The sequence below is a fragment of the Cupressus sempervirens genome, chromosome 10, assembly GCF_028749045.1.
Source record: "Cupressus sempervirens isolate cs-2001-9-10 chromosome 10, ASM2874904v1, whole genome shotgun sequence".
NCBI classification, from domain to species: domain Eukaryota; kingdom Viridiplantae; phylum Streptophyta; class Pinopsida; order Cupressales; family Cupressaceae; genus Cupressus; species Cupressus sempervirens.
In genome coordinates this window covers 789,554,705-789,626,793 of record NC_143127.1, presented here as the reverse complement: position 1 = coordinate 789,626,793, position 72,089 = coordinate 789,554,705, and the positions used below count along the sequence as shown (strand labels likewise).

Below are 72,089 nucleotides of genomic sequence, written 5' to 3'. Positions count from 1 at the left end.
CAATGTATTACCTTAATGTTAAAAATGGTTTATGGAATGTCAACTCATTTGACATTTGAAAATCAATTCAGTTGACTTTGAATATCAACTCATTTGATAGTTGAATGCCAACTCATTTAACTTTGAATATCAACTCATTTGATATTCACCACGTACTCTTTGAGCAATGGCCTCCTAAATGTCAACTCATTTGATATTCACCAAGTACTCTATGTAATGGCCTCCTGAACATCAATTTGCATGACATTCACTATGTACTCAAAATATTCATAAGGTATGTGCACACACATTCTCACAATGCTTACCATATGAACATGTACCACGCAAACTATAATCTATCATGATCTACACAGACATCGTAAGATATCCATCATAATAGAAAATTAAGTTATTCTAAGATCATCACCTTTCAATAACTTCTACATATATAAGTGATAATCATTTGGAATTTGTTACTTCCTCATGATGTACATAGCAGTAGGCCCATCAAAATCATGCAATCACACACAGATTTTTAGACTCATTCTACATATCAATCTTTTCAACTCCTCATCCAAAATTGTCTTGAAGAAGTGTTAGACTCCCTTTGAATCTGATATCCATGTCCCTTTTCCTGCATGAATATACTCAGAGGAAAAGATCAAGGCAAATAGCTCTTATAGTACATATTGAAATAAACAATAAAAATAAGAGATTAACTACAAAAGCAAATAAATATGGTTCTTAAAATATAATAATAACAAAATAACTTATCTTTCTCCTTATCAATTGCATGTATGTTATGTGTCTTCCCTATTCACAATCTTTAATATTCTATAACCTTATAATCAATCGATGTCACTTCATAAATATGTATATACTTTATAGTCCCTACTGCCCAGTCCACATGGGAGGTATTCCTTTTGATGCAAAATGAATGAGGTATGATTTTGCCCCCTTTTAAAATGATTTGATATACATCTTTTTAGGGACCATATTCACAATAAAGTTAGCTCTGCAATATACACAAGTCCAATGCTAGTGATATTCATCTGTAGAGAAATAATTATCTACACCAATATGATCATCATAGACAACTTTGGGCTCCTTAAGTTCAATGGCAAGAACAAATGAGTCGTGTGTTCATAAGATGTTGCATCGTACATCTAGTTGGGAACTAGTTGTGCATCCATGTCATAGTGTTGTATTAGGATCGTAGACCCTAACCTTGCTACACACTTAGTCATCCTATGCACGTGATATACCTTTAGGCACATGTGGCTTTTATTATTTTTGATGACCATGTTTCAACATCCAAGTCAACATTCTCAAGATTTGGAGATTTATGCATGACTAATTTGTCCATTCAAAAATCTGGCCTTGTGTCACATTAGAGTGCTACACAGACAAAATCAACTCGAATTGTACTTCTTTGAGCTAATCTTACCAATCAATTTCTTCCAATATGGACCACTCAACGATACAACATATTGGTTGGGGCTACTAGTAAACCATCTATCTCCCATGTGACATTTTAAGTAGTCACAACATCTTGTGCAAAAATTGACGTCTCATATCTCTGGTGGTATTTTAAATTGTTAATGATCCAAGACAAACTCTTTTAAAGAAATTTGCAATTATATCTTTCACATGGATCTGCTCTCATTCAACGACATTAGAGATCTTTGTGGTATTTCAAATATTTGTCTAATCTCTTCACTATATACAAACTGAGGCTCTAGATTTCAAAACATTAGTGTTTGCAACAAATCTTATTCTGATCTCAGAGATTCGTGGCTCTAATACCATGTTGTGTTTCTAAGGATTGTTTGCAGATGTAATTGCATTGCCATTTTGGTATATGCTTTTCAAATGCATCAATCTCCTCTTATATATATTGCCAATGACACATGGAGAGACATGTCTATCCATTATAATTGATAAATATTAAATTATATAATATCATATATATATATATATATATATATATATATATATATATATATATATATATATATATATATATATGGCATTGGCTGAGCAAAGAAAAAAAGCAGATTCAAAATTGAATCTATTCTGTTTCTCTTTTCTTCTTTGCTCGGAATTGAACAGGATAAATAGGAATTCGAATACTAATTAAACTACCCTAAACTTGTTTAAGATTATCACAATCAACAAAACAATAGAAACAAGTACAGTCTATGTCTAAAATAGAAGAAAATTTGGAATAGATAAATTATCATCTTTACTCGTTTTTTAAATAGAATATTGAAAGATATGTTATCTTCTAATAACATATTCTAATCACTAGCTAATCACCCAAACTGCAACTGTGATGCCATTGATATTGACTCAAGTTATTATATATATATATATATATATATATATATATATATATATATATATATATATATATATATATATATATATATATATATATATATATATATATATATATATATATATATATATATATATATATATATATATATATATATATATATATATAGTCTCCTCTTATATATATTGCCAATGACACATGGAGAGACATGTCTATCCATTATAATTGATAAATATTAAATTATACATATATATAGTCTCATAGGTTTAACGGATTGAAGCTACCAAACATCAACACAATAGTTTTGTTTTTTTTAATTTAATTTTAATGCCTCTAATTATTTGTTTATATTTTAATCATTAATTGGCTTTAGGTTATAAGTTAAGTTGTGATTTATTTAGATTAAAAGTTTAACATCATGAGATTTTATTCATTATTTTGTAGTGTTGTTATTTGTGATGAATTATTTTTTCATTATCTTCATATAGAAGCTCAATATTTGTTTTTAGAGTAGTATTGTCGTAAATAATGCTTTTTTAGATTACAAGTTGAATAAATGTGTTGTATGGTATAATGCTCTTTTGCATAAGTGTTTCTATTTTTTTGGATTATCCGTAATAAAGATGTTGAAATGGTTTTTTGGAAGAATTTCCTTCGATGATGTATATAATCAAGTTAATTGATAATATTGATAGGTTTTATTTGTAATCAACATGTGTATTATATGATACTAAAGTGGTTTTTTGGTAGGGTATTTTGGAGTGATTTATTTTATCAAGCTCTTTATAAAGATTACAGGCTTTATTTAATTAGCCTTTTTTTTATAATGAATAGTCCTTTTCTATTAATAAATAATATACTGGTTACAATTCACAAAAAAGGGTCGGGGGATACAAGATCACCTCGTGAGAGTTCACACGACCAAAGCCAGAATCAACAACTATTCATAAAAAAAAAACATTAAGCAACCCCTAAGGCTGCCAAGGCAGTGTCAGCTGAAGGGGGTGGTTCATTGTGATCATGAAAACCCTAGTCATCCCTGGGATTGGCAGGTGGGCTGGGAACAATCCAACCATCAAGAACATCATTAGGGGCTTGGTCTCCATCCTTCGTATTAGCTCGCGGGGGAGAAAAAGCCAACTCTAGGTGAAAAGGCCATTTGCCAAAAACCACATGAGGAGCACCAAGAGGGGGAGCCACCAGACCTGGGGACCACCTGGAGCTACGATGAGGCGGAGAAGTCGAGCAACGATGCCAACCACCATCGCCACCATTAGGAGAGCAGTAGCAGGAAGCCTGTGAATGTGGTGTGTGGGAGCGATGAGCAAATGAGTTGCGCCCCCAGCAATGGCCCCTAGGTGGAGTGTGATTTGTTGAGACGTCAGGAGACACTTTGACAACCATACAGGAAGCATAACCCCAACGATTGAGTAGCTCCTCGATTAATCAGCCTTTGTTTCATCATTATTTAAAAAACAATTATTTATGTGATAAATTTAGCTTTTTTTTATAATAACCACCAAATATATTTGTTCTCTTGATTTTTAGTTAACTTTTTTTATTTGATTATATGTAGATATTTTTTTAATTAATTTTTTTCATAAAAAATTATTCAAAAACTTATTTAAAAATTTCATTAAAAAACAAGGATGCATAGCGTCTAGTTCCTGCCAATGTAGAAATTGATTTAAATTTTATAGTCAAATTGTCACCTATTGTTATTATTATTGTATAAAATATACACTTAAACTACAAATTTGACTTTTCAAAATTTTGTTTTCTTTGCAATTGAAATAGTAAAATGGTTATTATGCATTTTCTCATAGTATCTTTAAATACAATAAATTAAAAAAAATTGCGGATAAATTAAATGTCATATGTTACATGTCTACCACGCCAAAAATGTCATTGAGAGTAGCTTAACCAAAGTGAAAAGGGGAGTATTTAGTGATTTTCTAGGTGTCATGAAATGAGGAACAAAATTACTATTAAATATCTAAAATAAATTAGAGTAAATGTTATTTTTATAATTCATTAAAAACATAACTACTTTTAATAATATATTTATATTAAAAATTTGACATTTTTTATAAACTTGCTTAATTATATGCTAATTTTATTTTTAAATAAATATATTATATTGTAAGTATAAATGTAATCAATTTTTTTTTTGTAAAATGATTATTCACAAATCTATTTTCTTTCTATTAATTTAAACTTAAATTTTAGATTAAATTATAAAATATCTTGATAAATCTAATAAAATTATTAAAATTAGATCTTAATTAAATTCTAAACAAATTAGATAAATAACCTAAAGGAATTACTAATATTTTTAAAGAATCTATGCAAATATTCCTAAGCAAACTAATATAAAGGATTTGAACTTTTTTTTTCAAAAATTCCTTCAAGAATAAAAAAAAGGTTTGAAAATAAAAGGCATTCATTTGGTAAATATCATTTCTTATTAAGGAATTTGAAGATATTCATAGACATGGTTGGTACATATTTATTATTTTAATGTAGATGGTTTTAATTAATTTTTTTTTGTAAAGTTCTATATATTTAACATCTCTTATTAAAATATTTAAAGATATTCATAGATGGATGTACATATTAATTATTTTAATTTAAATAGTTTTAATTAAAAAATTGGGAAAATTCTATATATTTAATTGAATATCATCTCTTATTATAGAATTTCAAGATATTTAAGCCGATAGGCTTATATGTGGGAGCTTTACTCCCAATTTTTACAATTTTATACCGAAAATTTGTTAGCCCCAGTCATAAAATAGTTTTTCCGGTTACTTTGAACTACTTTCCAATTATTTTAGATTTTTTCTAATTTTCTTGTATTTTCTTCAAACTTCTTTCTAATTCATTTCATTTTGAATAATTTGTTATATGATTTGTTTCTACTTTTTCTAATTTAGAAACTTATGTCAAATCTTTTGCATGTCTTTGCTAGCCTTAAAACAGCTATAGATTATTTTTTTCAAAAGAATTCAACAAATGAAAAAGCTCATGATGCTGGAGCTGCTCAGAGTGAATAAAATGGATTTGTGAAGATGAAGAAGTTTTTGCCACGATCTATGCTGCCAACAAATTGAATGGAGGGCTTTCCTTCAAACAAATGGTTGAAGAGATGTTTTGTGTGGCGGGTGCATTCTTGATTGGTGTTTTTATTCCTTCTCTTGATTGGCTTGACTTACAAGGGTTTTGTCCAACTTAATTCCACTATACATAGTTGTTTTACTGATTCTCATGTTAGATTTTATTGTTTTAAAACTCACTAGCATAGAATTTGTAAGTTATGGGTTATTACTTTAAATGGGCATTTGTAAACATGTTCTTAATACTGATTTTGTTTGAGTATAGATGAATCAAAAATTATATTGAATTCTGATAGCAATCTCCCTATCCTTATCCTTTTTATTTTTTTATTTTTTTTAGACTGCAGGAATCGGTGCAACACGGCCCCCCTATAAACTGCAGTGCGCCTGGTAAACTTTTTAATGTGACCAGTAGCGCTGGTGTGACACGCCCACCGGTACCACGAGGACGGGGGAGACTAGAACCTGTGACCAACCCCCTGCAACAGGGAAGATTTTATTTTATTTTTGTTAAAAAACTAATGCTCTATTTTGTATGGACGAAACAAAATTATTGTTTTAATGAACACATGAGAGAACATGCAACTCTTTATAGAAAAAATGAATTAAGCAAATAAAATTTGTTCAATTGAACGTTACTTTATTTTATTTCATCTTTTGAGTCTATGTCTTCATTATAATCAATAATTTCTATTTTTTCCACATCTTTGCCCTCTATTTGCACTTACCACTAAATTTAAGAGTATTTATGCAACTAGGATGAAGAGTATAAGTTTTAGGGATTTCCAATTAGACATTTTAAGTAGAATTTAATAACATATTTCATTATTCAAGAGTGTGAAATGCTTCTTGTTTATTTATTGACACCTTCAAAAGTTTTTTCCTTTTTTTTGCCACATATTAAAAAGAGACATGGATGATTTGGGTATTGTATAAAAACTTCTAACTGGTATAATATTAAAATATTTAAAACTGTTTAATGTTGCATAATTTAAATTTCTATTTTCACATTAAAGAATAATTATTTTAATTTAAAACTATAAATATTATTTAGGTATTTAGATATTTGATATTTATCAAATTAATTTTAATTATTTAAAATTATAATTGAAGAAAATTTTATTTATTCTTAGTTATTTCAATGTATGGTTAAATTTATTTTTATTGTATCACTGTATTCAACTATATTTTGCACTAATAAAATTAACTATTTTATCAAAATTTCAAGTTATCTAAAGTTGACAATTTACTAATTCAATTCATATATTATAAAAAATAATAAATATGATTGTTTGAATTTACTTTTTCCCACCACAAAGATAGTTTCTTAATTTTTTGGCCTCACATTTGCTTGATTTTTGCAATTTTATTTTTAAAATCTTGTGCATATCCTAATCTAATCCACAGTAACAACTAAATTGTAAAACTAAAACTCATTATAATAATGAAATTCAACTACATAACAAAGTTAAATATATAAAATTAAAATAAATTATAAATTTATATAATTTATTTTAATATTATGAAAAATTTGCCTTAATAAAATATATTGTATATAATATCAATCTTAACTTTGAATTTGATAATTTTGATAATTTGATAATTTGATAAAAAAAAATTCAAGTCATTTTTACAAGTTGAATTTTATAGTCAAATTGTCACCTATTGTTATTATTATAGTATAAAATATACACTTAAACTACAAATTTGACTTTTCAAAATTTTGTTTTCTTTGCAATTGCAATAGTAAAATGGTTATTATGCATTTTCTCATAGTATCTTTAAATACAATAAATTAAAAAAAATTGCGGATAAATTAAATGTCATATGTTACATGTCTACCACGCCAAAAATGACATTGAGAGTAGCTTAACCAAAGTGAAAAGGGGAGTATTTAGTGATTTTCTAGGTGTCATGAAATGAGGAACAAAATTACTATTAAATATCTAAAATAAATTAGAGTAAATGTTATTTTTATAATTCATTAAAAACATAACTACTTTTAATAATATATTTATATTAAAAATTTGACATTTTTTACAAACTTGCTTAATTATATGCTAATTTTATTTTTAAATAAATATATTATATTGTAAGTATAAATGTAATCAAATTTTGCACTAATAAAATTAACTATTTTATCAAAATTTCAAGTTAACTATTTTATCAATAATATTTTTTACCAAAAAATTGTTATATATTGTATATAATATCAATCTTAACTTTGAATTTGATAAAATTTGATAAAAAAATTTCAAAAAACCATTTCAACATCTTTATTACAGATAATCCAAAAAAATAGAAACACTTATGCAAAAGAGCAGTGTACCATACAACGCATTTATTCAACTTGTAATCTAAAAAAGCATTATTTATGACAATACTACTCTAAAAACAAATATTGAGCTTCTATATGAAGATAATGAAAAAATAATTCATCACAGATAATAACACTACAAAACAATGAATAAAATCTCGTGATGTTAAACTTTTAATCTAAATAAATCACGACTTAACTTATAACCTAAAGCCAATTAATGATTAAAATATAAACAAATAGTTAAAGGCATTAAAATTAAATTAAAAACTTTCCTAGAAAAAAATAAAAAATAAAATAGAAACTCATTAAGTCTATCAGCTTAATTAATTTAAAAAAAACAAAACTATTGTGTTGATGTTTGGTAGCTTCAGTCCGTTAAACCTATGAGAGAAAAAAAATAAATAAAAAAAAAAAAATATATATATATATATATATATATATATATATATATATATATATATATATATATATATATATATATATATATATATATATATATATATATATATATAAGAGGAGATTGATGCATTTGAAAAGCATATACCAAAATGGCAATGCAATTACATTTGCAAACGATCCTTAGAAACACAACATGGTATCAAAGCCATGAATCTCTATGCCATTGTAGGTGCCTCATCCTGATTGTGCCCACCAAAAAAAACAATTCTTTAATATGTGAAATTCTTTTTGATGATTTACAATGTGTTGGTTGTGTGTCAAAGCTTGTTTCATCATTCCTCATGTTAATGAATAGGAAAATGGAGGAATGAAAAAAATATTCCACTGCAGGAAACCATTCAAGCGAGCACAAACCAAGCACTCTATTTAAGCAATCATCGATTACTCTCAGATGCCTACCATCCCTTTCAAGGCATTTTGAACTGAGGAGTTCAAGCCAGATTTTTAGAAAGATCAAAGACAATTTTTATTGTTAAGTGTTACTGTTTTAGCACTAAAAAGAACTTGTTTCTAATTATATGTAATTGCCATTTGTTTAATATTTCTAACTAGATAACATGATTCTACAAGATTGTGAATTGACATTCCATCTGATTTTTCATCACCATTTCCGCAATCTTAGGAAATTTTACCTCAGAATAAGAGTAGAGAATCATTGAACTACAATAAGTATTTATAAATGAAGAAAGTCAGTAGCGGCTACCAATATCTACTGTTTGATTCTGAAAAATAATTAGCATATGAGTATGCTTATGGTTCAGGCAAAAAGTAAATATTATCTTTGAATAGTTTAGAGTATATTGAAGACAACACCAACTTGTTCTTACTAAAACTGCCATCTTCTTATCTTGCATCTGCTACATTAATCAAAGCATATGTTCCATACATTTCAGACTTAATATACAAGATTCTTGCATGCAATTTTCTCCGCATGGTAGTCACAGCCAAATGTTAAATAGGTTGTACATGTATTTGTCAGCTGTAATAGAGAATGTTGAAAAAAAGGTGGAAGAAATGCATGTTGTTTGGGGAGGCTCATATTGAATTTATATCTTTATATTATTTAAATTAATTTAAATAATCATTATAATATTCTATATAGATATTTATAGAGAAACATTTAATTTATGGTAATTGTTATTCTGAGTATTTCCTCAAGAAATTAAAGTATGCTCTCTTAACTTTATTCATCTTTCCTCTGGTATGACATATGTCCTGAACTTCCAAGCTATTGTATAATGAAAATGTTTTATTCTTGATTACCTTCTTGAGATGAGTCAAATTCAATTTCAACTCGTGTTTTGATTACTCATTTTGTTGCAAGAAATTCAGGTCTATTTTAAGTGAGCTTGTTTTCCTTTTCTAGGAAGTACTTCCCATTTGACTCCAGTCTAAATGTCTTGCTTTCTGCTGTCTATGAATGTTTGATCATTGATCTGTATAAATTGGACAGCTTTGGCAGCTGCCCAAACCGATTTTGTGCTTGAGATTTTAAGACGTTTACTTGTCAAAATGATACCTGTGTGTAAGAGAGAGAATTAAATACAATTATTTTTCTTGATAAAATAAATAGTCAAAATAAAATCATGGTTATAATAAAAAATCAATATATATTATATTTTAATTAATGAAACTAAGAATTTAATTTTTATATGAAAACTCACATTTGAGAAAAAATGAAATGTATCGAAATATAAAAAGATTTTATAAGTAAAACTAATAATTGTTTAATTTTACACAATTAAAGAAGGTTTACTATTTAATGTTTTGTATTTCTATTTTTTTCATAAAATAAAGTAATTTTTAATTATGAAATAATATCTATATAATTTAATATGTATATTTGTAAATAATAAACAGACGTAATACATATAAATTTGATGTTAATGAATAAATACGATGTAATAAATAAGAAATAGAAAATAACTATTTAATTTTAATACACAGTTTATAAAAACTTAATAATAATCTATATATCTTTTAGAATTGAATTATTTCTTTTTTGTGGCATATATCTTTTAAAATTGAATTATTTCTTTTTTGTGGTTATTTTCTTTAGTATTTTTTTGATATAAAATATAATTATTAATTTAATATTAAAATATATATTTAAGTTTTAAATATATTTAAACTATGTGATAAATTATTTAAATAAAAAATAATAATAACAATAATAGTAAATGATATAATTTTTAAATTATAAAACTTATCGATCATACAAAGATATAATATGTAATTCTATATTTGATTAAAATATGTATATTTGAACTTGGGAAGAAAAATAGACAGTGATAATTTATTTTTAGATAAAAATGATTGTTTTTCAAAAAGTTAATCCACTTGTCACAAATGTGGAAAAGATAACACTGTAATTAATGCATTGATAGATTCTTATAAATCAATGTATTTGCAAAGTGTTTGAAAAATCTATATTTATATGTAATGAAAATTAATTTTACTCCTTACTATTTTCACTCCCAAGCTCGCAATAATGATAATTGGCTTTTTTCATATTTTAAAATCATAGATAGATAGATAGATAGATAAAATTTTAACGTCCACGAGGCTAAAAATAGCCTATGGGACAGCAAGACAACTCAAGCAGACTTAAGTAGCAATGTTCGTTGTTTGTGCAGGATGATGATGAGTCCAGCCAATTGCTCAATGTACTCTTCATTGAATAGGTTATGCCAAGAACTGTCACATATAGTGTCCTCAAATTTATCTCTACTACTCTTGTAGGCCTCACATTTTAAAATAAAGTGTTGTTCAGTTTCCACTTTCCCAGAATTGCAGAATTTGCAAATTCTCTCTTCCCAAGCCTCCTTTGGCCTCTTCCAACGTCCGGTCTCACAACGAAGTTGGTGAGAGTTGGTTCTCAGCTGAGCAATAAGAATTTTAGCCCTCCACGAAATGTTGGCTCCTATGTATGCTTTTTGGAGTTGATCACAAGTGGGGTTGAACTCATTTATATAATATAATTTCTTCCTTCCGATCTCGCTTCCCCAATTTCTCTTGTAGAATTTTTTCATGACAAAGACCTTTATCTCTTTATTATTTGCGGGGCACATATTGAATTGAATATTCCATTTACTCATCCATTTGATGTTTTGTTGCATCCATGACCTTTTTCGCTTACATAGTGTGTCACTAAAGACAACTTTAGGCCATCTATCCTATTCCATTTTTTCGATTCTTTTTAAATAGCTTAGAAGGCGAACCATAGCAAGTGCCTCAATAGGAGCAGCCCCCATTTCACTTAGCATGATATCATATGCAACGGTGCTTTTGATTTTAAACTTGCTTGTGATCAAGTGCTTCTGGATTCTTTCAATTTGTTTCCATTGTGCTATAGTAGTGTTGCTGGCCCATAATTCACACCTGTAAAGAACAACTGGCAGCACAAGAAGACCGAACAAAGTTTGAATAGTTTTTCAATCCCACAACTCTACTTCACGGCACCTATTCTGAAGAGCATAAAAAGCCTTCCACCCACCTAATATCCTTTTATACCTGCAGCTAGACCAGCTTAGTTTTTTGTTGAAATTGATGCCAAGGTATTTATACTCCGCAATTTCTTCAAGAGCACTTCCATTGTAATAAAATTCATGTTGGTGTTGTTTTTTATTATTAGAGAAAATCATAACCTTAGTCTTGCTGATATTGACCTGCATCCCCACCATTCTGCAAAAGCGCTCAAGAGAAGATAGATGATCTTGCAAACCACAGGCAGATTTGGCAATTAGAATGAGATCGTCCGCATATAGGAGCAACTTTATAACAAATTCACCTAGCTGAATGCCTTCACCCTTTTGCATGTTTAACCACTCTTCCCATTTGTCAATATATAAACCAAACAAAGTAGGAGATAAAGGGCAGCCCTGTTTGACCTCGATATTGCTCCTAAAACATTCTGAAATGCCTTCTGGAGTTCTGATTTTAACTTTCACCTCTTCGTACATTCTATGAACAGTAGCTTTGAGATGCATAGGAATCTCCAATTCTTTCATCCTAAACCAAAGCTTGTCTCTCGGGACGGTGTCAAAAGCCTTTTTAAAGTCGACAAAGCAACAAAATACCTCTTCCTTTTTCTCCCACTCTTTTTCAATAATGTGTCTCAAAGTGACACAGTGATCCATTGTCAAGTGCTTTGGCCTAAAACCAGCTTGCCCTTTAGCACGTTTATGGTTTTTTTCTGCCCATTCGTTGATCCTAGTTTCTATCATGCTGCCAAAAAGTTTAGCAAAGAGGGGATTGATCATTATAGTCCTGTAGTTGGAGGGATTGTTAACATCACCACTCTTAAAAAGTGGTATTGCAAGGTTAATTGTCCAATCTTTCGGAAACCCTTCTTGGCAAATTTTGTTGAAAATTTTAGTGATGTGCGGTGCAGGAGTTTTCATACCCCACTTCATATATTCTGCTTGGAGTGCAACAAGGTCTTTTGCTTTACCTCCACCTAACTTCTTAATCCCTGCCTCTATCTCTTGCACAGTGAAAAGATTTGTATCATCATTGACTAAAGGTGGTTGTCCCACTCCACCCTCTTGTTCATAAAGTTTCTTAGCATATTTAAACCATTGGTGGTCGTAATATTATTATTTTCAGTTTGTTTTCTCCTTGGTTGGAGTTCTTTCCAAAAACGTTTGAGGTTATTTCTGCCCAAGAAAATTAGCTCCTCTCTCCTTGTGAACATAAAATCAATTTTTTTCTTCTTTAGGATTTGTTTGTAGGTCTTAATGTCAAGGTTAGTTTTATTTGACTCCCTTAGGTTTCTCCTAGCCCTCTTGCATTCCTTATCAAACCAAGCATTGGCTGGAAAACAATTAGTTTCAAATTTTCTATTTTTTGCTCTTTTGCATTTTGAAAGAGCCTCATGAATCAGATTTGATAAATCATAACTGTTAACATCATGTTTATACATAGGGTGTCCCATACAAAGTTCCTCAAGAGTAGCTCTGAAAGTGTTACTGTTTTATGAAGTTAACAAAATTCAGCCCTGAGAAGGGGGGTATTGAGGGCCTTGGGTTTTAGCTCCAATCCGCCTATCCTTTGCCCAATACAAATTTACGTACAGCGGTCTATGATCTAATTTGAGATCCAAAATGTGCTCTCCAATTTCAACTTCTTCAATATTTTCATACAAATTCTGCGAACAAATTACATAATCTACCACACTTGCCCCATTGTATGTGTTGCAAGTGAAAGTGCCTGACTTAGCCCATCTAGCCAAACCATTACAAATTATGAGATCAAATGTGCCACATAGAGTGATCAATTCTTCCCCAAAATGATTGCAGCCTTTAGCATCTTCGGATGTTCTTTCCCATTGATGATTTCTTTCTTCTATGAGCCAAATAGGGTTATCATTTACTTTGGAGCTGAAAATACTTGCTTGCCAATTTGCTGTCCTAGCATTGAAATCTCCAACAAGAAGAACATCCCCACGCTGCGAAAAAATAGCAACATCTTTCTTTAATGCAGCATAGGGGTCATTGTGATCTAAGCCACACTTTTTATAAGTTTTAGATACTTGTGGAGCAAAGTAATAGGCTACAATCCTGATAAGAGTGTTATTTTCTACGATTTTGAGCCATATAAATTGTCTATTAGAATCAGTCTTTTCCAACTGAATGGCATGACCTTCCCTTTCTTTTACTAGAACCATTATACCTCCATGACCTTTACCATTTCCTGCTGCCTCATTCCACACTGCCATCTTCCAGTAGCCTTCAAACAATGGGGTCTTACAACCCTCATGCTCATGTGTCTCTATGAGACAAATAATGTCTTTGCCCTCCGCAATAGGTCCTAACCCAGGCCCACGTCTCCATGGATAACCTCTGCAATTCCAACAAACTAAACTTAAGGATGCCTGGGTTAAGCTTGGTTGCTATTTGTTTTGGTGTGAAAGATTCAAAGTTGAGTTATTATCACTAAGCGTGATTGCTGATCTTGTTGTACCACTACATGCTAATGTGTTTATTGTCACACCTTTGTTGCCATCTTGCTGCTCTTCATTGGAGTGGTGTCCAAAATGAGCAATAATTGCTTTTCCCTTGAACATCCAAGCTCTCTTGCCTTCATTTCTAGCTGTTCTGATTTTTGCCATTTCCATTCTTCTTTCTACTTGCTATCTCATGGTTAAATCCTCCTCTACAACGAAGCGAGAACCCCTCAAGAGTTGTTTTTTGTTAAGTAGATTTTGTTTGTCGCTAGTGCTGGGCATGACTACCTTGATTGGCCTATTTCTCTCAGCGTGTGGTTTGCCAACCCTCCAAGCTTGACAGATTTGTCCTTGCCACAACAACACATCTTGAAATCCCTCGTTAAGTCGAGGGTGTGTTCACCTTCCCCGTAATCTTTTATCCCTTTGATAATTATGTTGGATGCCCTACACTGCCTTTCCTTGACCTCTCCATCTTGTGTGTTCACACGAATCTTTGCCTCTTCTCTTGCCATATCAAGGTGTTTGCTGTTTTTGTCCCAAGTTTTGGTGACTTCTGAGAAACTTCTCCTCTCCTCTTCAACCCCTGCCTTTCCCAGCAAATTAGTGTGAAGAAGCATTCTCTCCTTATAATGAGAGGACTCGGTATTTGCTGTGACCTTGTTTGTTTCCAGTGTAGCATTCAGGTTTTTCCATTCATCCTTCATGTTCTGCCATTCAAGCTTCCCTGCTAAAAGTTTTTCTTGCATTGTTGAGATTTGAGCTTTTAAAATGTTGTTATTATCTGCAAGAGTTTTATTTGCTGCAATTAACACCTGCATATTATGGTAACTTTCTTGTTCCTTAGCCTCTAGGAGTTCCAACCTCCTCTTGGCCCTCAATAGTTCTTGTACATAAAGATCTGGACACCAAGCGAGAGGTGTGGAGGTAGGGCTGTAAGTGATAGAATCAACCAAGTTGCTGCTACGACACAAATGACTGTCACCATCTAAGTGTGGAGGAGGGTACATTTTGACATCTTTCTGTTTCTTCTCTGGTTTATGCAATCTCTGCCTGTGTTTCTGCTTATCATGTGTCCCTTTCAAGCGAGCGAGTCTGCGTTTTAAAATGCCCTTGAATTGTTTAACGTTGACCCAAATATATTTCCCTGTCTTGCCAAGCGATGCCATTTTGACTTGACCTAAATGGTTAGTTTCAATGTGCACCAGAATTTCTTGACCGTTTTTTACCAATGATATGGTTTGTTTTCCCATGGCTTGCATATCCACAGTTTGTTTTCCCATTGTTTGTGTATCCACAATTGGTTTTGCCATTGATCAAAGGAAAGAAGGATGAAACAAACCTAACAAGAGCAAATATATAAAACAAAAAAAAATCGGAAAGTGCACCTTGAAACCCTTGGCTTAAAAGCCTACCACTATCTTGCTATGGGCTAGGCTCAGTCGTCGTTTTTCTCTTGGAAACGGGCCTGTCTGGAATCTGAGCCTGTCTGGTATTGTGTTTGCTGCCTGGTCCCATTATGATGCTCCGATATAATGTCCTGGTCCCACTGTGTCGTTACCTACCTAGTGTCCTGTCTTTTCTGCCCTAGAGAAATCTGCTCTCATCCAATAACTGTGGTGTGACCACCGTTATGCACCAAGCGATCTCCCCGTAAATGTACGAACTATAGTAAATACAGCTGAAAAAATTCTTCGATGTGATTGGCAGCCAACGGATGAAATAGTATAATAATTTTTTTAAAACTTCAAAACAAAATCTCAAATTTTACCTGCGTTGAAATTGGAGAAACGTGGCAAAAGCGAAGGCAGGTATGTGGATCTAAATGCTAACGTAGTTTGGCTAGAAAAGGTAGAAAGTCAGATTGGAGCGCTCGAAGATGTGGAAACGTAATAGGAGAAACGTGGCAGGAGAGAAGCGCACAGGGATTGTGTAAATGGTAATGTGGTTTGCCCAAAGAGGTTGAGAGTCAGATTAAGGGAAGGAGAATGCTCCCGGAAGACATCAGTGAAAGCCACCGCCCTATATTTTGATCGACTGGAAGAGGAATATAAAGGGTATTAATTATTGGTTGACGGAGGAATTTGAACGGAAAATCAGAAACTAAGAGGCGGCGGTAAAAAAAACCACCACACAGCTACAAGGGTTTTGGTGAACCAACGAATTCCAAGTGTGGGCATTTGTTATTTTCATTCAAGAATACAGAAGGTGCATAATCTTGAAAACCCTCGTTTGAAAAGCAGCTCACTGCATTTTAGTTCATTCTCTCAAAAACACTCTCGAATTATTATATTTGTTGAAATAGCATGGCTTTCAAAAAAGAAAAGAAAAACAAAGCCTTGTCCCTTTACAAATAATTTGTGATATATTCTAATCTCTATCTGGAAAGAAAACTCATTTTTTTTCAAAGGACGGTTAGTTCAGTCTATTATATGATTTTATCACGATAAAGCATTATGCAGTCCAATCTGTAGTTAAATACAAAGTTAAAATCAGTTTATTGTATGATATTATCATGCTGGAACATTTCTTATTTCAATTTGTAGCTCCATACAATCTTGACAATTCCTTACTTATTACCACAGGTAATTGAAGGGTAAGATTTCAAAGAGACTTGTGTATTCCATTTCATGATGAAACCCTTGCTTCAATACACTTCATAGGAATTCTGGTATTTTTTTCACCTCGTTCTATTTCTACAATAAGAGAATTAGGGGCGTGGTGCAATGGAGGGGGGCTTTGGGGCTTCCAATTTTTTTTCAGCGGGTGCTGTTTGGGATGTTTTAGGAGTTTGTTTGAAGAAGGTGGTCTCATGAATTTTGTAGTGGAAATTTAAGCTCCATAATTTATGGAAGTGGGTGCTCTCATGAATTTTTTTTAGTTTACATATTCAATTCATCTACTAAATAAATACAAATAAATATAAATAAATACAAATGTTTAAAAAAATAATTGATATGAATTGAAAATTGTTATATGATTGACAAGTGGTATAAGAAAAGCCTAAGCTGGTGGGACAATTTCTAGCCCCACATTTTCCACATGCTCAAATTCGCACCCATAAAGTAAGGTCTACTATTTTTAAGTAGAAGATTCCAATTAGTCCTGTAGCAAACCTTTTTCTAGCTTCATGGGACCACCGGCTCCAAAAAAAAAAGATCCTGCAGCCCCTAATGGGACCACACCCTTACTAAGGAGTAAAAATAGCTCAGCCCCTAGTTAAGAAACAATTTGGTAAACAACCCAGTGCTATGGATTTATGTTTTTTTTCTCCTTTACAATGCTGATAAATCATAAGTCTATATATTCTTGCAAATTTTGAGAGGTTAGATTCCTAAACCATCACAATTGGTCAACAATTGGTGACAACTTGTTACACGAGCTTAGTAGCACAGACCTGTTGTTCCCAGTCAACTTCAATAAACACATAAGAGTAACCCATTGCTGCTCACAATCAGTACATAGGGCTGAGGTTTTAATGATCATATGTTTTAAATTTCACCAGCCTTGCAAATATTTCAGATGTTCACTGTAGTTGATTTGACCCAGCATTCAAAAAACCACCCATTAACCCACAGTAACCAGGATTGAATCTGCTGTTCGTGATTGGTTGCTGTTATAGATACAGCTTTTTCTAAGCTTAGGGCTATTTTTATTGTTGAATGCTATTTATCAATCATTTGGTTTCTTTAATAAAAAAAAACACATATTATGTAGGGGTTTATTTTTAGTTATTTTCCCAGCAGAACAAACCCCTACATAATATGTGGTTTTTTAGTCAAAGAAACCAAATGGTTGATAAATAGGTTTCAGCAATAAAAATAGCTGTAAGCTTAGGAAAAGTTGTATCTATAATAGCAACCAATCACGAACAACAGATTCATCTCTGGTTATTGTGGGTTATTGGGTGGTTTTTTTGAATGCTGGGTCAAATCAACTATAGTGGACACAGTGTAACATGGGGACTTGCACCCCCTCCTAAACCTCGAAGTACCCGTCCCCAAGATGTCCCACCCCCACCTCCGCAATTTCCGAACCATGCCGCCACTGGGATGGGTACATGAATTTTCATTTGAATGTTATGATTGGGTATGTAATATGTTACTATGTTGAATGTTCAATGATTCTAGTTCATGTTGCAATTTTTCTATGTTGAAGTATTTTAATTTAGTATGTTCTGCTCATCATTTCATAACTAGCATTTCATGTTCTATATGTATACTATACAACACTCCTCCCTGCCTTGTCCCCCCCTTGCCGCTTTCCCTTGGCTGTCCCGAAAATGAAGCCCATTTTCCCCCTGTCCGGGAAACTCGTTCCACTGTCCTGACGTACCCCAGCACTGGTGTAAGACTGCTAAATATTAGCTGTTAATAATTTTCTAGCAGGGTTTGGTAAGTTTCATTATTACATATCTTCTATTAATAATGTTGTATTAGACAAAATTATCTTCATCATTGTTGTCTGTTGACATAACTATGTTCCTTGTTTGTTCACATAAGAATGTTCGTGGGATTAGTTATTTTAATTATTAATAATCACTGCAGCATTTTGGTCTTATTGTGATCTTTTTAATCTCTGGTTCATGTTTATCTAACTTACAACTGTAGCATAATTGTTTTACTAATACTAGATGCCCCCACCCACTGCTCGATGGTATTGGCAAATTATAGAATAATATTGGGTTTTAAAATTTTTTTTGGTCGGTTATAAATTTGTTTTAATAATATAAAGTATATAGTAATTAATTACATAAATAAAGATCGTTTTTCATTAGCTCCTTCTAAGGGCAAAAAACCTCCTACATAGTTCCATCCCCTTAAATTCATTACATCACTCTTTCCTTACTAAGTACATCACCAACACCCCCCCCCCCCCCCCCCCCCCCCCCCAACTTTCCTAAACATTTACAATATGCATATATGCCTTTATAAGGCTTACATCAACAGACATTTGGATTATCTGTTATAATCATATAGAATAAACCGGCAATCTTGCCCACTGCATCCTTGGTCCGCACGCTTGCATTTCTTAATTGCTACTCCTGCCATCAGACGCGCACATTCAAAACGTCACCAGCCCTTCATTCCTTTCGCTTCATCATTTCATCAAACTATAGTCCAAAAAACCACCAAAAAACCAGGCTGTCGAACTTCCAGAAAAAACCTGCTCACCTTTGTTCATGCATTTGGAAAATGCACATGGATTACCAATTGCGGATGTTTTTGCAAAGCTGACCTGCGCTTCTTTGGATGGCGTACCAGAAAACTCACAACTCTCCTTGCTCTGCCTTCCTGGTAAGTCCTTATCTTCTCTTTGAGCCTCTGCTGTTCCTCAGCAATTTGCAGTTTGTAAGCACCCTGATCAATTCGTTTCAGCCACCACAAGAATGAATATCGCCCCACCACATTGCCTTCCTCTTCGCTCTCAAAACATTCGCTATAATTAAAACCATAGCCGGGAAACACCCATTCTAGTACTGAATCTAAACCAACAATTAAGTCTTCCAGAATCAGTGACACCATCAGCCATTTCACCACTTGCTCATCCTTGTCTAATTCCAAACCCCACGCTATTATCATTGCAGCAATGTCTGCATTAATCTTTCAATGGTGTTTAGCCTCCTAAAACAAGCTCACCAGCATCCTCTGGATCACCCAAATCACACCAGGGGAAGGGCATTTTAATAACAGTTTCAGCTTATGATCCGCTACTGGCCTATAGAGAGCCTTCTGCTGCTTCTTCGTCCTAAACATGAAAGTGGCTTCCATCTTCTCAAACCACTCCCCTCCCTTTTATCAAAACTACTATTCCTTCACCTACTAAACCACCCACCACTTTCATTCCTCAAAAATGGAAACCATGCACTAAACAATCTATTGCATAGCTTTTTCAAAATTTAAAGGAATTCACATGCTCAAACTGACAGTCCTTACAAGCTGTCATGATAAAAACAATTATCATTAATGATCGGGACCAACACATTCCCAATCCACACACACAAAACAATTAACTCCTATTTGATCGCAATTATTACACAACTCTCCTCTCGACTATAATACTTTAAGGGGTGTGAAGTAATAAATCCACCTACCACTTCATGCTGTTATTAAAATTAAAAACAGAATTAAATAAGTTCCCTCCTCCAACAAACCTGCTCAACAGTCACACATGTCAAATTCAAATTTGCCAATCTCATTAAATCCAGTCGCCTATTTGGATAGAGAGTCCGCTTCAGCATTTCCTTCTCTTTTAATTTTTTAATGTGGCTCACATTGAAGTCTTCAAAACTAAGTAAAATCTCCCTGGTTTGTACAACATAATTTTCTAAGTGCCAAGCCAAAATCCTGTTATGTTTTATAGCTTCTGTCACCACCATTGAATAACCTTCTAAATGCAATTTTGCAACCCCAACTCGTTTTGCACACTGGATGGCCAAAAGAGCCGCCTTCATCTCTGCAACATTATTTGTTCCAAATTCCAACCTTTTTGCTCCATAGGCAATGGTTTCCCCCACATCATTTCGAATTATTATCCCTGCACCTGATAGGCCTGGGTTCCTTTTAGCTGCACCATCAAAATTTACTTTAACCCATCCCACATTTGGAGCCTGCCATCTAATTGGCTCCAGCTTTACATCCTTCTTTTGACTTTGCTTTGAGTAATTTGCATTCATAATTTTAATCCCTGGCCATTGACTCTGGATCCAGCTGTCAAATTTCGTGAATGGAGGTAAAAAAGAACCCCTCCTTAGAGTAGCAGAGCTCATAACTTCTTCAATTGAATGGTCAATGCGCTATAACAGCCTTACCAGAGATTCTTCCTTCTCTCGAAATAAATGTCGATTCCTCTCCTTCCAAATCTCCCATACGACTATTGAGGGGATGACCAACCACACACTAGACAGAGCTTACGTGGGGGCATGGTATCATTTGTCAAATAGTTAGGGGCAGTGCATACTTGGTTGAGGGGAAACTCATAACAACTTAGAAGAAAACTGGTACAGTAAATTGTACAAGAGGGGAAAAATAGGACTCACACACATAGGGAAATGCTGCACGTGTTTTTAACTATAACTATAGGACAAACATTATTGTTGTTGGTAATGGATGACTCAAGATCCATTCAGCTCACCCGAGTGGGTGTAGAACGGTGAAGAACAATTTTGAAACGGATAGTGCCCCAAAAGGGTTTTAGTTTCCACAACAGTTGCATCAAACATAGCTAAACTAGAACTACATACTGTTAGCAAAGTGCGGATCCAAGGTGCCTTGATCCCGTGGATACTGTTAATTTTTAAGGCAAAATAGCTTTAAACAAAGAACACATAACTCAAAACACAAGAACAGCAAAGATACCCTAGCAAAACCTTCCAATTTGGAAGGGAAAGCCCAGCCACACCAAAGACAATGTTTTATTAAATAGCATTGAAAGTATGAATACACTATTCAGTAACTTCTGAGACCACACACACTTGAAGAATGATACCCAGTGTTCTCATTTCGAAACTATTGACTGATAAACAACAGATTTCCTTTACACTTTATTTATTATTTATTTTTATTCTGCGACCACAACCAACTCCGTTTGATTTCCTTTACACTTAATACACCTGTAATAGCAATGGATGCTACATTAAAAAGTGACCATGCACTGAACAACTACAATAATTATATAATATGATAGCAAGTATTCATGATAACAATTAAAGACACCCATAAGAATCATTTTATGAATAACACTCTGCTGAACATTCAGAATAATGTAGGAAGCAGAATAAATGACCACTCTCACAGTTATAAGAATAACTCTTTGCCTTTCTCTAAAAACTTGCCCAGCAAAAATACAAACCAGGACCAAAGATTTCGGTAGAACAAGAATGAAGGACGCATAGTCTCCTGATTGCCATGGCACATGAGCTGTTAGCAGTTACAAGGAATATGATGTTTCATACGCTGGAGTTGAAGACTCATCATTGTCTTCAGTTGTCTGTCTCCAAGGGACATGACTCTTTAATTTTTTGAACCATTCATAATCAAATTGAAGACTCTTCGCAGTCTTAAGTCACCCGACCTCGATAAGGAATTAAAGCTGACGGCAGAAGAGAATATAGAATATGAAAAACATTTGCATAGTACAGATCAAAACCAGAATGCTTATACAGCCATCGCAGGTATGGAGAATATCTCTTCAAGCTACAAATCACCAACAAATATAGGTATGTAGGCAGTCTGGAAGGCGTAGGATTCCTCCAATATGCAGGTGCCTTGGATATAGCTTGAGTGTTAACCCTTACATCTCCACAATATATCCCTAAACAACCATAGTTAGAATTGCTTGATACTATGGAAGGTAATATACCTGGCTGGATGCCCAAAATCAGAGAAGGGGTACAGGACTAAGAAATTCTCCATGGTCTTGCTGTTAATTCCTTGTAACTCAGATAATCATGACTGGTCTGAACTACAGATCATCAGATCTCGTAAAGCTTGGAGATCCTAGAGAGGATCGGCCTTTTAAATACCTTCTATGTATGACCTAATTGGCGTCTTCAATAGGAGCATTTATTAATGTTATATTTGCATAACTAACTAATCCTAATATCCTTAAAGACACCGATCTTGGGAATATATTGTTTAGTTTATAAGTAGGGCCGACTTGAGTCATTCCTCTTGGTTGCTGTATAAATAAAGGGTTAACGATTTGGATAAAGGACACACGAAAAACATAAGGTCTGCTCCTTTAGCACTACTGCCCTATGCGATTTATTGTAGGGACAAGAACATTTCCAGAATAGTTATTATACTCCAAGTAACACTTCTATAAAGGTCTGTATATTCAAAACCATATTCAGCATCAAGTAAGGCATTATATCACTTGGATTTGTAGCAGAATTTGCTGAAACTTTACATGGTATCAGAGCTCTGGTATTCGAACCCAGGCTCTGCAAATTGACAATCAGATTTGAATATCTAGCAAACTCCTTCCACCTTCAATGACTAGCACAATCAGACCCGAAGATAGGTTGATGGAAAAAAACACTTTGTTGCTTGGAAATTCAGAATTATGATGATTCTTGAAGACAATGATGTAATGCAATTTGTTGATAAGGAATCCAAGCAACCTGATGCCGATCCTCATAAAACTATCTGGAGTAAAGGAAACAAGAAAGCCATGCAAATTATATTAGATGGAGTTAAAAATGAAATAGTACCTATGCTAATGAAACATTAGACAACATTTAATATGATGAGTGCATTATTAAATGCATATGAGGTTAACAATGCAACTAGAACCCCTGCACTAAAAAGGCAACTAAATCATATACAGATAAAGAAGGGAGAATCTATGATATACTTCCTAAGGGTGACTAGTCTAAGAGATGAACTTGCAAGTATAGGGACCATAATTGAAGACAAAGAGCTAACACTTATGGCTATAGATGGGTTACCGGATTCATGGGAAACATTCTCACAAGGAATAAGTGCTAGGGACAATCTTCCAAACTTCAATAGATTTAAAGGAGATTGCCTTCAAGAAGAATCTAAGAAACTTAAGAAAGGAGGAAAATTGAAAACTGAAGATGAAGAACTTGATGTTCTCAACACAAATTCTTATAAAGGTAAAGAAGAAGCACTTCAAGAAGAAGGGTAATCAAAGAAATGACAAACTTAAGAAAGATTTATCCAAAATCAAATGCTTCAAATGTGAAAAATTTGGACACTATAGATTTAATTGCCCGGAGAATATAAAGCAACAAGTAAACTGTACAGACATTACTAGGAAAGAAGAAAACTATGATCTTGAGAAACGTGTATTGTATTCTGCACTATCAAATGAAGTATCAAGAAAAGCATCGGTAATTAATAGTGGATCATCTTGACACATTACAGGATACAAAGAAGTACTAGACTCAATATCAGAAGAAGTTAATGGCAAAGTTACCATAGGTGATAATTCCTCTCATTCAGTCAAAGGAATTGGGAACTGCACCTTGAAACTGAAATCGGATATTTCTCTCCATCTCAAAAGAGTACTCTATGTACCAGGAATAAAGAGAAATCTAATCCTTTGAAAACGATAGACATAATGTTGCATTCATGGACAATAAGGTAATGACCTGGTCTAAGAACTCTTCATTTAAGAAATCAAAGTTGATTGGGCAAAGAAAGTGATACTTGTATGAATTAAACATAGAACCTATTCAAGTCTTAATTCATGAAGCTGCTGATATAAACGAAATATGGCATAGAAGGTAAGGACATCAAAACTTCAAAGCTTTATTGAATATGGAAAAGATGGTTACTATTTTACCTAAGTTGAATAAAGATCATTCAAGCATATGCAAAGAATGTGCTCTGGGTAAGAGCACCAAAAGTCCATTTCATGATAGCACTAGAAAAACTAACAATATTTTGGAATTAGTCCACTTAGATTTATGTGGACCTATGTCTGTTATGCTTGAATGTGCTCTGGGTAAAAGCACCAAAAGTCCATTTCATGATATCACTAGAAAAACTAACAATATTTTGGAATTAGTCCACTTAGATTTATGTGGACCTATGTCTGTTCCTTCTCTTGGAGGATTCTAGTACCATATACTTTTTATAGATGATTTCTCTAAGAAAACATGGATTTACTACTTCAAATGTAAAGAATCAAAAGAAATCCTTAAGAGATTTAAAGAATTAAAAATCTTAACTAAAAGACACAAAATTAAAACTCTTAGGATTGATAATGGAGGAGAATATACCTAAGATTTGTTTAAAGATTTTTGTAAAGAAGCAGGAATTAAAAGGGAGTATACTGTTCCTTATAACCCACAATAAAATGGGGCAGCAGAAAGAAAAAATAGAACAATTATAGAAGCAACAAGAGCTATGCTATTTGATCAGAATTTGGAATATTATCTTTGGGCAGAAGCTTCATGTACTATTGTCTATATTCAAAACAAAAGTCCTCACTCCCACCTTAGAGATAAAGTCTTTTCTAAGGTTAAACCAAATATAAGTCATCTTAGGATATTTGGGTGCCCAGTATACATACATGTTTCAAAGGAAAAGAGAAGTAAGTTAGAACCCTCTGGGAGGAAAGGTATTTTTGTTAGATATAGTGAAACATCTAAGGCATATAAAATTTTCATACTTGGTCAGAAAAACATTGAATTTAGTAGGGATGTAATATTTGAAGAAGATTTAACATTCAAAAGAGCCCTTAGTTTTGAAGGTCCCACACATTTACCTAGTCTTGAAGAAAATCATGAATTTGAGTTTTAGAGGGAGAACATTGAAAAAATTGAAGATGAAATTCAAAATCTTAATCTTGAGGAAACTCAAAATCCTAAGAAAAGACCAATTTGGGCTATTAAGATTGTAGAGGAAGCACAAGACTTCGCTACACCATTTGGAACCTTCAGAGAAAGCAAAAGACCCAAAAGATTTTCTAGTTATGCAACAAACATGAGTGATTTATCTGAATCAGAACCAACCAATGTTTCAGATGCTATTAACATACAGCTTGGAAGGATGCTATGACGGAAGAATACCAATCCATTATTAAGAATGATGTTTGGGAAATTGTTCCAAGACTTGAAGGAAGTTCTGTTGTTTCTTGTAAGTGGATATTTAAAATCAAGCATGCTACTGACGGTAGCATTGAAAAATATAAAGCAAGATTTGTAGCTAGAGGATTCTCTCAGAAGGAGCCGAATTGATTATGAAGAAACCTTTGCTCTAGTTGTTAGATATACCTCTGCAAGGGCAGTCCTAGCTATTGCAGCATCAAAGGGATGGAAAGTACATCAGATGGATGTGAAAACAACATTTCTGAATGGAAAGATTACAAAAGAAGTATATTTGGAACAACCTGAAGGATTTGAAACTCATAACCCTAAAGTCTTTGTTTGCAAGCTCAAGTTCAAGCTCTCTATGGGCTTAAACAGACTCCAAGGGCATGGTATGAAAGAATTGATAAGTATCTCTCCAGTTCAGGATTCTCTAAGAATGAAGCTGATCCAATCTCTATTATAAAAAGGATAAAGATGATATGATAATTTTGATACTATATGTTGATGATTTATTAATAATAGGTGATGATCATCTTATAGATCAATGCAAGAAAGATCTAATCAGAGAATTTGAAATGAAAGATTTTGGACTCCTTCATTACTTACTAGGATTGGAAGTATGACAAAACTTTGACAACATCATACTTAATCAAGGAAAATATACATTAGACATCTTGAAGAAATTTGGAATGTGGAACTGCAAACCTATGTCTTCTCCTATGGAGACTAATCTACACAAACTCAAGGAAGCAGCAATAGAATCACCCTCCATAGACTCTACTCTTTACAGACAGATGATTGGGTCTCTTATGTACTTGGTAAATACAAGACCTTATATTTGCTATGGTGTTAATGCTTTAAGTCAGTTTATGTGTGAGCCAAAGGAGATTCACTTGGTTGCAGTCAAACACATCATGAGATACTTACAAGGCACTCTTAATCTTGGGCTCAAGTATGAGAAAGTTGACGTGGACTTACATGGGTACACAGGCTTAGATTGGGCTGGAAGTGTTACTGATAGGAAAAGCACTTCAGGATGCTGTTTCAATTTAGGCTCAGCAATGATATCATGGATATGTAGGAAGCAGGCATCAGTAGCACAGAGTTCGGCAGAAGCTGATTACATTGCAACAGCAATGGCCTCTTGGGAAGCAGTGTGGCTTAGAAAGTTACTTGTGGGATTATTTGGTCAACCTATGAATCCTGCTATTATTCACTGTGATAATCAGAGTTCCATCAAGCTTTCTGTGAATCCAATTTTTCATGACAGGTCCAAGCATATTGAAACTCCTTACCATTATGTAAGAGATATGGTAGACAAGAATATAGTAAAGTTAGAATACATTTGCTCTGCAGGTCAGACAACAAATATTTTTACCAAACCTCTCTCTCGAGTGAAGATAGATCACTTAAGAAAAATACTTGGTATGGTTGATTATAATACATTTGTATTCTTTAATTTTTAATGAAATAATTTTGAGTTAAAATTATTATTGTCAGGCTATTGATTGTTATGTGCTTTACCATTTGTATTCATTATATAAGAGGTGATGATCTCTGAGATAATGAACACTTGTATAAAAGACATTATGAGAGATGACGATCTCTAAGATAATGTACTGAACAATAGAGAACTACTATCAGATTTAAATGAGTTCAAGATCATATTGTGATGTAGACATTTCTATGCCTATGAGTTACAACTTGGATAAAGAAATAATTTAATCATTTTCCGGATTTTATCCTGTGCACTGGTAGATCTTAACTGAAGATCATATTGTGATATAGGCCTGCTAGTACCTAGGAGTCACAACTTGGATAAAGGAAGAATTTAATCATTCTCCAGATTTTATCCTGTATGTTGCATTCCATGCAATATTGTTGTCACTAGTATAAATGACAAGTCATATCACAGGGATAGTAATATGACATAATATCATGTGTTCAATGATACCACATACTTAGCAGATTCAGATAGATATAGAGTATCAATCTATGCTTATTCTTCTTGATTGATAGTGCTAGATATGTTATCTTTCAGTATGATTATCAAGTTAAGAGGGAGTGTTAATTCCTTATAACTCTGATAATCATGACTGGTCTGAACTACAGATCATCAGATCTTGTAAAGCTTGGAGATCCTCAGAGAGGATCGGCCTCTTAAATACCTTTTATGTATGAACTAATCAGCGTCTTCAATAGGAGCATTTATTAATGTTATATTTGCATAGTATAGTTAGTTTACTAACTAATTCTAATATCCTTAAAGACGCCGATCTTGGGAATATATTGTTTAGTTTATAAGTAGGGCTGACTTGAGTCATGTCCTTCCTCTTGGTTGCCATATAAATAAAGGGGTAAGGATGTGGATAAAGGACACACGAAAAACATAAAGTCTGTTCCTTTAGCATTACTGCCCTATGCGATTTATTGCAGGGATAAGGACATTTCCAGAATAATTATTATACTCCAAGTAACACTTCTATAAAGGTCTGTATATTCAAGATCATCTTCAACATCAATTACAGCATTATATCACTTAGATTTGTAGTAGAATTTGCAGAAACTTTACACTTGCTCCTGGCAGTATGCTAGAATTCAAAGAAAGGCTGCAGGTTTAGAATTTATTGTTCAACAAACCTTGCAAGAACCCTGACATAGATCTTGGGCAGTCTGTGAAATTTCTTGCAAGCTACTCAAGACTTGTATTGGTCACAAAGAGTGTAAAGTCTCTGATTAGAGCAATTTTTGTTTTTTGTCCCTAAGAGAACCCATCCCTAACCCATTTTGAATGGATGGAGGTATGGTCTGAAGATCACCTATATTATTTCCTACTTTGTATGTGCAGAGGTATGATAGAAGGACCACTTATACATTCTTATCCTGTACAGATAGAGGTATGGTCCAGTTGACCGCTTATTGCCCAAGATAGAAGAGCCTGGGTTGGCTAAGTGATTTCCGTTCTGTATGGACTTTCCGGTGAAATTGTAATATAATTTCTGAGTAATCATTATCCAGTAATGGAAAATAAACACAAGGAAAAAAAACAATATAGCCTTGTATTCTGAGTTAATATGTTATTATTAGGATATGATGGTCCTTACAACAAGGGTGCATAATAGTAGATTATAGGGGACTTGAGACCACGAGATGAATCCCACAGAAACCTTTTTCGCTGTTTAGAGAGAATTCTCCTTTGCAGTTATAGAAACCTGATACTTTATGAATAGAATTGCTAATAATGTCTAGAATTGCCTTTAAATTGCAAATTGATTCAAAAGCAGAGATTTGGCACCCCTGTATTCTTCTGTGGGAAGATGATCTCTCAAATGTGGCTATCCTGTACTTGTCTGTGGTAAGAAAGAAAGAAGTTAATTTTGATGTCGACAAGGCTGAAGATAGCCTATGGTACAGACGGCCTCACAAACTAAACTTCTACTCTTTACTTTACAGACCACCTTACAAACTAAACATCTATTCTTTACTTCAGTCTTGTGCAACAGACAGCCTAAAGATGATCTCTAAAATTTGTCACCCCTGTTTTTTTTAAAGTAACAGTCATATGGTTTCAGGAAAGAACATAATAATATGAAAATCATATTGGTACCAAATTGGAGCAGAGGCCTTAATAAGTAACTAACCGGGTGGAAGATTATCCATTTGAAAAACCAAGCTGTTTGTCAGTTATTCAACATAATCATAAAAATGTAGTCTTTTGTGCCACACCAATTCTTTGCATTTTGGTGTTTGGTCTTGATAGTTCAAGAGCCAGTAGAATGACGCAAAATTGGGAAGAAATATACTTCTTAGTTCTTACTGCTATTCTTGGATTCAATTGTGTGTTTGTTTTTACATCGATGTTTTGGATAACACTCATAGTCCATCTTTAGGAAGAAATATACTGTATGATGTATGAGCTTTGTGAAGAAGAATACGTTAAGTTTAACATATGAAGATGACCCATCTCTTTTATTCCCTCCACATGAAATTAGCTGTGGCATCCACTGCATTTACAGCATCAGTAGTAGCTGCTAACTTTCAATACTAAATTATTAATCAGCAGAGCTGCCATACTCTCAATACTAAACGATTCTATCAAATCTCAAGAGCAATGAAAACAGAATAATATTTTTTTTACACTACCAAATGAACATAAAATTCATTTGACAATTCGAAACATCTCCATGTGAAGAAACAAATAAGGATCTAACACAAGATATTGCAATAATATTGTATATGAAAACAGCCACAGATAAAAACACAGAACTAATGGTTTCATTAATGATTAAATAATAGAATTTTTTAAGAATTGAAATAAAACACAACAAAAATGATCTGGCAGTGCTCAGATTGCTTATCTGGCTATGAAAGTGATCTGGCAGTGCAAGTGACTCACCTCAAGACTCTGCACAAATTGTGTCATGCTATCCGCGACGTTGATGAGATAAATTAAGGCAGACTTTTGAGGAAAAAAAACTATGAAGCCCTATCAAAGCAGTACTGCTGTTTTATAATAAATGAAAAGTAGATTGCTATTAGATTCTTGAGCTTGATACAAGATTTTTGGAGTCTTCCAAATGAAAATATTGGTTACAAGTTAAAAATTGTCTTCAGGCGGAAGGTGGAAATTTTCAACTGTCTAAAGTTAGTTTTTTCCAATAAGAGACATTCCTATAATTTGATGGTCTATATGGCCAGTTTTTAAACTTTTGAACAGTAAAACAAGAGATGCAGGTGCATCAAGCTTCTGCTCAGATCTTTGAACTTGTTTTGGAGATGTATTGGATGAAGCACTTGGTTTAAGCATTAGTATATATATGGGTTAAATGCATTTGTAGATAGGAGTAGAGGCAAGAGATTCCACCTCAAGACAAAGCACAAGTTCAAGGGAGGTGTTACAAATAATTTGTTCAGGATTAATATAAAGCAGATGAATTAGGAAATCTCTTTCATGTTACAATATTTGAATGGTGAGTATATTTATTATTGTTTGTCAGGTTAGTCTTGAAAGCAGCACAACAACAAAAATAATAACTTTAAAACTAATGGAGGACAAAATACAATGATGCTGCTTGTTGAAGGAAAGGCTGCAGTGTGACTGTTTGTTGCTACTTGCCTGGGGGTAACCACCAGTATTTTATTACTTTCTAAAATGAAAATGAGTAGTAATGTTTGTGTTGCATTCATATTCATGTAATCTTCACATCTGTAATCTTCAGAATTGCCTCAGATTGAATTGTTTGTTGTTTTTCAATTACCTTATAGGAGTAATATTCCATACAAATAGTATATCAAGATTAAGCTCGAAGGCCAGTTGTTCTATATTAAATGTCAAGGCTAACACCTACACTTCATGGGCTTTTTGCCAGAGCATAAAACTTAAAAGCAGAAGTCAGTACTCTAGCAGTGGAGCATTTAAAATTTAAATAATGAAAACAAATTTACTTCATTTGCTTAAACTTGGTAAACAGGATAAACAAATATGTCAAAGATAAGAGTCAACTTAAAGCCCAGATGGAGTAAAGAGGTCTAGCCAATGGCATTGTATTTCTGATGCCAAGTTTAGCTTTCTCTAATGAAGACATATGTCCAAGTCATGTAGTGTTGTTGAAAGGACATTGAGTAAAGAGCTAAACAGAAACATTGTATGAATTCAGTTTTGCATAACCACATAAAAAAATGAACACAATATACCTTATTGAAAGAATCCGTTATCTTGTTGAGATTTCTCATATTAATAAAAATAGAATCATACAGCACCCACTGCTTCCAAAATTTGGAAACATCAACTACTTACAAAATATTACCACTAGTCTAATATTTTGATAGGTAAAATTAAAAATACTAATCATTATAGGAACTTGATTTTGGACGAAAAGGGAATTTCTGATCTGAGATCAGGATAAAATTTGTTTGAATGAGAATGAATCATCAACTAAACAGAAACAACAGCTAAACATATCTTTAATAATTGAATTCAATATAAATATTGAAATGGTTGGCAACAATGAAGTACGACCCAATATGCTGAAGATACCCAGGGAACAATATATCCAAAATCTTATTTTCAATATTTTTAGAAGTACATAGCATGGTCATGAATAAAAAAATAGATCATTTCTAGTGTGCTGGCCTCTATAAAAAAGGATTTAATAATAAATAATAGTAATAATATTAGATTTTTTTAACTATTAGGAAATGGAATCGCTGCCTTCGACTTCTGCAACTGGGTTCCTGGCCCTTTGCTGCCAATTGAGGTGAGACGACAAATGGTGAGCTGAAACAGTGTAATTGGGTGTGGAAGAAGAATTTGGTAATTGACAGGAGGAACGGGGAATCACAAGGGTGTATGGCAGAGCAGCCAAGTGTCGTCGGTAAATATTGTGTAGCCGACGGGGTGATTGTCGTCGGTGTTTTTGTAGCCGACGGAGTGATTGTCGTCGGTGTTTCTGTATTCTGTAGCCGACGTCGTCGGTAAATAGTTTGTAGCGGACATAATGTTTGTGGTTGAGAGTCTCTTTCGGGAAGGTTCGGCGGATAGTATTTGTACCCCGTCTGGGATCATTGTAGAGGATTCATCTTATCTTATCAAGCATAATGTAATGTCTGGCATATGCAAATATAATAAAAAGAGTTCTGCTATTCGTGTTTCCATTGTCTGTATGTGTTCATTTATTTTACCTGTACGGTAAACATTTGGCACCGTTGCCTTATGAACCTGGAAGGTGGGAGGAATGAAGATTAATGCCAAATCACCTTAACAAGGATCGAAATAAGGTCAAGGGAAAAGATGGAATTTGTATTGCGCAAGAAAATTTAATTCTGGCACAACAAGCTGAACGTCGAAGGAGATTCCAGAAGATTGCCAACGGAAATTGGAGCACGGAAGACTTGTTGGAGGAAACTCGGCAGCGGGTGGAATTGGTGGAAGAAGCACGGAAGGAGTTTTAGAATTTGTGTTCGTTGAGGGAAGAGAATCCGGATGGAAGAGCATCGACTCGCACGGCTCGGAGTGCCAACGGAGCAAGAGCTTGGAGTGAACTCTTCGTCTAGGAAATACTTCCGCAAGGGACAACTTCAATACACCCTTCGTCACCAAGGTTCATAGCTGTTGAGTCTGACGGTGTGGGAAAACAGTCTGCCGGTGTGGGAGAAACGTCCGCCGGTGTGGGAGTGTAGTCCGCCGATGTGGGAGAACAATCTGCAGGTGTGGGAGTGCAGTCCGCCGGTGTGGGAGAACAATCCGCCGGTGTGGGAGTGCAGTCCGTCGGTGTGGGAGACCAGTCCATTGGTGTGGGAGTGCAGACCGCTAGTGTGGGAGACTAGTCCGCTGGTGTGGGAGTGCAGACTGTCGGTGTGGGAGACTAGTCCGTCGGTGTGGGAGTGCAGACTGCCGGTGTGGGAGTGAAGAGCGCCAATGTTGCAAGACCAAGCAATGCCTATTTACAAAAACCAATCGTGATGGCGGGACCAAAAGAGAAATTGCCGAAGTTCGATGGCGATGGTACGACCGATCCCATTGGACATTGCAAAACATGTGAAACGATCTGGAGGGCAAATGGGATAACTGATGAAGATGATTGGATGAGACAATTTCCGGCCACCTTACAGGGCGTGGCAATTGACTGGTTTACTGATACAAATCCACAAAAGCTAAATAGTTGGGATAACATTAAAAAGGAGTTTCTAGCAGAATTTAAATTGTTGCGGGATGATAATGAAATTGTAGCAGAGATCTTCAATACTAAGCAGGGGAAGAACGAAACCGTCCGCGTTTACGTTAGGAAATTAAAAGATTTGATAAATAAAATGGAAAGTAAGCCAGCAGACGGACTTCAGAAAAGATGGTTCGTGGAAGGCCTACGCTTGAAGTTGCGAAAGAAAATGAAAATTGTGCCGCCGTCATCATACACGGAAGCTTATAACAGAGCATTGGACCTCGAAAGTGAGTAGAAAACAAAGAAGAAGAACACTAGCTCATTTGATTCTGATGACGACGAGCCTGTTGGAGAAGATAGCAGCAACGATGAAGGCAATAGCAAGAAGGTTCGTGCCCTACAGAAGGACATGATCCGCATGATGGAGTTTAAAAACATGCAGAAGGAGCCAAAAAGCAGTGAGTTGTGGTGCATGAAGTGTAAGACCGACGGTCATACTAAAGGATCGTGTCCAAAGAACCAATTCTGTGACATTTGTCAGATCATGGGCCATTCGACAAAAGAATGCCCCTTTAACATGAAAACCAGAGGATCTCCGCAAGTGCTTCTTACACAGGCAACTTCCACGTCAGGAGGGAACGGAAATGCAAACATTGATGGTGCCACTCTGGGTGGGTACAGGGATAATAGCAGAGGGCAGAGGGCAAAATAACAATAACAATGCGAACAATAATAATAATAATGGGAGCCGAAGTCTAACCCAGTATGATGCAAATGGACGGTCGATTGTTCAATGCCGAGCATGTAATTTGTGGGGTCATTTTTGTGCGGGATTGTATAGTGGCAAACACATTGAAATTATTATGCAGATGGTGCGGACTCGGCGACCATGAAGATGCCAAGTGCCCAAAGTCTGGAGTAAACTTGATTACTGTTGGCATGGATGAAGAGGAGGTTTTGGCAATTACGCGAAGGCAAGCAAAACTGTTGGCGGAGGAAAAGAGAAAATTGGGGGTAGCGCAAGCGGAAATTGGAAAGGCATCATTGACAGAGACATCTCAGTTGAAGGACATCACCAGCACCTTGGCAAGGAACTTCGTAGAACAAAACATCGTACGACAAATCTTACAAACAGAGATACCGGTCAAGATAAGTGATCTCACAATGCCCCAGTTACGAACGGCCATTCTGAATCATACACCATTTCTGAAAGCAACGAAGGACATAGGAATGGACAGTAGTCCAACGACAGCAACAGACCCAATGCTTCTGGCGCTCACGACAGGAAAACATCCGATGGTCGTTGAGATGGGGATTTTGGGAAATATTTTGACAGACACAATTGTCGACGGAGGGTCTGGCGTGAATGTCTAACCGGAGGATACTTGGAAGAAGTTGGGAAAGCCGACGTTGTGGCCACCTGCATTTCAATTGCTCACGGCAGACCAACATGGAATTAAACCGTTGGGAATCTTGAAAGCGCAACCGGTAACTATTGGAACGCAACCATTTTTATTGGATTTCGTAGTCATTCCATTGAAAATAAAAGGATATGATGCTGTTCTGGGACGAAATTGGTTGGTGCAAGCAAAAGTAAAACATGATTGGAAACGAAATACCCTATCAATGGAGCGCAGAGGCAAAAGATTCATAATTGACTTGCACACACAAATGTTAGGTGAGGAGGCAACATCGTCAGATTCAAAAGGTGAAGGCCAAAGTGACGACGAAAGAAAGCAGAGAATGGAACCGGATGAAGAAGGAATATTGAGACTAGAAGGGGGATCGAATGATGACGACCTGGACTCGGTGAATGGCCTTTTTCATTGGCAAATAGAAGACTACGAACTATTTCCGAATTGTAATATGTTAAGGGTTGACGAAGGTGAGAAAACAAAAAAAAATGAATGTTCGAAGGAATACAGAGAAGCGGAAGAAGGAAAGGCGGTTGTGATTGAAGTTGAGGGGAAGAACATACAGTCTGTACCCGGAAAAAAGGAAGATCCCACCATCCGGTACATGGTGAACGGACCGCACAAGAAGAAAAGAATGCATCGCACCATAAAATTGGGTAAGGGTACTGACATCAAGGAAATAGTTTAGATGCGCGACGACCGGAGGCACAGTGGGCAACGGAGGTGATAGAGAACAGACTTAAGGCGTGGCATAACAAGCATCTCAAACTCAACAGGTTTCAGTCGGGGCAATCGGTACTCAAGTACGACGGTTGAATGAAATCAAACCGAAAAAGTTTAAGGCTAGATGGGTTGGACCATATCAGAACCGGAAGGTTGGCGACAATGGATCGATTAAATTGGAGACATTGGACGAGCAAGAGATGCCTCCGGTAGTCAACGGATCTAAATTGCAAATATATGGTGCCAGGAGGACTCTGTCGTTGTCGCAGAATGGCCAGCTGACTCCCTCGTCGTTGCAGAATGGCGATGCCTGGAGGTAGAATTGAGGTGCTGTTTTCCTTTTGAAAAAAAGAAATAAAAAGAAAAAGAAAAAGAAAAAACGAAAAAAAAAGAAAAAGAAAAAAAAGAAAGGAAAAAATTTTTGACAAAAAAAGAAGAAAAAAAAAGAAAGAGGAGGAAAAAAGAAAAAAGAGAGAGAGAGAGAGAGAGAAAGAAAGAAGAAGCCTGCAGACAACTTGTCCGCAGACCCGCGGTGTTGTGTCTGCGGGGCTTTCTTATAATGATTTTCTTCTGCATGTAAAAGACTCTCCCGCGGGTGTGGAACAGTATTCCCGTGGTGTATATGGCCGTGGACTGTGATTTACCTTTCATCCTCCCGCAAAGTTGCTCCCGTGGGGTTTATTCAGTAGCCCGCAAACTCCATTCCGCGGAGTTTTCGTCAAGGGTTTTCTGTGGGTAATATAGTCTTTCCGTGGCCCCTGTTCTGCGTCAAGCAAGCATTCTTCCGTAGACTGTTCCATGTGGCAACTTATAACTTCATTAGCATCGTTCACGCGTTCTTCTTTTGGGAAGCACGATGGAAGGGAACGTCTGCATGTTGTGTGTTGGAGTGACTCTAGCAGGCGGCGGCTTTGGCTTTGGGTGGGGGTTTGAGTCTGGATGATGCTGAGGAGTGTTTTTGTGTTCCAAGCGGCGGATTGTGGAGGAAATAGGTTTGTGGAGGTTGTTTGAGTAGGAATGAGATGTTTGTGAGCGGATTTGTGGAGATTGTGAGCTGTCCGTGGCGTTCTTTCCCTTATCTTTCTATGGAGTTCTTCATTCCAGCAATTCTCTTCACCTTTTCGTGGGCATCAATTGTCCCTGCAGATCATTCCCATCAGTCTTTCCGCAGGTGTCTTATTCCATGAACCTCTCACAGAGTTACACTCTATGCTTTGAGGTGTGATGAGTTCGGCAGAAGGAAGGTGACAGGAAGTTTTCTAGAAGAAGAAGAAAAAGAAAAAAAGAAAAAAGAAAGAAAAACAACAATAGATTGAAGTAGTTCAGAATGAGTAACGGATGATGTCAAAAGGAAGGGGAAGCACCAGCGGTTGCCAGAAAGAGTGTAGAATCTGCAGAACATAACAGAAACGGTGTGTTCCGTGCATTTTTGTGTGGGTTTCAGAGTGCTCATTTGGTCTTGGCGATGAGGGGCACTGCCCCTCGACCCTGCCGGCCCCCATTCGTTGCGTATATCAGTCGTGGGAGTCTGACCAGTTGAGAAGACTTGGAGCTGCTGCAGACATGGAGTGTTTGTGTACGAGAGGCACTTGGAGTAGGTGTTGGCTATGAGACTATCTTGGTGGATGCATAGAGAGCTCGGGAGGAGCTGATCGTCCAGTTGGAGGCAGTTCAGCAGCACTTGGCTCAAGGTACCTAGGAGTTGGACAGAGAAAGCAGCACGGTTGGCTATCAAGATCAGCTTGAGGAGTCAGTATTGTATTAGCAGAGGCTACAGATGCAGCGGGATGAATGTGAAAGTGATGTGATAGAAGTAGATTTTTCTTGTTGCAGTTAGTTCGTTAATGTATTTGGTTTGTTAATTTGTCTCAGATATTTTGTTAGTTGTCAGGAGACGACTTTTTCTTTTGGGGGGACGATGTTGTCGGTAAATATTGTGTAGCCTACAGGGTGATTGTTGTTGGTGTTTCTGTAGCCGACGGAGTGATTGTCGTCGGTGTTTCTATAGCCGACGGAGTGATTGTCGTCAGTGTTTCTGTATTCTGTAGCCGACGTCGTCAGTAAATAGTTTGTAGCGGACATAATGTTTGTGGCCGACGGACTCCTTCGGGAAGGTTCGGCGGATAGTATTTATACCTTGTCTGGGATCATTGTAGAGGATTCATCTTATCTTATCAAGCATAATGTAATGTTTGGCGTATGCGAATATAATAAAAGGAGTTTTGCTGTTCGTGTTTCCATTGTCTGTATGTGTTCATTTATTTTACCCGTACGGTAAACACCAAGGCTGGTCGGAGATAAGAAAAATGCAAGCCAAGGTTTGAAGGGGAAGGAGAACACACAGATCAATGGCTGGGATGATGGTCGGCTTGGGGAAGTGGAAAGATAGGAGCAAAGGCTGCCATGTCAAATGGATGTGGTGCCGAAGAAACCCTTGGGAAAAAATGGTCTGGTCCAAATGTTCCTTTTGGGCTTGGAGTGACAGATCATCAACAGTTGATAGCGTGTTTAGTAGAGGCATCGGGCCATGACAAACTAGGGCCATCATTGTGGATTTCGTAGACGAGGCAGAAGTAGAAGTGGATAACATTGCGGTTTTCTTCGAGTTTGGTTTGATCGGATGATTCCAAAGCTGGCGACCAAGTTTATGTGAGCTTCACAATTGTATTTTATAGAATTGGGAGCTGATTCCGGTTTTGAATGGATGTGTTCAAAATTATGTGGGTGCAGAGGTTTTCTCATTGTAGTTTTTGAAAATGTTCGAGATAGGGTTAATATCATATGTGAATGTCCTTGGAACTGGGAGAATGAGCATCACCTGATGTTGAAACCTTGGCATCTGGCTTTTTGTCTAGTCAAGGAAACTTTTGACAGGGTTCCATTGTGGGTAAGACTCCCAAAATTGTTGTTATATTTCTGGTTTGTTTTGTGTTTAGAAGTAAATAGGAAATTCCTTGGATAGCTTACAAGCCTAGTTATCGGATTTGTGCTTGGAAGGCCAGATACGGGTCTGGGTCCGATTTGGATCCAGTTCCGTTCGGATCCGGGCAAAATCCTTGTTTTGGACTGTGGATCCGTTCGGATCCGTGGACCATGAATCCGGATGAATCCACAGGGTCAAATCCAGACCCCGCATGAATCTGTCACGAATCCTCATGAATTCGTCATTAATCCCCAATGTGTATATATATATATATATATATACACACACACACATACAGTCACGAATCTTCACGAATCATAATGGGAAAAATAAAAAATCACGAATCTGATTCACGTGCCCGAAATGGATTCGTATCCCAAATCGGTAACTATGCTTATTAGTGGTAGATGAAGAGTCAACCAATCTCTTGCATTAAACCTATTCTCAGATTTTAGTGGAGATGAATATGGCTGATGGACTTCCTGCAGAAATATTGCTGAATCAAAACCTCAAAAATATTCTAGGTGCAGCCTGTGGCATGAAGGGGTATCCTTTTGGAGTAGGCGGTGTTTGATCATGAAGGGGTATCTTTTAGGAGTAGGTGGTGTTTTCGGACTAGGCATATGGCTGCCCAATGTGCTAGACAGAAATAGGATAAGCATACCTCTTGGTGGGAGGATGTTCCCACTGTCATTATACAATGGAGTTGGAGAGTGAACGATAGAAGAGTTTTTTCTCAAGTAGTAATTGGTGTGATTCCGCAACAATCAGAAGAGGATTTCAACCTTGTTTGGACAGTGCTAAGGCTGTCCATTCTGGTTATGATGAGATGCCTGTGAATAAGAAAGATATTGCAACGCTGTATGAGAGGGAGAAAAAATGACGTGTAGATACTTGCGAGGAGGGGGATGCTCATTCTGATGGGAATCAGAATCAACAAGATGGAAGGAGTGCGGTTTATGTGAGGATGTCTGAATGTAAATTGATGGAATGGCAAGAAGAGGCAGCCAACGTGTAAGAGGGTTGGGTAACTGTGAAGAGAAAGAAAAAACAAAAAAAAAACAAAGGCTTCCTTTAATACAACTCTATGCTCCTGAGAAATTCCCAATTTATCATGAGACTTTGATAATTTTTTCTTCTTCTTTTTGCTATATATGCTCTATGCCCTGTGACCTGTTCCTAATGCTGCTTGTGTTTTTCCAAATCTTTAGCACTGTTGACAGTTCTTGACTCTTTTTAAATATGCATCCTACGCTATGTCACCCCAAGTCTCCAGGATGAGGGGATGGGACAACGGACTTGTGGGACTTTTTTTTAGGCCGGAGCAGGGGATATATATATATATATATATATATATATATATATATATATATATATATATATATATATGAATTTTCAAATATATTCATGAATTTCACATTCATCGTAGCAACACAATTTTAAATTGTCATTTCCTTCCATCAAATCATCATGTAACATAGCAATTAGCAAAAAAATCAAATCATCATAAACGTAGCTTCAATTTGAATCATCATCTAAGAATACTAAAGTCTAAGAATAAGAACATAGGATGACATCAAATGAATCAAATGAGAGAATGAAAAACATCATTGATTCATATCAAAAGGTTGCATTTTCAAGTTTCAAGTTTCAAACATCCAACAAAATGAAAACATCGCAAATGTTAAAGACTTAAACTTTTAATGTATCAATTATAGTCCATCAAATAACACAATGACTGTACGAGTACTAAATATAACAGTTTTCTTTTGGCTTGCAGATAATTGGTGTAAGATTGCAGTTCTAACCAGTATGTCTTCTTTGGGGACTTCCAAGGGGATTCTTGAGGTATTGAAGTTTGGGGTCTATGTTACAGTTCCAATTTTCCTCATGTATTCAGTTGCCAGCAACCCTGGTGCTATGCAGAAATTAATGAAAAATGTAAGTTATGATTCTCTCTTTAGTGCTATATGTGTTGAAATGTCTTTCTCAAGTATTGATAGAAGCTGAAATGCTTGTCATATGTCAATTAGCCATTTAGTATATACAGAAATAGATGCAATCTATGATAAGATGTTCTCATAGATGAATTGAAAAACCTCTATTATACCGAGTTCTACCTGTTTCATTCCTAGATATTAGCAGCCCATAGTAGGTAAGAATATGGATTTGACTGGCTAACATATCAAACATAAGCAACTGAAATCTAAGCAGTATCCCATGAAAATTCAAAAATGAATGCTTGAAAAAATACCAATAAAAAAGAAAAGGGATTGTTGTGAAGACTAAAAATATTTTCTTTTATGCACATTGCTCATTTTTGGTGTGTCTATTTGTGATAAATTTCTATTGTAAATTTCCTGTGTTTGGTGGTTTTTCTGTGTGCATACATAACAAAGAAAGACAAATATGCACATGCATATGCATGCATGCATACATATATCTTGGCTATATTCATAGCAAATGCCATACTTATATTGAATACTTGTATCAGTATCTATTTTCATGCAATTTGCCATATTGCTCGCCCCTAATCCTCCTAGTGTTTACAAGCTGCTCATCCTCACCCCTTTTATGCCAAGGGAGTGGCCTAAACGCTTTTGACTTTGGCAAAGCCAAAATGAGTTGTTCGCCATCAAAGCCATCAATCTCCATGCGAACTACTGAAACTACACTACCAAATTGCAAGCTCTTGTACAAGTAAATGATGTGAGTAACAATTTGAATGTAGAACAATTTAATTCAAAGGTTGTGCTCAATCCAGTGCAAGTGGTACAATGAGGACCTGTCATAAAAATTGTCAGCCTGACCTGAACAGCAAGTGTGCTATTCGAAGGATCATTGGTTGTTGGTTAAGCCTCAATTGTTGGTCTAGTTGTTTGCAACATCCATGTAACTTACAATACCTAAGTGGTCATTATTTCAACAAAACTAAGTTGGCATAACATGTATTAAGATAACAGGTTACAGTTCCCTTTATCCTCCTATGGAAAAAAATCAGAGTGCCATCTGACACAACCTTTGAACAAAAGTAGATATGAGAATCAAGATGGGCCAAGGAAGAAGATGTCACTTATGGTACATTGCCCTTAGTCAACCCTGAAGAGGCAGTCTCATTAGTTAAGCTATTGAGTCAAGTAAGTTCTTGATGACGAACCATATAGCTGAGTTTGAATCCTCATTTTAATGGTGCCAGATGTAGAAGCAAACGATAAGAATCAGAATTTATATAGAGAACATCTGCCTGAGGATATAAAAGACAATTCTTTATTTGAAAGGTAGTGTTCAATACAGCAAGAGTGCTTCAAATACGACATATCATCTAAAATGATGTCCCTACCTCTATGATAGGTGTGCTTTTTGAGGACTAGTGATTGTGAGTTAAGATAATCCTTGGTCTAACTATTTGTAACCACCATATACTTGCACTATGGAAGCTGATGATTTTCATAACAAGACTGAGTTGGTATAACGTGCAATAATATAAAATGCTATAGTATAAATTGCCAATGTCAGACGAGTCCCTACCCCTCCCATGTTGAGGAAGCTCCTCAAGGCGCTTGATTTTGACACATAAGTATCAATTGTTCTGCTATTGCTCTCACATTGATCAATCAATTGAATGCTGTCTCAAAGGCCTGTCATGTGAGTACAATCTCCTATGCTATATGGACGCCCTTAATTTTTGTGAGCTGACCATGAAATTGAGTGATATACAACCATTCATGCCTTATCATCTTGTTGGTGCGAGTTTGGGAGTTCTATGACCACTTAAACATGCAGGTTCAAAATTTTAGTATTCAAAATGACATTAAATCTCCAACTCTCTTTTGAACAAGGATGCTCATATGTTAAACAATGTATATGGATTGTGTGATCAAATGAAACAACCCCAAGATTTGTCCTAGTTGTGGACTTTTACTTGTTGTAATGATGTGATATGTTGGTATCACAAAGGGACTTATGATACCTACTATTTCTAACTAAAGAATTTGCAAAGAGAACGGGTTTGGAGAACTATTCTGTTACTAGAATGCAAGAAACTGTGAATTTTATTGTGACTCTACTAGACTTGATCTAGCCTTCAACTCCAACAAGCTACTATGATCTCCTAAGGTAAATATAAGATGTTCAAACTATTTCCATTAGAATAATACCATCAATTAATGCATATCAATGTGCAAATAATTATTGAAATAAAATTCTTTAAACTTCCAATTGATCATGCAAGAGTCTTGCAAAGATTAACCCACAGTTACTTTCATCCAACTAGACTACTACTCAAGATTAACAAAAAGTGACGTAATGCAGAAACCTTGCAATACTCCAAAATAATACAAGTAATCCACCATTAAGACCAACAATGAAATATAAATAATTATGGTAGTATTATTGCAACTATCTTAATAACTCCCTTACAAATTATTCAAGTTGGGCTTAAGTACAATGAAAGGATCTGATTGATTTGAAATCTGGGGCCACGAATAACATGCAAAAACCCTAATTAGGGTTCCCATAACTACCACCAGCAAATATTAAATGCTAACCTAATTACATCAAAGCACCACCTTGCTTGCCAATAAGAAATCACTTTTGATTGACCAAAGAGAAAATGGGTTAGGTAGGAGCCTATAGCAAAAAGATACCAATCAATGGGCTAGTGATAAAATGCCACATGGGCTTACAACAAATCTTGCTTTAAAAGATAATCTCCTTTGACTTATTCCCTTTTGGCAGATTCAATGAATCTAGACTTAATATTATTGAGCTCTTCTATGGGGACATTTGACATGATCTGATTGGTTGAAGATGAGTGTGCACCACCTCAACATGCTTATTTTATAACTTGATTAATTTCTTGGTTGATTCAAAAATATCTCTGGATACTTGACATCATCAAGTCCTCAATCCATTGTGATGGAAAACATCCAAGCTAATGTGTGGAGATGGGTTTATACTCCCAAATTACTTCATCTTCATGCAGTCTTTCATCCTTTGAAGCTTTTCACCTTTAAACCTTTCTTGTTATCATAGGTTTGAACTTGCACTTGTACTTGAAATCCTGATGTCTTCATGATGTCATACCCTTGGTCTTGCACTTGTAGTAGTGATGTGAGTGTTTCATGTAGCTGGATCAATCCAATTGAAATCCAAGTTTGTAATGATGTCCTCATCTTTTTGACTTGTCATGATGTTGCACTTTCTCTTTGAGTTTCACTTTGATGTCTTGAGAACTTGATCCCGGATTTATGCCTTGAGTTGGTCTTCATCTTGGAACAACTTATAGCTTGATAGCTTGGGTTCTCCATGTTGTTCTTAATGTTGAAATCATGCTTGCATTGGAATCATCCAACCTTATATCATCTCCACTTGAACTTCAACTCGAGCCTTGCCTTTCCACCTTCATTGATCTTTTAACCTTTCATCATGTTAATCTGTTCCTAAAAAGTAGAATTCAGAATTGACTTCAAGCAATATTGATCTTCGTCCCTTGGTCCTTCTAAGGACCTCTATTGCATCAATATACTCATTTGATCATGCTTTTTCTCTCACTTTTGATGACACTCTTGAATTTGGAATGAACTCTGAAACCTTACACAGGCAAGAGACCGAAAAGTGAATAAAAACCACTTAAAATAAAACCCTAAAAGGCAAAATACTGAGGGTTCCCATTTGCAATGGGTTGATGTGTGATAATATGATAACACTACCTTGTATAGTCATTGGGGGAAGACAACGAGTTGCAACTCTTACCCCTTCCTATGACAGGTGTCTTCTCCTAACAATCTATTGCCTCCTCGATACTTATTGCTTGCCTCCTCATTAGTATTGTCTGTTGCTTAATGATTGGCAGATGAACTCCTTAATTAGGCTTCATCAACAAAGGAAATAATATTGTGGAAGATGAATTCCTTAATTAGGCTTCATCATTATAGAAAATTGTGAAGTATTATCAATGAGGCAATTTTCATAATGCAGGTTGTTTGTTTATCTGATGTCAGATTAGGGGCATAAGGATGTGATTGTTTTGATAAAGGTGTGATTAATATGGACTGATTGAATTGATGGAATAAATGATTTTTGATTTCCAATTGATGTTGATGGATGATTTCCTTTAATTTGATCATTTGATATATTAGTGGATGATTTGAATTAATGTAGAATTCATAGGGTGATGAGTAATGATTGAGTGAGTGCTGATTTGATGTATTGGTGAGTGATGATAGATAAGTGATCCTTGGAGTGTTTTAGATGATTTCTACTTTATACATTATTGCCTATGTTGCTGGTTCAGAGTCAGGTTCAAAATTCTTTCAATTTTTTTGGGGGTGGGTTTGGGTATGTTTTGGGTCCGTCTGTACAAAAATATATGCTTATGCTTATATATGTGTGTGTGTGCGTGCGCGTATATGTAACAACAAATTAGTCCATACACCAATATGCTAATAGTAAAGCAACATAGCAAAATACACCAACATATCTATGTCTTAGTTCAATAGTATATTAATTGCATTGTTTAGCCATACATACAACATGATACACTTACTTGGTCACATGCATGGAACATATTTCTATATCAAGGCAACAGTTGGAGAATGAAAGGAACATATTTTTATTCTGTATTGGTTAGAACTTAGAGGATATGATAGCTTTCTAAAAGAAATTTCTCTATCATTGTCAATTTGGATTTCACCTATCATCAATTTGGATTTCCTCTATAAGCAAGCTTTTTGTTTTCATTCACAAATTGCACAAATGAAATATAAACCATCCTTTTTGGCCTTTTTAGTGATCACTTTTGGTCGAGTAGGCCAAGTTAGGCAAAAAAATACTTTAAAAGGTCAAAAAAAGTTGTTTTGAGAGCAAATAAAGCTAGTGTTCAGCTGTTAGGCAGAAAATTCTTCCAAATTCTGCTCAGGTTCCTCTGACAGAATTTGCAGTGAATTTGTGGCTTTGTAGGGCAAATTTGACAAGGACCAGACTGTACAGAATCAAAACAGTCTTTGAGGGTTGCTGGAGAGAATTCGGCAGCTTAGATTATTGGTAAAGGGTCACCAACTTTCATAAGAATTGAGATCACTTTCTAATGTTGCCTTTGAGAATAATATATTATTTTCTAACTTGATCTCCCTTTGCATGTCCTCCTCAAATGAAGTTCCCCTCTTTTAAATCTCATTTGATTGTTTCATTTGTTAATGCCCTTACAAAAGGGTCGCACCCTTTGGTTATGAAAAGGAAAGATAAATCTATTCAGCAACAACTGCTGCCCCTTTTGCTTCTTATTTAACCTTTATGTGTCTCTCACTTCTCAAATCTGTCTTTACTGCTTTTCAAATTTGTACATATTCCATTCAAGATCTGCATATACTCTTCTAGATCTCCACATCTCATTTTCTTCTTCCCTTCTCAATTCTTATTTCTCAGATCCTTATACTTCCGCACTAAATTTCCTCCACTCCCTTTCCTCCATTCCATTTGATCCTTCTTCCCCTTTCTATCTGTTGCAAGGAAAGGTCACAACTCTTCATCATATCCTCCCTTTTCAATAGCCACACGCTTCCACAATCACCCCATTTTGAAGGAGACAACCCTTCATGTTTTAAAAGGTCCTTATTTTCTCTGCTTCCATTTGTTCTCTTAATACGTCCTTAATTCTTATGCTCCCTCTTTCTTCATCCCTCCATTTCCCCTACATTAAGAGCTCTCTTCTCTCCCTTTTATACCTTATGTTTGAGGGAGACAACTTTTCCATTCACGTCTCAACCAATTTTAAATTATTTTTTAATTTTATTCTTATATATGTTTAATTTAATAATTATTGTTTATTATTTAGTCTTATATATGCCCAAGATTGCTTGTCCTCAAGCTATCATAAACAAGGATGCTTTCTTAGAGAAACACATCAGCTTTGAGTCAAACATGGAGCATACACATGGATATATGCAAACACAAGTTATATGTGCAGTTGACATATGAATATATCCAGACATAGGGCATATGCATGAATATATGTAGACATTGTTCACTTGCCCCACAAGAAGCAGGAATGTCCAATCAAGGCCAGATTCCAAACTCATCTCTTGGAGCAATCTATTCATTATAATGTCCCTCATGCTAGGAGGAACATGCTTTATTACCTACTATATCCCCAAATAATGAGTAGCCCAATTTTGCCCAAGGTTAGAATTTTTATCAAAATAAGTAGGGTTTAGAGATATCTTTCACTTTGATTGAGACCTTGCAAGCAAGTAGGAATCATTTATAACTATAATTCATAATTAGATCTCTTGAGTTATAAATAAGGAGATGTTGGAAATGTAGATCAAATCATTAAACTCATTGAGTCAATTTTAAGATTACTCAACTATAGAAGTGATAAGACAGGGTAACTCAATAAGGTACCCTAGAGGCCTTCTACCCTTTACCCAAGAGTGATTATACAATCCCTCTTGGCCTAATAGCCCTTCCCATCCATATGAGATGGAGTACCTAGTGTTTATCACCGTTTTCATCAATCTTGCCGCTTTTATCTTGCTTCCAATAATTGAACATCCTTATGCACCCATTCAACATGTTAGAGGTCATGAGTAGCATTCACAACAGGTTCCCAGATAGTTAATACTTCCTAAGTCAAAGGGCAGTGCCCTTTGTCCTCCGTTGGCCCCATGAGACTCCCTGTTAACATATCATGATGTGGCATGCTTAGAAGATAGTCTCATCACCATTTTCCTGTTAATAGCTAGGGTTGCCGTTGCACCACCAAAAGATCAATCTGTCAATGTTTGATACAACCATTAGAGTTGTAGAAGACATAGGAGGCTGTTAAACCATGTTGCAAATCCAGTGAGAGATGCTGGTCCACTGCCAATAATCCCCTTCCGAGTGTTACTCGCCACAACTTGCAAGGATTCGAATTGGTGACCATGCTCTAATACCACTTGTTAACCACTAGGGCTGCTGTTGCACCAAAAGGTCAATCTATCTATGCCTGATATAACCACTAGACCTATAGAAAACACATGAGGCTGTTAAACCATGTCGTGAATCTAGCAAGGGACATGGGCCCATTGCCAACATTTCCTATCCGTGATCCCTCATTTTCCCTACCATGGCTGGTTACAGCTGTCAGGAAGCATGAATAGTATTTCCCACATAAATTCTCTATTAAACTATTGATGAGCAATGAAATGCATATTAAATCAAAGGTATGTAGGTATATGTATATATGTCTGTGTGTATATCTATATATAAACAATCACATACTAATATTACATCCCCGAACTGCTTACATAATTCAGTATAGAACAGTCATCAGTGGATTCATTATGCAATGTGTGTGTCACACGATACTCCTACCAAGGATGGAAGATTTGAATGATCTCTTCTTTCTTCTTGGTGCCTTTTCTTCTCCTTTGATGCCTTCCACTAATTGAATTTCTACTTTATATAGTAATTGGGGGAGGACAGTGAGTCACAATCCTTACCTTGAGGACAGTGAGTCACAATTATCTCTTCCCAGGAGACATATCTTCTCCAAATAATCTATTGCTTCTTGAAGATCAAATGCATACAATTTCATTAACATTGTTGCTGTTACTTAATGATTGGTTAAGGACTGAAGATTACCGATTGTGGAGTCTCTTGGTTCACAGCAAAGGAAAGAATATTGTGGAAGATGAATTCTAAACTCAGGCTTTAATGATTATAGAAAATAGTCAAGTCTTATTAATTTTCATATGACAAGCTTGCTGTTCATCTGATGTCAGATTGGGGGCATGACAGATCTGATTGGCTCGATATTATATGATTAATATAGACGGATAGAATTGATAGAAGGGTTGATTTCTTGTCTGTTTTTCATAATTTCCAATTGATGTTTGATGGATGATTGAATGATTTCCTTTGATGTGATGATTTGATATATTAATGAATGATGATGAAATGAATGTGGAATTCATCAGGCTGTGAGTGATGATTGAGTGTTTGCAGATTTGATGTATTGGTGAGTGATGATAGATAAGGGATCCTTGAGTGCTTTGAGTGATTTCTTCTGTATACATTATTGGTAAATGGTTACCAGCTTTCATAAAAAGTAACCACTTTCCAGTGTTTCCAATTTTGCCTTTGAGAATAGTATTTTATTTCCCAACTTGATCTCCCTGGGACGCCCTTCTCAAATGAAGTCCTTATCTTCTGTATCTTCTCTGTTATATCTCCTTTGAGTGCAGTTGTAAAGGCCTACTCCATAGTACAACCACTTCCTTAGGCCCGTTTCTAAGAACTACTAAGTCTCAGTTTAATTGAATCAATTTTTAATTGAGATAACAGAAGAAATGTATTCAAGAGCAACTACATACCAGAAGCACACATTTGAGAGCCCATGGAATTATAACAGCAAAATTAATGAGTGACATACAGTGTTTTCTGGTCTCTGGCCTCCTGCAGCCAAGCTATTGTTATTGGAGCAGTGCAATCAGAGAAGGTACTTCTATTCAATTATCACCCTCCCTGCCGTTACCAACTCAAGTCCCAGTCCCAGTCCCTGCTTCTATAATGCAAATAAGAATACCTAGTTGGATGCAAGTCGACTTCAGTTCCACCACGTTGCTTACACTTCCCTCTCAGTTGCTAGTTCATCAGTCTTTAGTGCTGAGGCATTGCATCGTATGGAGATTTCTCTCCTGTGTACAGTTTCTAGATTCAACAATGGTATTGACTACCCCTGGACAAGCCTGCAGATGCAATCAATGTTGGTATAGGATTGACGCTGAGTCTCCATTGCTGTCCATCCTGATTTTCAATTCACTAGTTACTACAAGTTCAGGTTCTTGCTTCTTATGTTAATGTCCACGACACTAATATCTCTGTTGCTGTGACCTCCCAGTCCGAGTAGTATTCTAGCTGCTGCTGCAAATCTCTACAAAGGAAAGTCATTGTTCTTCACACACAACTCTATTATTGAATGACTCCTGCACTATCCTTGGTTGTGCTTCCAAACCGAAGATGGCAAACTCTCTGGTGAGACCCTGTCCACGCAGCAGGTCCGACCAATGTGACGGTTCTGCAAATGTTCGATTCTGTTGTATTCCCGAAATATCCTTTGTCGAGTACCTTAAGTATTCCTATGCCAAGTGAAACAACTAATCATTTTCCTGCCTTCCCGTCTGAGTGCTCTTTCCATATAAAACTCCTCCCATCTTGTAATGCCTCATGTCTTTTTGATTACCCAGGCCATGCTGGCAATGCGGGCCTTAACCCATCCCACTCACCCCCTGAATCATCTTAATCTGTCTTTATTCCTTTCGATTTCTTTTTGAATACATGTTAATAATAAAATTACTCAGTAGCATCTACAAACATATATAATATTTTTTTTGATTTATCAAATGCAAAGAAAGGAGCAAAGAAGCATTTAACAAATCCTTTTTCACCTTATTACTTAGAGAGGGACATTACAGTTCCCCTTCTTTTTACCGTATGGGGTAAATAGATTAATGCATACAGACAATAAACAAGAACATGTAACAGCATCACTCCTTTTATTATTCACATATATGCCCAAGAGATTACATAATGCTTCCGATGATGATTGCAATGATCTCGGATAGTGTACATATACTTCCCGAAGAACCTTCTTGAAGGGGCCCGTCAGCTACATAACAATTAGTGACGACATCACAGTATTTATTGACGACATCAACCCGTTGGCTACACAATATCTATCGACTACATCATCCCTCCAAAAAAGAAAAGTCATCTCCTGGCGACTTCAGAACTAACAAAATAAGAGACAACAACATAGAATATAGGAATAATATATACTAGGGAGGAGGTTGCGTCCCAAAAGAGTTCTGCTATCGGCGGTTTACCGTATGGGGTAAATAGATTAATGCATACAGACAATAAACAAGAACATGTAACAGCAGTACAACTTTTATTATTCGCATACATGCCCAAGAGATTACATAATGCTTCCGATGATGATTACAATGATCTCAGATGGTGTACATATACTTCCCGAAGAATCTTCTCGAAGGGGCCCGTCGGCTACGTAACAATTAACGACTATATGCTAATCTACCCATTGGCTACACAATATTTACCGACGACATCAACTCGTCAGCTACACAATATCTACCGATGACACCTTCCCCACAAATTGCTTGCCCTCAAGCAATTTTAATGTTGGATGCATCAGGACCTGCTCGTTCCCTAGCTTGCATCCTTTATGGGTAAATCCTTTCATTTCACTATGTATTCCTTGATGACATGCTTGTGAAGGTTCCTTTCCCTTGTCTCAATGATTGCTTCAGGTTCTAAAACTAACCTCCCTTCATCATCCAATGGTGGTAAAACTGCTGAAAGACTTACTTTGTGTCCCAAGGCCTTTTTAAGCCTAGATACATGAAAGACATTATGTACCTTGCTGTTTGTAGGTAGCTCCAGCTCATAAACTACTTCGCCTATCTGTCGGATTACCTTGTATGGTCCATAAAACCTTGGTTTCAATTTCTCAGCTCCACTTTTCTTGAGGGAAGATTGTCGGTAAGGCTGCAACCTTAAATATACCAAATCACCAACTTCAAAATGCCTCTTAAACCTGTGCTGGTCTGCATATTGCTTCTGTCGGTTTTGAGCTGGTTGGATGTTCTCTTGCAATGCTTTTACTATATCCTTACTCTTCTGTAGTAAGTTTGAGGCTCTGGGTACCCTGCTGTTTGCCAAAATCAGATCTAAAATGCTTGGTAGTTTGTAACCATATAATGCCATGTATGGTGACATCTTGATGGACATGTGGTATGTTGAATTATAACAATACTTCACTTATGTACAACCACTTTATCCATGTTTTCTGCTGTTAGAAACAAAATTCCTTAATTATCCCTCCAGCCACTTGTTAACAATTTCAGTTTGACCATCCGTTTGCGGATGATAACTAGTACTGCGGGTGAGCTCGGTTCCACATAACTGGAACAATTCTTGCCAAAATGGACTCATAAATTTATTATCCCTGCCACTTACTATGTTCCTGGGTAGCCAGTGAAGTCTGAAAATTTCTTTGAAAAAGAGATCTGCTACTTGTACTGCTGTATATGTAGTTGATATGACAAAAAAATGATCAAATTTAGTCAATCTATTAACCACAACATAAATGCAAATTTTACCTTGTGCCGCTGGTAGACTGGTTATGAAATCCATTGAAATACTATTCCGCTTTTGATTTGGAATGGGCAATGGTTGTAATAAACCAGCTAGATATGTATGCTCATGTTTGTTTTGCTGACATGTAGGGCACTCTTGTACAAATTGCTGCACTTCCAGTTTTAAATCTTTCTAGCTGAATCTTTCTCTAACTTGCTTGTATGTTTTAAAAAAGCCGGGGTGACCAGCCATACGGGCATTATGAATAGATTTCGAAACCTCAAGTTTGAACTTCGAATTTGGCAATAAAAAAATTCTATTTTTATAGAGTATCAATTCATTTTGTACCTTACACCTGTCATCATGAGTTGTACCTTCAAGTAGGTTCAAAGCCCAATCATCTTTGGCATATTCAGCTGTTATATTCTTCTTCCAATCAGCTGTTATCTCCACTATGGAACATAAATGAGGCCTTCTAGATAAGGCATCAGCCACAACGTTTCTTTTTCCTTTCACGTAAACAATGTTAAAGTCATAGGCCTGCAGTTTACTCACCCATTTTTCACTGTCTTTCACTTAAGTCTTGTTGGTTCAAGAAGTATCTGAGGCTGTTATGATCAGTTTTAACATTGAATTTGCTTCCAACTAAATACTGCCTAAACTTAGCAAGAGTATGCATAATAGCCAGTATTTTTTTGTCATAGATTGAGTGGCTCCTTTCCGCACCTCTTAACTTCCTACTTTTAAATGCAATAGGGTGTTTATTCTGAGTTAGGACAACACCTATCCCTTCACCTGAAGCATCACATTCCAGCTTAAATGGTTTAGTAAAATCAGCTATTGCCAACATGAGACATGAACTCACAAGTTCCTTGAACTGATGAAAACGTTTTTGTGCTTCATTTGACCATGTAAAGCCCCCTTCTTTGTCAAATCAGTCAATGGGGTGGCCACTTGTGAAAATTCTTTTACAAACCTTCTATATAAACCACACAAACCAAAGAATCCTTTCAGTTGTGATAAATTTGTGGGAGGAGGTCAATCCATGATTGCCTTGATTTTTTCCGGGTCAACACTGACTCCTTTGGAACTAATAATGAGGCCAAGGTACAACAGTTCCGTTAACCCAAATTCACATTTAGATTCCTTAGCACACAAAGACTCCCTCTCAAAAATACTGAGCACTTCTTCTAAATATTTCAAATGCTCATCCCAAGTTTTGCTGTATATCAAAATATCATTAAAAAATATCAAAACAAACTTATGGAGCTGCTGGTTGAAGATTCGGTTCATGTAAGATTGGAAGGCATATGGTGCATTAGTCAACCCAAAGGGCATGATTAGAAACTCATAGTGCCCATAATGACACCTAAATGCTGTCTTTTCCACATCTTCCCCAACTCTGATTTGATGGTACCCGAATCTCAAGTCTATCTTGGAGAAGAAGCATGCTCCATCTAACTCATCAATCAGCTCATCAATGCGTGGAATAGGATAGCGATTCTTGATGGTCCTCTTGTTTAAAGCCCGGTAGTCTATGCATACGTGTATGGTTCCATCTCTCTTTTTCACTAAAACCACGGAAGAGCAAAGAGACTCTTGCTTGGCCTTATATGATCCCTATCCAACAATTTCTTGATTGCCTTCTCTATCTCATCTTTGTGTCTTTTGGAGTGCCTATAAAGTGTAGTTATGACTGGTTTAGCACCCTCTTCCAACTCTATTGTGTGTTCAATGCCGCTATCTGGTGGAATATTGTGTGGGATGTCACTAAAGACCTTGTTGTACTTATCCAACAATACCCTTATTTCAGGTTGAGAACTCTTAGTTTATTGTCCTAAATCAAGTGGTGTGAAAGTACACTCTGCTGCCCACTCCACTTGATCATGCCTTAACAACCTTTCCGTCCTTTTAAAGAAACAATCTAGGGCTGCCACTTGTCATTCCCGTAAGGAGGAACTTCATCCCTTCAACTTAGAACTTTATCTCCATGGTCTGCAAATTCATTCTAAATTCTTCAAGTGATCGTAGTCACTGGATGCCAAGCACCACATCCGTATCACCAATGCTAACCACATAAATCATCCTTCAATTCATATTCTCCTAGCTGAATGCATAAGTTGGATATCATGTGCATGCATGTGATGTAATTCTATCAGCAACCATTACACTGAATCCATCACATTCTTCGGTCCTCAAACCTCTTCGTGCTACCACTCCCTCATCTATGAAGCTGTGTGTTGCATCTGTGTCTGTCAATGTGATTATTCACTGCCTACATAACTCTCCTCTACCTCTAAATGATCCGATTTTTTGCAAGCTGGTTAATTGAGCTATACAACTCTTTCCCCTTTGTTCACTTACTGATTCATCCGAGGTAGAATCCTCTTCGCTTGAGCTTGAATTAGAATGCCGTTCTGAATTTTCAGAACTTGATTCAGGGACCGTAAAATACTCCAACTGTGTCACCTTTGCCTTCAATGGACACTTACGAGTAGGGTCCCAAGGCTCACCACATTGGAAGCATAATTTCTTTTTTTCAGCTCATTTAATTGTTCATTATCCAACCCGGTCTGTGATTTTTTTGACTGATCAGTATCCTTGTAGGAATTTTTTTTGTCCTTATTTTTCTTATGGTGGGAACTCCTTGAGAAGTGAACACTCCTTGACGTTGAGGCTTCCATTTCCCTTGCTTTCTTATAAGCCTGCTGCAATGTAATTGGACTAAGCCCTTTGATCCATCCTCTTAATGGCTCAGTGAGACCCTCCATAAAGACAATTAAGAGCCTATTGGGTGCTATATCAGTCACTAGGTCTGCTAGCCGTTGAAATTCAGATATGCAATTGCCAACATTCGTCCATCGTTTAAGTGGTGTTAACTCCTTAAAATGTAGCTTAGGATCTTTGATATCAAATCTTTCAATCAATGCTTCTGTAAAGTCAATATATGAAGTAATTTGGTAATGAAGTGACACAAGTTGTCTCATTTGTCTCATATTCATTATCATGGTGTCCGGCAAAAGCCGGCCCAAACAACCATGATAACAAGTCTACCATTTATAAGATCGTCATCTTATAATAGTTACCTTCTATTTATATATGTCAATGAAAGATCGTCACCTTTTATTACATATCATATGTGAAATAGTAACCAACATGAACCCAATCAGAGGATGGTACAAAGGGTTTTCACCTCATACTTCTCTCTCATAGAGGAGAGCGCATTATAACGAATCTCTCTTAGAACTTCTCCTCAAAGAAGATATCATCCACAAAGGATTGTATCTCAAAATTTCTCCCTCTGAACATCAATCTTGGGAAGTTAGGTCCTCTAGTCACTTTCTCAGAAACTCTCTTTACCCAAGGATGCCTGTCGAACTAATCACTCCCTCATGATATACGTAGGAGTAGGCCCATAAACATCATGCAGTCACCCACATGTATTTCTAGACTCCCTTTGGGTATCAATCTTCTAAGCTCTTGTATTGCCTTTGAAGAAGTGTCATACTCCCTCTCAATGTAGAAGAATCTCATAATCTTAATCATCAAAGATGTTTTCTTCAAGAGGCTCACTTTATCCATCTTAATCATCAGGGTCTTTGGAACTACTATCATTAGATTTAGTCTCCACAATATTTGGTAGCATATGTAAAGTACCAACCTTCTTTTCCTGTAAGGATATCCTCAAACATAAAGGAAAAGATCAAAGCAAATAACCCTTATAGTATGTATACAATTACAAATAAATGAATAGATAAATGTAAAAGATACAAGTACTTGTCTTTTTAAAATATTTTCTTAAAGTTTTCCAAACAGTTATAATCTTTCTCAATTTTATTTCATTTTCTACATTTTGCAGCATGGCTCTGATACCATGTTAAAGTAACTAAGATCGTTTTTGCAAATATAGAATCATAGCCGTTGTAATTGATGATTTCCAAATGTAGATTTGGATCTCATATAAATATGAGAAGAGAAGACGCGTCTCTTCAAGAGACATGTCCCTATAGTTAATCATCTTTAGTGAACTATATGTATAACTCGCCTTTAAGCATATATGTAATATTAATATATTAACCATATATGTAATATATTATTATATAATAATATATTCAATGTATAATATATGTATTACATATATAATATATACTACTCATATATTATTCGTTATCAATAATATAAGACATAAAACAATGTTCATATAAATCATGAATACAAATACTCAATGTAATGAGTATACCACTTCTACTAATGCTATACTTCAACAATCATACCATGATTCCACCATTCGTGTGCAAGTCCCTCTAGGTGTAGTCTTGCAAATTTGATGGCATCCCTTTGTGGCATAGGATTCAACTGAAAATACACGTCTAACTTTTGGATCCAAGCCCTTGCAGTCATCTTACCCGTTCCATAATAAGAAGGGAGGGAAAATTTGTTAATCTTCCTTAATAACTTAGTCGGGTGGCCTCAATTGTTGTTCCTTGGCATATGCCTCATCCTTAAGTCCATGTAGTCACAAAGAGAAATGGATGCTCGAAGCTCATCTCCTTCAGCTGCCCATTCTCTCACCAATTGGCCTTGTACATCTTGTAATTGCACCTCTTGCCCTTGCTGGACTTACACTCTGGGAGAAAAATTCGGAATGATTGGCCTTGAACAAGTAGTCCTTGCTGGTCTGGGTGCTCTACCAAAATTATCAGCCACCTGTATTCCTCCGTTTGGTCCATTTTGGTCAACATTGTTAACTGCATTACCCCCACCATTGTTACCCATATTTTGTCCCCCACTAATTCATTTGCTGCACCATTCACCCCAATGTTGTTTGCTGCATTATTGTCATTCACATTTAACCCCATTTGTATCATGAATTCCATTCGTTGATCTTGCTGTTGCACTCTTTGTTCAGCCAACACATGCCCTTGGTTAATGGTTTCTATCAACTGCCTCAACATACGTGCCTCATTGTCCTCCACATTTCATTCACTCATATTCTCAAATATTACTTCTGTGGAATCTGTATCACTAGGTTCTTTCTTGACCTTTAATGACGTTTTACCTTCAGACTCTTGATCACTTTGGCTCCTAACCTGTCACGCTGGTGTATTCCATAAATTGTAATTGGTCTTATTCATCTTCCAACAACATCGTTGCAACAGTCACAGCAACTCTGCAGGCTGGAGAATCTTGGAGCTCTGATACCACTATAAAGGTCTACCCCTTAGTTGCCAACCACTTCCTCAGACCTGTTTCTAAAAACTACTAACTCCCAGTTGAAATGAATCAATGTTTAATTGAGATAACAGAAGAAATGTATCCAAGAGCAACTACATAACAAAAACACACAGTTTGAGAGTCCATGGAAACATAACAGCAAAATTAATGAGTGACATACAGTGTTTTCTGGTCTCTGGCCTCCTGCAGCCAAGGTATTGTTACTGGAGCAGTGCAATCGGAGAAGGTACTTCTATTCAACTATCAACCTCCCTGCCATTACCAACCTGAGTCCCAGTCCCTGCTTCGCTTCTATAATGCAAATTAGAATGCTCAGTTGGATGCAAGCCGGCTCCAGTTCCACCACGCTGCTTACACTTCTCCCTTGGTTGCTAGTTCATCAGTCTTTCGTGCTGAGGTATTGCATCGCACAGAGGTTTCTCTCCTGTGCGGCAACTTCTAGATTCAACAATGGTATTGACTACCCGCGGAGAAGCCTATGGATGCAATCAATGTTTGTACTGGGTTGACGCTGAGTCTCCATTGCCGTCCATCCTGATTTTCAAATCACTAGTTACTCCAAGTTCACTTTCCTTCTTCTTATGTTAATGTCCACGACACTCCTATCTCTGTTGCCGTCAACGTCCTAGTCCGAGTAGTATTCGAGCTGCTGCTGCAAATCTCTATGGAGGAAAGTTGTTCTTCTTCACACACAACTCTATTATTGAATGACTCCTGCGTAATCCTGGGTTCTGCCTCCAAACCTAAGATAGAAAACTTTTTGGTGAGACCCTGTCCATGCAGGGGGTCCGACCAATGTGACAGTTCTGCAAATGTTCTGGGAGCCTCTCTCAGCCCCAAAAATAGCCTTTGTCGAGTACCTTCAGTATTCCTCTGCCAAGTAAAACTAGTAATCATTTCCGTGCCTTCCCGTCTGAGCGCCCTTTCCATATAAACTCCTCCCATCTTGTAACGCCTCATGTCTTCTTGATTACCCAGGCCATGCTGGCAACATGGGCCTGCACCCATCCCAGTCACCCCCTGAATCATCTTAATTTGTCTTTATTTCTCTCTCTTTCTTTTTGAATAGATGTTAATAATAAAATTACTCAGTAGCGTCTACAAACATATATAATATTGTTCTTGATTTATCAAATGCAAAGAAAGGAGTAAAGAAGCATTTAATAAATTATTTATTGCATTATTACTTGGAGAGGGACATTACAGCAGGGAGTCGCACTCTTTTATATCTATTTTGAGTGCAGGAAGTTACATTCTTTCATTTGTAAATGCTCGGAAAGGGTTACACCTTTTGGTTGTGAAAAGAAAAGATACATCTGTTTGACAACCCTGCCCTTTTTACATATTGAATCTTCACCTATCTCTCACTCCTCAAATCTATTTTTATTGCTTTTCGTCTGCACATATCCCATTGAAGACCTGCATATCTTCACCTATCTCTCACTTCTCAAATCTATTTTTATTGCTTTTCATCTGCACATATCCCATTGAAGATCTGCATATCTTCACCTTTCTCTCACTTCTCAAATTTGTCTTTATTGCTTTTCAAATCTGCAGACATCCCATTTAAGATCTGCACATCCTTTTCTATTAGATCTACATTTCTTATTTTCTTTTTTCCTTCTCATTCTAATTTCATATCTTTCCTTATACTTCTTTAAATCTCTACTCTCTTTCTTCCATTCCATTTGATCATCTCTAAATCTCTACATTTCTTACTTTCTTTTTTCATTCTCAATTCTTATTTCAGTTCCTTCTCACGCTTTCCATCTTTTGTGATGAAGGTCCCCACCTTTTCATCGTGTCTTCCTTTTTCAATCATCACACCTTTTCTCTCACCACTATTTGAAAGAGTCAACCGTTCGTCTTTTAAAAGAGTTGCTTCCTTATATTCTTCCCTTTCCTTCCTCCTTTTCTTAATTCTTAATTCTTATGCTCCCTCATTTTGGTCATTTCGATTTCTCCTACAAATGAAGCTCTCTTCTCTCCCTTTTATACCTCATGTTTGAGGGAGACAAACTTTTCCATTCATATTTTGTTGGATTAAATTTTAATTATTAATTAATTAATCCTACTTTTTAAGATGGAGATAGTGAAGAAATGGATTTATGTGTACACTGTAAGAACTTAAACGTGAAGTTATTTGTAAAATGGATTGTGGTAGAATTCGAAGGTATATTCATAGAATCGTTAGTGGCATTTCTTTATAATATGAAGGTTGCAAGTTCTAAATTTCTAAACTCATCGAATTGCAGGAATATGAAGTGAATTAAGAGCAGTACCACCAAAATGAACACCCTTTTGACGTATTTTTGTTTTATCATTCTGCTTGTAGCCCTTAGCTGGCAATTGATAGCAGCGAGTCATAAGCCAATGGTAAACTGTAGACTGGAAGTGAATTTCTCTTTCTAATATCTTGCTTCTCTACTTGCAAACTCTCATGTTACACACGGCTCTCATATTGATCCTGGCACACTAAGGATAAAAGTAGGAGTTGGCATGCTTAAAATTTTATGAACTTTTTTCTTCACATCACACATTACAGGTTTTAATTAAGCATTATATGCTGATTTATTGGTTCATGTAGGAATATTGTGTATTGATTTTAAAGTCAGCTTAGCTTTGAACTTTTTATGTGAAACATATAAGAAATGAAATTTTAAAAATATATATAAGCCTAAACCTCTTTGATAACACTTCATTATTTATAATGTCGATCCATCTTTATTAGTTGATATCATCTTGTTTATTATGTCATGTTTGGATGTCGAAAATTTATAGCATGAAATCATATCACGTGGCAATTGACTTAGCTATTGGAATGCTAAATATTTTCAAATGATAACGAATGCGAAAAATTTCTTTTCATTTTAGGTCAATTAGTTGCTGATGTTTTGATATTGATGATACTTGTCATTCATTTACTTATTTGAAACAGCACTCTTATGTGGTATATCCACCCGAGGGCCCACGCCCTCCCCCCCTAGAAGAGATGAGAGAATGGGAACAGAAGAACAAGAACAAGTAGCGTTGAAGTTTCATTTCATTTTCACTATTTGTGAAATACCGAATCTGGGTAATAAAAATTCTTATTGGCTCATATGCTTTGTTTGTGAGTGGGCAAAGTTGATACCTTGTTGTAAAGATAATATTATGTTGGCACATCCGCTAGAGCTCTTTTTTAAATAAGGAGAAGCACAATCAGAATGAGTACTTTGATTGTTTTATAAGCTTATAACTAATTTCATGATGCTAGGAGTCAGAAATGGGTTTTATCAGTTTGAACATAGCACAATTCACAATTATGATATTGTCAATTATTAATAAAAGTTTACTGGTAAAAAATATTTTCATATGTTCATCTGGTGAAATTGAAGAAATCCTCAGTACTGAACTACTAGAGAAATGTTTTTTCGAAATCAGAATACCTTCCATCTGTAACATTGTTAAAACACGTAGGAGCGGAACCCATGGTCCGGGATGGCTTCTCTGCAGGTTGGAATCAGAAGGCCAAAGAAGGCCAAAGTTTTGCAGTTTATAATAGGTCTGTGTTGCGAGATGATGGGTTGTTTATGACCCAATTTTGTTGTCATAAGTTTTTCTAATGGTCTGTTCAATTTGATCATTTGGATATTATATGGTCTGTTCAATTATTTGGATGTAATTTTGGAGAAATTAATATCATAATGATTATATATATATATTGACATTACAATAAAGTTGACCGGTCTCATATTGATTAAGTTAATAGACTGAATGTGATTATCAATAGAGTTGATTGAGTGTTGTATTATGGTGGAGTCACGTCTACGATGGAGTCATGATCCACTGTGGATGTGACTCCACACACTGTATTTAATAAGCCTTGTATTGAGCACACACACACATATAATTGACATTAGACAATCAAGTTGACCGGTCTCATATTGATTAAGTTAACAGACTGAATTTGATTATCGACATAGTTGATTGAGTGTTGTATTATGGTGGAGTCACGTCCACGATGGAGTCATGATCCACTGTGGATGTGACTCCACACACTGTAGTCAATAAGATTTGTGGTGAGAACATACATAATTATGTATGTGAGAACACACTGTCCTTGGACCTTGGAGTTCATTTGGTATGACATACTTTGTTTGTCACAAGATTGGTCATCTTGCAAGAGATTGCAGGTTCAATAACTGGTCTCCAAACCAATCAGAGAATAACAAAGGAAAAATGGTTGTTGATGTGGAAGCAGTAAGAGATGAGATGAACAAGATGTGGATAAAGAAGGAAAACAACAAGGAAGAGGTCAGGACAACAAATCAAGAGCCATCAATCTTGTGTGATGGATTCTTCATCAAACTAAGTCAATACTTGGCTTAGGGGAAGTACATAAAAGGATTATCATCAACCGATCCCCTAGAGGTATGTATGGTCATTTAAAATCTTCATTGAAAGATGTGATATGATGACTAGACATTAGTAAGATGAGTTGTCAAAGTAATAAACCATAGAAAGATGAGTTTTCAAAGTAATGAGCGAGCGTAAAGTGATAACATTGAAAGGTTGACACTTTAACAAATAGAAAAGAAAGGTTATAATGACTAATAGTATTAATTGATGAAATGTACTGTTTAGCATTGGAAGAGGTGCAACGACTACTTTTGAGAATAAGTAAGGGCAAAGAAAAGTTCATTTTCCACGTTGCTATCTAGAAACAGTCTTGAGAAGTTATGTATTGTGAATATTGTGGTCAATACAATGGTAAGTGTGAATTGCGAACTGAAAGAATAATTTATTTGTGGACAGTCACAAGATCAAGATTTCATATTCAAAAGTGATCATGGAACACAAAGTGGATACCCTTATTCTAATCAATGTGATCGAGAAGCCATGTCCAATATTTAAGATACATCCGATGAAGGCAAGGGAGATTGACACGACATGAGTCCTATCTTTGATACCTCTTGGAGTATAATTAGTGGAAGATGTTTATCCACTACAAAATTGAAGAATTGATATTTGAAGAAATAAGCAAAAAAGTTAATAGAGTTGTTTGTTAACAATAAATTGAAGAATGAGCACAAGCATATGGAAGCAAAAGGTTTTGCATATGCAATTGGCATATCAGATAGTCTTCACTATGAAGAGCTTTTTTGGTTGGATAGATCACACAAGGTTACCAAGGAGATCATTCACACAATAATAGGATTTTGCACAACCGGTGAATTACCTATCCAAGGAATGATTGTTGCAAATTTAGTCACACAACTAACCAAGGTTAAATCTAATTCACGACCTATGAGGGTTAGCACTATTGAAGATAAAGAGGTGAGATATGCAACCATGGTAATGGGTTATAGAGTCTACTAATCTAGCAGATTGAACAATGTGCTCAGTGGAGCCCTCCATGCAAAATACAAAATGGTAAAGGAAGATGTGGTCTATGATTTGTGTGAAATGTTGGAGTCAGCTACTTGTAAATAGAGATAAAGTGAAGGACAAGAAGCAAGTGTTCAAGTATGGATCAATCTTGGTATATATAAAGTACTTTCCAGGAAAAGTTGTGGTTCAATGGTCATAAGATCAACCAGTTGTGTTGCAAATAAATGAAGTCATTAGAGAGTTAGGAGACAACTTCTCTAGTGTTATGTGGGGATATTTTAAAGATTCCAGTCTAGAATGCATAAAAGAGAGACAATTCCTGTGAACATGGTTGAAGAGTATGTTGGGACTCAAAAATCTGCAAGAGTTTTGAGTACCATATTTGAAAACTTTTGCAAAACAACCCCAATAAATGCTTTTTATGTATATGTAACTGGCTATCATTTTGAGGCCTATGATATCTTTTGAGTGCTAATTGCCTTTCATTTAGTTTATACATGCATCTCAGGTTGTTAGGTTGCAATTCCAAATCATTTTGTGAGATGTCATTTCAAGCACTTGAGAAATCTGCTTTTTTGTAGATGTGTCAAATAGTGTTCGGAGGGCTACTTTGCCTTTGAATATCTTGTACCCAGTTCAGTGTCATGACCCGCCAACTTTGGGAATGTTTAGAATGCATATTAGAGAACCTATGTTTAATATTCTAGGTCATTTCGACATGTTTTGAAAGGGTTTTGAGTTTCCTAAAGCTGTTTATTAATTTCTGTCATGCTGATGCACTTTGCACATTAATCTGGGAAGCCCTGTTTGACAATGAATATTTTATGACCTAATGAGTATTTTGAAGAAATGGTCATGTCACAACAATATAGTCATAAATGACAACCATCATGTGCAATCTGAAGCCATGATGAATCCATTTGATAAGTTTTCCAAGCTAGTTCCATTTGTAGAAACTTAAAACTGCCTAGTTGTCAATCAAAATAGTTACCTAGTAGCGCTGTTTGACTGACTATAACTTTGACCCAGTTGACCATATTGAAGAAATTCTTTTACTGTTGCATTCCTAAGGTCAAAGACATGTTAAACGTGTTTCTGTTTGCAATTTCTAACAATTTGATGCAGATCAGTTTCACAGATTGATTGGTAGGCTTGTTCGGGATGTTAGAACTTTGAAATTGTAATAGATGAGCGCAAATGAATTATACTCATGTTTTTCTATACTAAAAATACTCCATGTGTGCCAATGTGCAAGTTTTCACGAACTGTTCGCACACTTTCCTAGGTCCATTCCATATGCAAAAAACTTTGTTTTACCATGCTACCCAGTTCTGCAATTCTTGGAAGCCAACTCTACACGCCTGCCAATAATGCCCAGTTATTTGTCATGAACCTAAATTGTAGATTTATACTCTTCATATAAGAGTGTACTTATGCACCAAATCTCAAGTTCGCAAGTGATCATTTCACCTATTTTTGAAGGACATTCCAGATGCACTTTTCTATTTCTAACAAGTTTGGATGTTTGAAAGAGCAACTTTGATGGTCAATATCTTTTGAATTGAATAATAGTCATAAGGTGAGATTTTGTAGACTAAAAGAGCATGTGTGTCAGGTATCAGAGCCCAATCAACTGGACTTGTCAGATTTTAAAGCCAGTTAACATGAGAGCTCATATGATTTGACACTTTGCAAAGAAGAGTTGAACTAATGATTGCAGGTTTAGTAAAAGCGATAGAATAGTTGATTTAATTGAGTTGTAGAGGTGTCTGAGCAGTTATCAAAAGGGTCAGTTGAATGAAATCAATATTTTTTAGTTGGGTCCACCTTGGACCTGACTTGTTCTTTCATGACATGATTTCATTGCCAGTTAAGAATGCCATATTAAGCCCTTGTGTTCTAACAATGCAAAATGAATATGAAGAGTGTTGTATATATTTAATGATCAAATATCCAAGAATGTGTTCAAGGCTTTGATATTATAAATAGGATGGGGATACAAGGTTTGGACACAGTGATAAGTTTTGAGTGCATTATGAGCATTAAGTATATAAACTCCAAATGAAACCATGAGAAGCAGAGGGCAATGCAACCTGATCACCTTGTCATAGGGTGAAGTATTATGATTTTATTTGACCAAGCACATTGAGATGTAACTAAGGAGTGACTTATTCTAATTGGTTTAATGGCACTATGGTTTTGAGTGGGACCACTTAATGTTCTAATTACTGGGACATTAATTCCAAACTAATGTGCATATCATTCTATAGGAATGCCTTTCAAATACTAATGAAATTGTGATGATAAGGCATTATGCATTTGAATGAAGGGGAATGGAACATACAAAGGAGTTTATGAGGATCACACATTGTGGAGCTCACTTCAATGTTTGTTCTTCTTGCAAAGATGTTGCTTAAAACCATTCTCAGATGGGTAATGTGAGATGAGCCCTTTACCAGTGGGACTGAATTTAAATTCAAGTTCTAATCTGCTTGCGCAAATACACAAGAAGGCGAATGGATTTGTCTCAGCTATTTTCCACTATTGAAGTAAATGACACCGTGCACAATATGCCAAATAATCACCCAATCTTCATGACACTTGAAAGAGATAATGTATTAGGTGCCCATCACTCGCAAAGATTGAGCCTGAAGTTGAGTGACATAAGTATTGCGACTGTGATTAAAATTGAAAGGCTCCATTATTATGTCTTTCAAATATGCACAAGAGACATATGATAACAAATGGTTTGTTTATACCACCTATGCAAACTAATTTGCCCACCCAATATGTTCATTGCCTTCGTAGCTTTGTGAATAATTTGACGTAGCTTTGTGAAATATTTGACGGGTGATTGTGGGGAGGTCTTGTGTTGTTTTCACATGTGGGGCAGGTTCTTACATTTTGTAGAGAACTCACTTTATCCATGCTAGGGTGCCGTTCTAATAAGAGAGCGATGCATCAAACTGAGAGAGACTGCCCTCTTCATGGAAGGAGCTTAAAATTGTCTCATCAAAATCACTGACTTGTACTTATCGCAGGTTGACATTTGACATTAGATAGAAGAGCTTAATTCTATTTGTTATTTCTACTGCTAATAGAATGGTAATGATAATGGATGTATCGATTCCTTGGAGAAGAATGCGTATGAAGCTGGAAGAGCTTGTTTTGTAGAGATCCCAGGATTCACACGATTTGGATTGGGAGATGTTGTGTTAACTAAATGTGTAGCGAGGCACTGTCTACGATAAATGCGGTTGAACCATATTGCTAGTCTGGAATGACTTCTGCCAAGACAATCCATGCATTTTATTAGATGCACACTTAGTTTCATTTGCAAAGTGTGATGTATGGATTTTGGGGCCAATATTTATGATTAATGATACGTGATTGTAAGGACATCATTTTAATACACAAGCGCCTTTTCTCATTTGCATAATCGATCTTATGTCGTTAGTGATTTTTTGGTGTAAGGGGTGGTCAATTGCAACTTTCAGGTAGGATTGGAGGTCCAGTGATTGTGTGTTTGGAGATTGGAAATTGCAGAGGGTGCAGGTTATACCTTGCCATCCTGTATTTTGGACACAATTTTCAAATGGGCATAATGTATCCACCTTAGGAGGAATTCCCATTAGGTAAAATAAGTGTAGAACATACGTACTGGAGCGCATAAGGAAGTAACATAAATCACTAGCAGGGACTGTGTTCATGTTGAAAATACAAAGGGATGTTTCTTTGTTTCATCCCACATCGTCTAGGATGCATTATATGTTTCTATCCAAAGATGCTAAACTTCATAGTGTCTTAAGCGCTCAGCTTAATGACACAGGCAATTTGCGCGTGGACCCCGAGATTCGTGGAGTTAATTTTGAATGCAAAAGTGATGACGTGGAGATTGACATGGATGAGACTTGGCAATCAAATGGGTGAATCCCATGCAACCACGTAGCACACGTAACAAGGTGATGACTTAGCGGTGTGGACGCATGGTGTTCAAGCATAACTCCGGGAGAATTTGTGCGGGTCCCAATCGATGACTAAGGAGTTAGCGAGACATCGCAGGATTAAATGTGTGGTTAAGATAATGGGCTATGATGTTACACCTTAGGGTAATTGCGACTTTGTCATGCTAAACGCTAGCAGTTGGTCACAACTTTGCGGCGGTTAATGGAGGTTTAATGCTAAATGATCTGAAGTTACGAGGTGAGACTCAGCGCAACTTTTCCACTCTTTGAGCGGGTCCCACCATGAAAGTGGCGAAGTCATGAGGATGAGACATGTGGCAGAGGCGGTGACAGGGCACGATGAGGTGGCATTCCAGTCAGCGATCTGATCAATTGCATTAGTGACTTAATGTGACATTTGGCACTTACAGAGTAGTCAACCAGTGATTTTGGAGAGAATTTGAAACTTTTCGAAAGAGCAAAATTTAATCATTATTCGCTTTTCATATGCGTTAAGCATACACTCCATTTCAAAAGTTTGTGCATACATTAAAATCAGATGGTGTTTTATTATATAGTTTCAACTATATAGTAAAATGAAATATTTTTAAATATTTCAAGGTCTGTTCATCCTCAAGATCTATATGTTCAAATGAGCACCCAAGGAATATTTTTTTTATCCATATATAGGAGTATTATATATTTTTGGAAAGGTATCAGAATGAAGAATTCACAAGATATTGTTTTGGTTTTTGCCATGACAGTTCATTTTAAGTTTTTTAGCAAACAATGAAGTGAGTTGTCTCCAAATTTGGTAGAGATATTCCCATCAGTGTTATTTTCACTTGGAAATCATTTGGTGAAGGTTTTGACAAGAGTTTCAACAACAGATTTGACATCTTTTCAAACAATTGGTTTCTTCACCATTTGGGGATATTTTGATGATTTTGTTAAATCAAATGAAGAAGATTTAATTTTCAGTTGAAAGGGGAAGAGAGAAGAAGATTCAAGTAGACAGATCTGATCTACAAATCAGATCCGAGATCCTTCTCCTCCCTATATCTTCTATTTCTTCCTTATTGTACAGGGTTGGTTCCAGCCTATCGAGCAAGTTCTCAAGTTATGATTCCACTAATCTTACATTTTCTCCTTCTTGAGCAGCTTTGTATAGTTTCCATACAACAAATTAATGGATCTAGGTTGAAGTTCTTTGTTGGGTTTGTTGTATTTTGGGTTGTAGTTGCTTGTATGGAAAAAGATAGCATAAGTTTTCTTGAATAATACATTCAATCTCAAATCTCTCCACTGTAAGATCTTATCAAGTTTCAAATGAATATTTCAAGCGTTTCTTCATTTGGCGTCTTTTTATGAGATGTATATTCTCTCCTTTGTGCTTTGAGTTAAAGAATCAATTAAAATGCTTAATGAAAGACATAGATTAATAGGGCTTTTACAAGGATTCTAATAAGAAGGTTGAAGCATGAATATTGGTAAAGAATGTTGAAGACAACATATCTTAGATCTAATTATTATCTCAAGCTCTGTTATGCAATGGTTTGCTTCTCATGACTCCATTACTCAAGGAGGATAAGACATTGATCTTAGCTATAGGATCTTACATTTACTACTTGTTTGATTTAGGGTTATTGCTGAAATTCTTTAATCAAAATGATCATTTCCCTAAGACCCTCACTTAACTTGGGAATTCAAAGGTTTTGTAACTAGCTATTGCATGCCTATTGTATTGCATAAGTGTAGAAGAATCAGGGTATTATTTGCTTTGGTTAGATTCAAATTTATGTTTTAGTAGTGGTGACATTAATGAATTTGAGGTCTATATGCTTAGGTTTTGCAGAGCCTAAAGTGTAGTAGTGTTGCCTTTTTAGTTGGCCCAGGTTCTAATCAAATGCATCCATCATAGGAATTAGCTACGCTTAGATGTATTTTATTTCAACTTTACGGTTATTTAAACATTGTTAAATCAAGAGCAAAGAAAGTATAAGGGAGGCATGTTTTGTAGTTGACATTGATACAATTATCTTGCAAGCAGTTTAACCTAGAACTTTTTGGTTACCTTCTTTGGGTTATGAAGTAGATGATGACATAAACATAACTTATGCAAATAAATTACTGTCTAAAATGATAGAGATTGCAACACTAAGGTTTGGAACCTACGAAGAAGCATTCTCAAAGATCAAGAAGAAATTAAAGAAATTGGTGATTCAAAGAAAGTAAAAAAGAATGATGAGTATGTTGGAAGAAAGGTTTGGTAGTGCAGAACCAAGTACACCAACTATTACTATTGAACAATCCGAACAATTAACTCCTATTGAGTTGACTGTTGGAGAAGAAGCATAGGAAACACCTTCAACTGAAAGAACCTATCAAAGAAAAGGCAAAGAAAAACAATGTGGATCCCCAAAGACAAGAGCACCTAAGAAAAGAGAGCAAACAAGAAGAAACCAATGAAGAAGTTGCAGTAGATGCTGAATTTGAGAAGAAAGAAGAGGAATCCAAGGAAACTATCAAGGAGAAAAATCTCAAATTGGAACTTATAGTAAAACAAATAAAGGAGAAATGTAGATTAAAGGATATATCAAGATCTTCTGAGTTATGCAATGAAGAAGACAAAAGGTGATTGAAGAAGTAGTAATATGAAGACCACACAAATTTTGCAAGACTCCAAGTGAATTCTATGGCATTTTACATAAAAAATTTGTAAGACTCCAAGTGAACTCTATGAGATTTTACCTGAGGAACTTTACAAGCTAGTTGATGCAAGATGGAGAACAATATTGAAGCTAGACATATAGATTATGGAGAGATCACTCATGGAAATAGATATAGAACTAAGTGGTGTAGACATTGAGACAACAGTTGAAGCACATAGATAAGAAGGCAAAATAAAAAATAGGATTACAAGATTCCTAGTAGGATATACTCGAAGTGCACATGATGAGAATGTCAAAATATAGAAGATAATGGTGGCTATACAAGAACAACTTGAACAAGAGAAAGAGGAAATGGACATAATCGGTGAAGGTATGATGGACAAACTAGTCCTAACTCAAACCTAGATTCCTTTAGAAGTTATTGGACAAGTCAAATATGGAATACCAACACAAAGAACATGTAAAGCTTGAAGCAGAACAAACTGGTGATGGTGCAATGGTTATAAAAGATATACCATATAAAGAGATTGATCATATACCCCTAAGGTTCAACTAGTGAAAAAACTAAGAGGAAACTGTTAAGACATCAAAATGATGAGTAATGATGAAAATAAATTTATGTTTTAGCAACATTAGTGAAAGAAAAAGGAGCAAACCTATTGCTAAGATTACTACATATGAGGAAGAAGATAAAGAAGATGAAACGTTGCAGAATGTGGAAGTAATAGAACTAAAACCCAAGGAGCTAGTTGAATGTTCTAAGAAGTGGAAAAGAAAGGAAACGAGGGACAAAATGAGAACCAAGAAAAGGAAATATAGAATAATGGAAGCAACTAGAGAACTTGATTGATTAGATGAAGACCTTGATCAAATTCATAACGAAAAAGGTTCTAGAGCTAGAGACAATAACACTGAAGATGGCAGAGGAAAATTATGAGAAGAAAAAGACAATACAACTAATGGAAACAATATATAGAGATAAGATATCGCTATCAAAAGAGGTCAATGACATAAAAATCATATTGAAAGAATTTGGACAATTAATGCACCAAGTTAGAATTGAGAATAGAAATACGTATTTCGATTTTGACCCGAAAATGAGCATTTGTAATTCCACCTAAATAGGTGGAATATCAAATTCCCATTCCTATTCCCATTTGACTTTTTCATATTTGATGAAAATTTAAGTCCACTCCCAAACTCCAAATTAGTGACACATTTAGATGTGTCTTTGCTTAATACCACCATTAGAAGCTTCCCTCTACGAATGCATGGAAAAGATAATAGATCAGTAGTTGCTAGCAAGAAGCTCATATTGGGCAAAATTTGTGGGCATCTTATGATTCAGAAGCCTATGTACAGAGATGCGTTAGTGATTACCAATTTGATTAAAGAATAAAACACCCTGATCTCAGTCACTCTAATATGGTCTTCCAATAGTGTGGAAGAAAATCTTGTCCAACTCACCCCTTTGACCATTTAACATACCCCTCTATGCCTAGACATATATTTAACCTCTACATGCACGTGCACCAAATTTTCCAAGCTGAAATCTTTTTCCTACTTTGAAAAAGTGATAGAAATGCCATTTTGCGAGTGTCTAGAGGCGCATTTGGATGTTAAAACATTTCCTTTGTTGGGGCAAATGAAATGGTTTCCCTCTTGTAGGTAAGGTGAAGCATTAGCAAATGTATGGAAATACTCATAGAATTTGATAAAGAAATGTGGTGATGAAATGAACGATGCATATATTTTGTCACGTGTGAGGTTTTACGCAAGGCCTCTGGCAGTTGAAAGGCCAAAGGCTGAAATTAATTTGTGGAAGCACCACCGAGAGCTTTGTGGAAGACTAAAATACTACATGTTACCGTTAAGACACAATCCCTTAAAAATTAATATTTTTCCAGAAAAAATTTAAATTTAAATTACAATTGGAGTTCCAATTTTAGTTTGGAATAAATTTTTTGGAATAACAAATTTTGATTCCCAATTCCTATTCTCGCAACCGAATGAGCCCTTAGAATTTACATATTTTTTAGAGATGCAAAAATGTAGCACAAAAAGAACTTGACTCATGGATTGAACAATTTGATAACCCAAAAATATAAAGCAAATGCAAGTTGAAGAAGAAAATAAGATGACTACATTATTGGAGTTATAATCCTATCTACCTGACATGAGTACTTTAGACTTAATGGTAACATACTTGAAGAAGTCATTGGATGAATCCAAAGAGAGAGACAAGAAAGATTTCAAAGAAGTATATTATAGGTTGTAATTACATTTGTCATTGTTGATTAAAAAGGGAAAGAATAGTAAATATGATAAACAAAAGGAAGTGCCCATAAAGGAGGAGAATTGTGAAAGATGCAAACAACAAGGGGGAAAATCTACTTCTACATGGTGGAACATTTTTGTAAGAATTTGCCTTAGGGCAAAATTCATCCGAGAACTAAGAACTCAAGCACAAGCGCAATTGTAGACCAGAAAGAGTATGATCAGAATATCAATATGTATTCGATTCAATATGAATGAAAGTACACTAGGAGTGCTTGTATATAAAGGCCTTTGAGATGCATCTAGAATCCCTAGGAATTAGTTACATGATAAGTCATACAACCAGGCACATGTCCACCATATATGAGTTATCCTCCATTAAGCATGGAAGTAAGTGCGATGATGAGAGGATAAGCTTACAATGGTGTAGCACGCAAATTTATGTTGTAGACACCATTTGCTAAATTAGGAGTGTGAATAACTGTGTTGTCTACATGACAACTCAATGAATGATGCAAACTCCAGTGTTGTAGACACCATGTGCTGAATTAGAGTTGCGTACCTCTGTGTTGTCAACACGACAACTCATAAAGGTATGCAAACTCCTAAGTGTCTCACAAAATAAATAATAAAATAATGCATTAACTTAAGTAAACTTAAGTAAGTGTAAATAGTAAATATGTATTTACACCAACACCCCCCTTTAAGTGCAACTTAGGGGAATGCCCTTAAGCTTACAAAAAGTAGGATGAAATGCATAATGGGTCCCGACTACTAGGCCATGTTAGGTACCCATGTACATAATGAAATGCAATCTCTCATAAAGCGGAGAAAGAGGGAAAATCTCATGGGAAAAACCCTATCCCAAAAAGAGAGATGAAAAGACAAGATGCATGGATGGATGGAGTAATCAAGACCCCCGCATTACAACATACATCAAGTATATACAATAGTGAAGAATGAGAAGAACAAGACCTCATAAGAGGAAAAAATCCTCC

The 72,089-nt window shown here is 35.8% G+C and overlaps 1 protein-coding gene and 1 long non-coding RNA gene across 4 annotated transcripts; both read left to right on the top strand.

Annotated features, from left to right (window-relative positions):
- The first annotated feature begins 16,015 nt into the window (after positions 1–16,015).
- LOC149536275 (uncharacterized) lies at positions 16,016–60,180 on the top strand. 3 transcript variants are annotated; one of them, XM_089806485.1, is made up of 5 exons: positions 16,016–16,370; positions 16,748–16,833; positions 30,726–30,850; positions 40,228–40,388; positions 59,764–60,180. In XM_089806485.1, exons 4-5 carry the CDS (start codon positions 40,260–40,262, stop codon positions 59,851–59,853), a joined length of 219 nt encoding a protein of 72 aa, XP_089662611.1. In that variant the 5' UTR covers positions 16,016–16,370; positions 16,748–16,833; positions 30,726–30,850; positions 40,228–40,259; the 3' UTR covers positions 59,854–60,180. The 3 variants fall into 3 exon arrangements, with proteins under 3 accessions (XP_089662611.1, XP_089662610.1, XP_089662609.1); XM_089806484.1 differs by lacking the exon at positions 30,726–30,850; XM_089806483.1 differs by lacking the exons at positions 16,748–16,833; positions 30,726–30,850.
- Positions 44,421–59,260, top strand: LOC149536276 (uncharacterized). Its single transcript, XR_016356768.1, has 3 exons — positions 44,421–44,426; positions 45,325–45,491; positions 59,081–59,260. It is a non-coding gene; the product is annotated as an uncharacterized LOC149536276 (long non-coding RNA).
- Positions 60,181–72,089: the final 11,909 nt, after the last annotated feature.

Bases quoted from the DNA above. Each gene is read 5' to 3' on its own strand.
- LOC149536275 (XM_089806483.1), top strand. From the start codon at position 40,260: ATGTCTTCTTTGGGGACTTCCAAGGGGATTCTTGAGGTATTGAAGTTT. The intron at 40,389-59,763 runs GTAAGTTATGAT...TATTTGAAACAG, and splicing joins TGCAGAAATTAATGAAAAAT to CACTCTTATGTGGTATATCC.